Raw genomic sequence first — 72,089 nt, 5'->3', positions numbered from 1 at the left:
ACATATCTTACATTACTCATATCACATGTATATACTGTATTTTATACCATCTATTGCACCTTGCCTATGCCTCTCAGCCATCGCTCATCGTGTACATATTCTCATTCACCCCTTTAGATTTGTGTGTATTAGGTAGTTGTTGGGGAATTGTTCGATTACTTGTTAGATATTACTGCACTGTCGGAACTAGAAGCACAAGCATTTCTCTACACTAGCATTAACATCTGCTAACCCACGTGTATGTGACAAATAACATTTTATTTGATTTTATTTGGAAAAGAAGGACACTTGTTGTAACGTTCTTTGTCGGGCGAAAGAGAGGAGGACCAAGATGCAGCGTGGTGAGTATTCATTTTAATAGAATACTTTAAACAACGAACAAAAACAATAAACTGACAAAATGAACGAAGACGAAACAGTCCCGTAACGTGAACACAGAAACACAGTAACAGGAACAATCACCCACAACCCACAATACAAAACAGGCTACCTAAATATGGTTCCCAATCAGAGACAACGACTAACACCTGCCTCTGATTGAGAACCATATCAGGCCAAACACATAGAAATAGACAAACTAGACATACAACATAGAATGCCCACTCATATCACACCCTGACCAAACAAAACATAGAAACAAACAACGCAAACTATGGTCAGGGCGTGACACTTGTGTTCAAAAGTCCACTTCAAATCATCCATTCTGTTTGCAACAAGGCTGTTAAGTAATACTACAAGACAACACGGCAAAGACATTATAATTATATTTTATTTTTGGATTAAAAACGACAGGTTTGGGTCAAATCCAATACAACACAACACAGAGTAAAACCCTCTGTATTTTCAAGTAACCTGTCTCCTCCCCTTCGTCTACACAAACAAAAGTGGATTTAACAAGTGACATCAATAAGGGATCATAGTTTTCACTTGGATTCACCTGGTCAGTCTATGTCATGGAAAGAGCAGGTGTTCAGAAGGTTTTCTACACTCAGTGTATGTTGCCCTAAGAGTTATGCAAAGTTGGTAGAATCTGTCACGCCCTGACCGTAGAGATCCTTTTTATGTCTCTATTTTGGTTGGTCAGGGCGTGAGTTTGGGTGGGCATTCTATGTCTGGTGTTCTATGTTGTCTATTTTTTTGTGTTTGGCCGTGTGTGGTTCTCAATCAGAGGCAGCGTTTTCTCTGATTGAGAACCATATTTAGGTAGCCTGTTTTCCCACTTTGAGTTGTGGGTGATTCTTTTCTGGTTAGTGTTTGTTGCACCTGTCAGAACTGTTCGTTGGTCGTTTTGTTGTTTTTGTTCGTGTATTCATCTTGATTAAAAGTATTATGGATACGTACCACGCTGCACTTTGGTCCTCCTCTCCTCTCTCCCGACGACAATCATTACAGAATCTTATTCAAAATTATTCACAGCTGTAATGGCTGCCAAAAGTGCCTCCACCAAGTATTAACTCTGGGGTGTGAAGACATAGACAATCAAGATGTCTTCATTTTATTTTTTATTTCTTATCAGGAAATCTTTCACTCTAATTAAATCCCTTTTTAGATTTAAATTTTAAGGCAGCACAATGTTAAGACTGCAAGGGGTGTGTAGACTTTCACTAGTAGTGCACTATAGGGAATAGTGTGCCATTTAGGACATACCTTCAAAAACCTAACTGCTATCTTTAAATCTTGCTGTATCACTCATGAAGGGGAAACGCTTCCCTCGTGCAAATGGCCATTAAATGCTTCTTCATGGTTGGTTAGGAAATATTGCTATCTAGTGTTCACGCTCACCATATAGTCATGCCTCTACAAAGGGTATATGTTTATTATCATATACAGTACCAGTGAAAAGTTTGGACACCTACTCATTCAAGGGTTTTTCTTTATTCTTACTATTTTCTACATTGTAGAATAATAGGAAACACATCAAAACTATGAAATAACACACATGGGATCATGTAGTAACCAAAAAAGTGTTAAACAAATCAAAATATATTTTATATTTGAGATTCTTCAAAGTAGCCACCCTTTGCCTTGATGACAGATTTGCACACTCTTGGCATTCTCTCAACCAGCTTCACCTGGAATGCTTTTCCAATAGTCTGATCAATTAGGCTAGATATGGGGATGTGCTACCGAAATCAATGACTAGCGGGAAACAACGCATTCATGCATGAAGCGTTCTCAGTATGCGAAAGTAGAACATATAGTATGCAACATTAGGAAAATCGAGTATGGTTTAAATGCCAGGATGTTGTTAAACTAACTTCGGCTCTTCAAGTACAATTCGATGCCCACTTTTCCACAATGCATTGGAATAGGTGGGTTGCGAGTGATAGGCCCTAGCTCTCTTCAGGTAGCCAACAACAAATCTAGACTACTTAATTGGGAAGAGGCCCGAAACTTCTGCCGTGGTGTGTAGGCTAAGTCGTTTTTGTTCTCCTCAAAATTATCATGAGTATTGCATCGTAGGCTACATCATTGAAAACTTTTTTTTTTAACCCAAAGTGGATTTCTGTTTTCTCACTGAAAAGTGTTTATTGTTCTTTTGGTCATCATCTGAGCTTTTAAACTAAATACAAAACCATCTTTTGATTTATGAATGTGTTGTTACCAGGGACTCGGGATGTGGCTGTGTTATTGATGTCATATTAATTAGGCCTTTTGATTTGAACGGATTGTTTTAGTTTTGTAGGCTAGGCTACCTAATCAATTATTGCATTTTTGGCTCAAGCCTTAGCACTCATTCTGATCTCGTTCCCAATAATCAGTGCTTTAGTTTATTATGTTGCTGTCCAGCGGATCTGAATTTGCGATGCACCCGAGTGCCCACGTTTTTCTGTGCAATAGCCTTTTGATTTGAACATTTAAAAAGTTTTGGTGTGTGTACTAGGCTATTTGATTACATTTATATACAGTACCAGTCAAACGTTTGGACACACCTACTCACTCCAGGTTTTCTTTATTTGTACTATTTTCTACATTGTAGAATAATAGTGAAGACATCAAAACTATGAAATAACACATGGAATCATGCAGTAACCAAAAAAGTGTTAAACAAATCAAAAGGTATTTTATATTTCATTTTCCTCAAAGTAGCCACCCTTTGCCTTGATGACAGCTTTGCACACTCTTGGCATTCTCTCAACCAGCTTCACCTGGAATGCTTTTCCAACAGGCTTGAAGGAGATCCCACATCTGTTGAGCACTTGTTGGCTGTTTTTCCTTCACTCTGCAGTTCAACCCATCCCAAACCATCTCAATTGGGTTGAGGTCAGGTGATTGTGGAAGCCAGGTCATCTGATGCAGCACTCAATCACTCTTCTTCTTGGTCAAATAGCCCTTACACTACCTGGAGGTGTGTTGGGTCATTGTCCTGTTGAAAAATAAATGATAGTCCGACTAAGCGCAAACCAGATGGGATGGCACATCGCTGCAGAATGCTATGGTAGCCATGCTGATTAAGTGTGCCTTGAATTCTAAATCAAATTTCCTGACAGTGTCACCAGCAAAGCACCCTCACACCATCATACCTCCTCCTCCATGCTTCACGGTGGGAACCACACATGCAGAGAACATCCATTCACCTACTCTGCATCTCACAAAGACACGGTGGTTGGAATCAGAAATGTCAAATTCAGACTCATCAGACGAAAGGACAGATTTCCACCTGTCTAATGTCCATTGCTRGTGTTTCTTGGCCCAAGCAAATCTCTTCTTCTTATTTGTGTCCTTTAGTAGTGGTTTCTTTGCAGCAATTTGACCATGAAGGCCTGATTCACGCATTCTCCTCAGAACAGTTGATGTTGAGATGTGTCTGTTTCTTGAACTCTGTGAAGCATTTATTTGGGCTGCAATTTCTGAGGCTGGTAACTCTAATGAACTTATCCTCTGCAGCAGAGGTAACTCCGGGTCTTCCTTTCCTGTGGCGGTCTTCATGAGAGACAGTTCCATCATAGCTCTTGATGGTTTTTGCGACTGCACTTGAAGAAACTTTCAAAGTTGTTGAAGTGTCCTGTATTGACTGACCTTCATGTCTTAAAGTAATGATGGACTGTCATGTCTCTTTGCTTATTTGATCTGTTATTGCCATAATATGGACTTGGGCTTTTACCAAATAGGGCTGTCTTCTGTATACCACCCCTACCTTGTCACAACACAACTGATTGGCTCAAACACATTAAGAAGGAAATAAATTCCACAAATTAACTTTTTACAAGGCACACCTGTTAATTGAAATGCATTCCAGGTGACTGCCTCATGAAACTGTTTGAGAGAATGCCAAAAGTGTGCAAAGCTGTCATCAAGGCAAAGGGTCAAATATATTTTGATTTGTTTAACACTTTTTTGGTCAGTAATGATTCCATATGTGGTATTTCATAGTTTTGATGTCTACGCTATTATTCTGCAATGTAGAAAATAGTAAAAATAAAGAAAAACCCTTGAATGAGTAGGTGTGTCCAAACTTTTGACTGATACTGTATGTTACATCTCTTTGGTTTCACTAATAAATATGTTGAAATGGAACCAAATTATCTGTTTCTGTCTACAGTACTTTTTAAATAGGATAGATGGGCTATATGGTCGCCTACAGTATAGGTCTAATGTGATAGTCTGCCTATAACCAGCCTGAGAAGGCATATATCTCCAAACCTATTCTATTCAGAGTTTAGAGAAATTAATCAAATCGGAAATAAGCTATTATCAGGCTGGTTAATGCGATGGACGTCTGTTGAATTTGGAAAAATCTACCCGCACTCTACCCAGCCCCAACTACTCAGCCAATCAGGAGCCGCTACTGCGTTGCGGCTGTGACATACTGCATATACTAAACAATACATGCTAAATAGTATGCAACGATGAGTAGCCTAAATAGTATGCAGTTTAAGTGTGTAGTATGCTAGAATGGGTATTCGGACATGACCAATGTGTAGTAGTCAACTATATTGAATAATAAAAGAGAAGCCTCATCTCCTGAGAATGGACCATATCCCTCAGATATATTTTATATACTAGAATTGGAAAGATTTGTGGGTAAAATATACAAAACAATAAGTTTATACATTTATGGTGCTATTAATTTATAATGAATACTTCACTAAGAACTAAAAAGGAAAAATTGCAAACTAATTCACGTCCTTACTGTAGGCTTCAAGAATACTCTCATTTAGGCAACCTGAAGCTCTCACCACTTACTTTTCCCAATTCCAAGGTGCAAAAATGTATTTTCTAATCACTCAACAATGTGAAACTTTCCTTTCCGGGTCGAGAGCTTAATTTAGCATAATTTAAATTATTTTTGAGAAGACCCTATCTTTCCACTCCACTTAAAATCAATGAATTTCACACAAGCATTTGCAGTAGACTCAAGCTGCCATTTTGAAATGAGCAAAAGTTCCTATTACCAAAGATAGTATGCATAATCACCTCAGGGACTTCATGCAACAAACTACTTCTGAATACAAACCACACATCTCCCTTCATGACTCTACACTCAAAACAGCTGTAATGTATTGTAATGTATTCCTAACGTGGGTCAGTAGTAGGCTACAGAAATTACTTGGACTCTGAAAATTATCTTATCTAAGCCAATGAGCCATGAAAAGGGAATCCGTTTAGTTTTTTTGTTTCCTCTTTGTTTTTGTCAATCTCTCTTATAAGGTTGTACAATATTGTGAAGGCATTCTTTCCAGGAAAAACACGGGTCCTTCCTGAAATATGATGGAAATGCATCACTAATTTATAGGGCTGAGACATTCAGATAAACTGTATAATGACATAGGTAAAGTTTACATGATAGTAAAGTAAAGTCAGCTGATGCAAACCAAACCAAAGAACAAATCAGGTAACTGAAAACATCAAAATGCACCTTATTGTTTCAGGTAATAATTGCAGGCTTTGGCAAAACAACTCTTGCAAAGAACCCTATTACACAAAGCACTCTGTTCAGCTGTCTCAATAGGATGATTGCAGCGGATTTGAAGGGTCCTCAGAGTAGAGGTCGGTGCAGAAGTGATTTATTAATCCGGCTCCCTTCCGCACCCGCAGCTTTCCATACCGCACCCGCCCACACCCGCTGGCTTTCTGTCCGACTCCCACCCGCTGCCGCAAGAACTGGTCCCGAACCCAACCGCAGGCCCGCAATGTGATTTTAGGGCTAGACGATGCAGATCACTTGCCAGCCATGGTGGCAGCAATATTGCGCCCTATAGGCAATATAAATGAGGCTATCGGTATTACTGGGGTATATCAGCGAATAGGCTACACCTAGTTTTAAGAGAGCTGAGTTGAAGAGACTTGGCATTTGTCTTGAGCTACTGCTACCTTTTATGAGTGGGACGATTTTCAGATGGCTAAACATATGGGTGATCAATATTTATTTCTAGGCAATGTAGTAACTATAGCCTAATCATATTTAGGAAGTACATTTCTTTGGAAATATAACTCATTTACCCTTGGTTCTCCGCCCATGCATATGCAGCCTACTCTACAGTTTTTCATTGAGATCACACATACAGTACACTCTAAAAAGAAAAGGTTTCTGGAGTATCCTTTAGGGGTTCTTCAAATTGAAACTGTGGGGGAACCCCTATATGTTCTTCAAATAACCCCTTTTAATGGATCCTCAAAGAACCGTTTGAATAACCTTTTGAATAACCTGTTGGGGTTAATTTTGGAACTACCCCCTCCCCTATTATTAGAACTTTGAGGGTCTTAGAAGAACCCTTGTTGAACCCCACATTTTTTGAGTGTATAAACCTACTAGGCGCACTTGATCTCGCACGCCTAATTAGGAGAGAAGGGGTAGGCTACTTTATGCAGCGAATTCTGAGTGTGTGAACAATGCGACAAAGATGTTATTTTAATACAATAGTCAGGCCTACGCTAACGCATACAAAGCAGAAAGACGACCATCTCCAAATAATCAAAAATATTTTCATCCCAAAGTTGTCTGATCTGACCGCACACTCCCAACCGCATGCAGCATGAAAAATGCAGTCCCGCATCAATTTACTTCAGAGCGAGAAGCTTTGGTATAACAGAGAGAACAGATTATCATACACACATGTGGGCGGGGCTGAGCCTCGTGTTGAGCAACCCTGAACAATGTGGGAGGAATATTAGCCATTTTATCCCACACCTTGGCCATCTACACTTGACGGTGAGTCAGAACACACTCTGCGTGAGCAAGGGTCTGTGTGTTGTATTTACCAACCACTGTCAGATATAGTCTGTCTATTTATTCATTTTACCCGGTACAGTATGTTGATTGAAAACACATTCTCATTTGCAACAATGACCTGGGTAGTGTTGCAGTAGCGCAAAAATAATGATGAAGTTGAGAAGCACTTCCATTGCCCACTCATTCTCATTCTGACAAAACAGAAAAGAGTACACTGCCACAGGTAACAGCAGGAAATGTTGTTCATGGTCTAGTTGGGGCTATACTCATTCCAGTAAACCTGTGAGAATGTTCATGCCACAGTGAGGGGAGTCTGAAGGCTATAGGAGAGAACTTAATCAGTACAATTGCTGTAGGCTCAGTGGTTTTGAATGGGCATCCTGGCTCTTAACAATCTGACAATCTAATTAGCCCCTCATATAATTGGCTAATTAAGAACAAATTGCCACCATGAATCTACTTATAGCTCTATAATGCAATGGAGGCATCCTTAGACAATCAAACAAATGCTCCATAGTCTAGTAGGGGCCTCCTCTTTATCTCTGGTTCTAGATCTGTGGTCAGAATTGGAAAGGGCTCTACCATGTAGCCAAGTGGATGCAGCTGTTGCCTTGTCAAAGCATTTTTTACAGACTGATCCCTGATGAAAGCTAGGATTATAATTTATGACAATCCTTCTAAGGATAGTAGTCTTATAGGTGTTTGTTGTTCAAATCCTATAAGGAAGAGGTGGCGTATAATGAATAAGCCTATTACTTGACTAAGCCCAGCTCAGAAAAAAATATGACTCTTGTCCCCAGTGTATGAGACAGTTATTACAATGGATAAATATTCTCATTGGTCATCAGACTTATTCTGACATTATGTCTCCAATTACAGTATTCCTCTTTGTCAGTCATATTAACCACCACATGAACCCAACACAGTGAATGTAGGACAGTGGTTTATGACAAAGCTGCAAAGCATACTGTTCCCTTTTGTCCAAGCGTAGGAGGCTGTAGTAGTAATTGTAGTGGAAAATTGGGTGTAATTCTTTTATTAAATATAATGTAACATAATGATCGAGAGCTCTAACAAATAGGTTCATTACAATAATATCACGGCGGTTACAACTGAATAGTAACCTTTAGTATAGCTGTTGAATGTCTTTTTCAAAAATAATTTTTACTTACAGCAAAAATGTTCCATGCAATAAATTAAATTACTAACAGTTGGACAAGATAGTCTGGGAATGTCTTAAAGAGAAGAGCAGAGACTCAAACGTGTCTCTCACAAGCCCTCTGCTGTTAGCTGCTATAGCAGTGATCTATAGCAATGAAGCACAATAGATGATAGGACCATAGACCTATAAATAATGCATGGATCAGCTAGAGAAATGACAGTCCCTCTGCCTGTAGCTCCTCTCTAGGAGCCAGCCATAAATTTGCAGGGTAATAATAATGATTCTTCACAGGGAAATAAAGGCCACCCCCTGCTCTCTGAAGTAATAAACCTGACTCACTCCTCCATTGGTGGAAGGAAAAATGGTCCCCCTCTCCTCCAACCTCACAGGAGTGATTCACCGTGGGTACTTCAACCCAGGCCAACTTGGCATGCAATCTTCTCTCTTTTTACAATGGAAAGAATACCATTTCAACTTTTATATTCACAATTTTCCCATAACACCTAGGAGGAGGATGTAAGGAAATTGAGTTGAGTAACAGACTCCCACTGCTTCAGTCTTTTGAACAAAAGCACTGTACAATAATGTTCATGGGGATGTTTTCATATACTTCATGTTCCCCCAGTCCAGTTGGACTCACAGCATGCTGTAGTAGAAAAGGTATTATCCTTTTAAGCTGTTTTGAAAGTTCTCTTTTTTGTCCTATCAGGAAAAATGTATACTGCTCCTTAAAGCAAACAAATACCCTTATCTTTGTTTGCATACCGTATATCGTAAAACAATTAATCAAATGGCCACCCAGACTATATACATTGACCCCCCCCCCCCTTTGTTTTTACACTGCAGCTACTTGCTGTTTACTATCTATACATAGTCACTTTACACCTACCAACATGTACAAATTACTTCGACTAACCTGTACTGCCGCACATTGACTCGGTACCGGTACCCCCTGTATATAGCCTCATTATTGTTATTTTATTCTGTTACTTTTTATAATTTTTTTTACTTTAGTTTATTTTGTAAATATTTTCTTAAATAACTCAATTTCTTGAACTGTAAGGGCTCGTCAATGAGTATTTCACAGTAAGGTCTACACACCTGTTGTATTCGGGTGTAATTAAGATTTGATTTATTGTGAAATCTGTTCATTGTGTGTTTTTATGTTGTATTGGTCCATTTGTATTGTTCGGATAACAAAGCTTTATATTGAACATAACTGCACAGTACTGTACTCTACTGACCAGGCATTCAATCATTCCACAATGAGTTAGGCAATGGCTGCTCGATGCTGTGTTTAGACTTGAGAAACCATCCCTAGGATTGTTAAAGCGCAGTCCCATGAGTGGTTCTCAGTTCTCAGTCTACTGTATCACAGCATCTCAGGAGAATCACCCATCTGCTCCAAGTGCCTGGTCTCCAGTAAAACGATGTCAGCTTAACTCTTCCTTTTCTTCGCCTGTTGACCTCGCCTCCTGTCATCTCTGAACAGTATGATGTAACTACAAGTAAGATACTATCATCATCACTCAGGCAGAGTCTCCAGAGCCGACTGCTACCTCAGCCAGTAAACTACATCCAGCTGCTCAAAAAGTCATATTCCCAAATAGACACTTAAGTTTAGTGGGTGAGACTGCTTCTTAAAGAACACATGATCATTTCACGAGCTTAGACCAGACTGGCATAATTATCTTGGAAGAGCTGTGTTGAAAAACAGAGTGGAGACTATGGTGACAGGTATCACAACAATGATGGGTGACAGGTGACAAAACCATTTAGATCTCCTTGGCCTGGTGAGCGTTATCACTCAGACAGCATTCCTATAGTGGTGACCATCTCCTCAATGATTTCTCAGAATTCACCCATATGACAACTAAATAACATGCCATTTGATTTTACAGGCACATCACACTTTATTGTAGTAACATTCCCCAGATTGAGCTGTGTAGAGCTGCAGAACACATTTAGCAAATCATGTGTTGAAAAACAAAAAATAACTGTTGTGTTGTTCACAAAAACAACAAAAGTATTCACCCCACTTGGCATTTTTCCTATTTTGTTCCCTTACAACCTGGAATTAAAATGTATTTGTTGGAGGTTTGTATCATTTGATTTACACAACATGCCTACCTCTTTGAAGATGCAAATTTTTTTTTTTTTTGGGGGGGGGGGGGGGTGAAACAAACAAGAAATAAAACAACAGAAAACTTGAGCGTGCATACTATTCATCCCCCCCCCCCCCCCCCCCTAGAAGTGAATACTTTGTAGAGCCCCATTTTGCAGCAATTACAGCTGCAAGTCTCTTGGGGTATGTCTCTATAAGTCTGGCACATCTAGCCACTGGGATTTCTGCCCATTCTTCAAGGCAAAACTCCTCCAGCTCCTTCAAGTTGGATGGGTTCCGCTGGTGTACAGCAATCTTTAAGTCAATCCACAGATTCTCAATTGGATTGAGGTCTGGGCTTTGACTAGGCCATTCCAAGACATTTAAACCACTCGATTGTTGCTTTATCAGCATGCTTAGGGTCATTGTCCTGCTGGAAGGTGAACCTCCGTCCCAGTCTCAAATCTCTGGAAGACTGAAACAGGTTTCCCTAAAGAATTTCCCTGTATTTAGCGCCATCCATCATTCCTTCAATTCTGACCAGTTTCCCAGTCCCTGCCGATGAGTGATGTTGGGTTTGCGCCAGACATAGCATTTTCCTTGATGGCCATAAAGCTACATTTTAGTCTCATCTGACCAGAGTACCTTCTTCCATATGTTTGGGGAGTCTCCTACATGCCTTTTGGTGAACACCAAATGTGTTTGCTTATTCTTTTCTTTAAACAATGGCTTTTTTCTGGCCACTCTTCTGTAAAGCCCAGCTCTGTGGAGTGTACGGCTTAAAGTGGTCCTATGGACAGATACTCCAATCTCCGCTGTGGAGCTTTGCAGCTCCTTCAGGGTTATCTTTGGTCTCTTTGTTGCCTCTCTGATTAATGCCCTCCTTGCCTGGTCCTTGAGTTTTGGTGGGCGGCCCTCTCTTGGCAGGTTTGTTGTGGTGCCATATTCTTTCCGGTTATTTTTTTCATTTCACTTCACCAATTTMGACTATTTTGTGTATGTCCATTACATGAAATCCAAATAAAAATCCATTTAAATTACAGGTTGTAATGCAATAAAATAGGAAAAATGCCAATGGGGGTGAATACTTTTGCAAGGCACTGTACTGTCAAGACGTCTTGATTATTTTCAATATGTGTTGTATGCATGGTGCAAAGACCACCCTGCAGCATCTAATGTAGAAATCACATTTTATTTGTCACACGCGCCGAATACAACAGGTGTAGACCTTACCGTGAAATGTTTACTTATGAGCCCTTAACCAACAATGCAGTTTTTTTTAAATGGCTAAACATCTAAAGGGAAAATAGTAACACAATAAAATAACAAGAACGAGGCTATATACAAGGTCCATGAATATTATTCAGCCTCGTCTCATGGCTGATGTAGTGACATGCATGTTGATGGTAGATAAATATGACATGATGTTGATGTCGCCCTCCAGATGCTAAACAGAATCTTTGAACACATTATGGCACATTATGGTTTCATTTGTGTCTGGCAGTCTCTAGAGACAAATACATTCATCAGGAAAGAGCTGACAAGTGCAATAATGTGTTCAACCACAGTTTTGGGAACGTTTGACATGATGGAGCCATAATTAATTGAATGAGCCACGCAAGGCATTTGCATTGGCTGAGCCTCACACATTTGGCATATCTTAAAAGTGTAAATTATATGTTTTCTCCAAAGTTTCCACAGGAGAAAAATATTAGACATAGTACAATACACAATGTATCCATTAGTAATCCACAGCTTGAGTTGGTTCAATACTGTATGTCAATATTACACGATTCGATGTAATGAATCATTCAATGGCAGCAGCGATGAATTCTCTTTCCAAATGATTGATTTAAATCAAGTGGACAGGTTGACAGTTTTGAGAGATGAGTAAATTCAATGTCCTTGCCTAATAAAACATGTATTTAAGAGTACAAACACATTTAATAGACTAAAGACACATCCGAGTTGACATCTGTTCTTCGTTCTTTTCACCTTGATTTGACAAGTGCTCAGTGACAATGGCAATGATAAAAGCAGCAAGAAAGTAATATACTGTATAATTGAATAGAGAGTTGTTATAGCAGATCTGGGGAGAAGTAGAGGCACTTACTGAGATGGAACGGTGAGGCCCCGAGCCAGAAGAAAAAGCATCTGCTCTCTCAGGAGACTGTTATCAGCAGCCCGGGATAAAATAATGAGTAGTTATGTTAAAATGCATCTGTATGTCTTTTATTTTATGCCTCAGATTGCGCTACTGTATTCACCACTTTTCGAAATTGCATGTGCATGCATTGATGTTACTACTTAGCAGTAAAACCATAAAAGTGAAAAAATGGGGGTAATTGTCCCACAATGATCTCAAAAAGACGGCTTATACAGAGAGGCTTTGCATATTGCTCAGTCTTTTTTAGACTGGGGGCCTACTAGAAACCAAAAACTAGAGTACATTATGTAAACATCTTAACCTGCTGTGTCGCTGATTTGTTTCCAACTGATCTCACATCGAGAACAGTGAAGTTTGTGCCTAGTAAGTTAATGAATAGTGTTTGCTGGGGGAAAGATTCCAACTGTTTCTCATTCTCATCCATAACAAATATGAAATGGAAAACATCCTTAAAAATAATCTCTTAAATGTATTAAATGGATCATCAGGTGTAAAATGTGGAGACACTCAATTTCCATTCAACTTGAGAAGTCAATAAATTGAAAAATACCAAGCTTCCTCAAATCGAGACATCAGTTATTCTAGTAGTGGTTTGATGGAATCCTACCCAACATATTAATGCACCACTATATAAGATTCAAGGCCTCGGCTTTCAGCCGTTCAGACTAGGTCTCCCTTTGAAGATAATCTTATTTCTTACTTGGCTGAAGCCGCAAGGTGGCTCATGCAGATGGATCAGCCCCTAACTGTTTACCATTGACCTTTAAAGAAACAAGCCTCAATTGCTGTGCTTAAAACAGAAGCACTCAATGAAAATGCTAATCGTTGGAAGTTGAAAGGAATCCCTCATCATCTCATGCTGTCTCTCCGGTGTGGTTTATTGACACTGGTGATTGATATGCCTCGTGAGAAAAGGCATTTGGACCATAAGGGGAAGGCATTTCTTCCTCTTTAAATATTCTTGAGTGTTTCCTCAGCACGTCACTAAAATGGGTTTTAAATTATACTCTTTATTAATGTCAGTTGAAGAAATGATCATTCGATTATGAACAACAGAGCCTGGTGGGGTGGCTGGCACATTCACAGCTGCAAACATGTCAGTCTCTGTGTCAGTCTCTGTGTCCGTCTGTCTCTGTCGTCTCCACATCAGTCTCTGTATCTGTCTCAGTCTCCATCTCACTCTCAGGAAAAAGAGAGAAATGAATGCCCATTCCTGTTACAAAGACAAAACACATACACACAGGTCGCAATGAGTAAATCACACAAACAAGACTATCAAACCAAAAAAGTTCACAGGCTGAAGGCTGAAGATGCTAACTGCTTGGCTTCCCTTGCTTAGGCAGTGTTTTGGCTTCAATGGAAGGGTTAAAAGAAGATATCCTTCTGAGCAACCTGCAGAGAGAGAGAGACCTAAAAACACAATGGGGGTCTGCTGGCATGCTGTGGCTATGTCCCTCCAACTGTGCCACTGGTGTAGAACCTCAGGCCACTCTTTCATGCCACCGTGTTGATTAGAGACTGCCTTGCAGGTGTGTTGATAAGTAACGCTATACAGGTGTCTTGTGTGTCAAGTGACAAGGGGCTGGCTGTCCTTGGCCAGCATGGTTCTGTAGTGATTAGGGCTGTAGCTCTCCAGGCTGCTCAAATGTGGTTTCTTCATTGTGATGCCTATGAACAGAGCTGTCCATGGTGCTGAACAATGTCCTCTTGATGGTGTTGTAGTGAGTAGAGCTGTCTATGTTGCTGAACTAGGGCCTCTTGATGGTGCTGTAGAAGGCAGAACTGGCCATGGTGCTGAAACAGGAGCTGTTCAACTACTCCTATGCCCCTCACTGTGCTACACGTGTAGTAGAAATACATTTAATATGAAGTATGAAATCTTTGGAGTAGGTTTGATATGTTGTGCTGTTCTGAATGACCAACAATATATAAAATAGAGTAACTAGGAATTTAAAAAAATATTTAAGTCGCACATTTTCCCTGAAAAAGGCACTGCGTTCCGAAACATTTGTTATGTTTACCCATTAAATTCTTGAGAGCATATATAGTTTTCAACTTTCTTTCTTTTTATACAGTTAACTCTCCATTAGTCAGCACCTCCTATAGAAATGTTTTGGTGTGTGACAGCTAATGCTCTTTACTAGATAATTACAAATTTTTACATGCTCCATGAAGTCCCTGTCTTAAAACAATGAGCCTTCAGGAGTAAATGTCACTGTCAGCAATATAATTTCCAAATGTCATGTGTGGTTTTTGGGACATCAAAACCTTTCAGAATTTGGTCAATCACGACAGCGGTAAACATTACTGTTGCTGAGGGGAGAAAAATATGAACTAGTTTGGGATACTGCAGCTCACAATTGCATCACGTGCACTGTTCACTTCAGACATATGTACATTACCACCACCATCTCACAGAGAGGTTTTCAGATACATCCTACAGTATATTATAAATAGTACAGTATTTATGATGCATTCAGCGCTGCATATCAGACCGAAATTGCCCTGTATTTGTTAAAACATTTATTCTCCTGTTTGGTCTTGAGGATAGCAACAACATGTGTTCCCATCCCTGGACTTCCTATAATGAGAGAGACTGTGTCAGTGGACTGCTGAGTGCTGCAACAGCTGCGACAGCACAGACATATGAGGGGTCATTTACAGGGCCGAGAGACTCACATCCTCAACAATAACAACCTTCCTGTCTGAAGGAGAGTGTTCCTTTTCTTCAACAACATACCTACTGTAATTGGTTTCTGTTTTCTAAGGATGATAGCTGTCAGAAACACTCATCCAGCGGCGGTACACAAAGCCTGTTAAGACAGAAAGTAGTGGTCTGTAGGTCAGAGAAACAGATGGTACCACAGCAGGTTTCACAACGAATAGGAAAGGTACTCTAGCATATTTATCACATTGAATCAGAACTTTTCTAAAATCTTAATTCAATTTTTATTGTTTTCAAAAATCAACAATTAATTCATAAGAATCAACATGGTCAACATAATAGGGTATAGCAAGACGACTAAATGATGGGTACCTGCAACGCAATAACAAGCAGGCTGAAACTATAGGTGAAACTTAATCCTGTGATTGGACCCGCTACCTAGCTATATCATAAATATGGTCATAATAAAGAAAACTAACAGAGACCAAAGAATGTTCTACCCTGGCCACTGAGCATTCAGCGCTGCATAAGCTTGACGTGTGCTTTGTTGATGCCAGGACTTATTGGTTTTCAATGAGATCCTTGCATTGTTGCACTGCTTCCAACGGAGCTTTGAAGCATATCGTTCGCTCCTAACGCTGTCAAAGAAACATCTAATCAATGTTAAAGGCTGATGCTTCATGCTGCAGATGGCTGACGGTGGGAATGAATGTCTAACTCTGATTCTGTTCTAAGAGATTTAAGTTGTCTCTCAGTCTGTTTTCACTGTTATCCTCTCCTCCACATCATGTCTCCCCCATCCCCGTCAGAGTGTTGATTATTCCATAGCCTCACAGCAGAGACAATCATTCAAAGCAGTTGTGCCATAACACCTGAGAGGAGTGTGTCACACTTTCTCTTCTTGCTCCAAGTTTTTATTCACTCATTCCCCTCCATGGGAATTAACCTCACCTTTCCAATCAAGCAACTCCAATAAATATGGAAGTTTTCTCACCGCTGTAAGAGCAGTGTGAGTTCAGGGCCGCAGGCGTGTTCTGTATACCAGCGATAAAGCCTTAGCACAATAGAGTGGAGGAGTGGAGCTGGCTTCAAGTCATGCCATGGGTATGGAGGAGGGAGGACAGCTTCTCTCAGCCTTACCGTCTCCCACACATACTGATCAGGGCTGACTTACTCCCTGTAATGACACTTACCTCTCCCTTATTTCCTAAGGTAGCCATTAAACCTCCATCACATGACTGATGAACTCGACTTCGGTATTTGAATATCCCCCTCAGCAGTCCAGTCTATGAACAACCTTCTAGTAAATTACCCTTCAGCAGAAGGTTGGTTTCAACTCTCTTCAAACTTCTTATTTCTAATAGGTGTCTATTTGGTGATGAATATGTATTATCTACAGTTTCCATGTAATCAACAGGCTCAAGTACATCAAATGTACAGTAAAAGAAGTTAGACTGCATGCAATTGCATGTCATATTACCATGAACCACATGGGGTTATGTATATCTATAGTGAGGGGAGAAATTAAATGCTGACAAAAATCCATTAAGATTACTGGGGAAATCTTAGTGTCTGTAGGTTCTCAAGTGGGTTTTCCTATGTGAGACCACCTGTGCTGATTTGCAACTATGAGAGGCTGATTATCATGGTTTGTTCATACAGTACCCTACAGTAGCATGCAGTTCCAGTTTGATAGTGGGGCAGTCTTGCTTTAAGAAATGTGATACAGTCTTTACACTCAGCCGGGCTGTAGAGGAACACTCATTACTTAGTGCTCGCTGAAGGGGACAGAGCAAGAGCGTGTGCTCAGAGGCTGCCTCTCAATGGGAGGAGGATGCAGATGGAGAAAGCGAGAGAGAGAGAGAGAGAGAAAAAGCGAGAACGCGAGAGGGGGGATTCTACAGCAGTAAATTAAGGATTGCTCCTTATGTGCCTGTAAACGCGAAAAGCCAAATCTATTCTGTGTCAGTGCCAGGGTCTCCTCAAGGGAAGCCAGTGATATTTCAAAGGTGGAAATGGCAAGGCTCTAAATCTGTTGTTTCTGACTGGCTCAGCTGTCAGCTTTCAGTCACTGTGCTCAACACTGTTGGTTGTCCTCAGACAAAGTGAAGAAAAGGAAGGAAGAGTAGAGTGACGAGTCAAAGGAGTTTGGGAGTCTCAACCTAAATCAAGGACGGAGTTGGATGGGGATTCCACATCAGCCTCAAGATGGATGGATTTAAAACAACGTGTTAGAATACTTAGGTAAGAGACTTACTGTTTAAAGAAGAGAGAGAGAGAGATGTTTACTGTATGGCGGGAAGTAGAAATACAAATTCACCTAAGTGAATTCAAATGAATAAATGGAGACAGTTTTATAAAATCATCATCACTTGTTTAACATGTTCATAAAGATTAAAGTGTGTTTGCACATATTTACTGCATTAAGCAAATTCCTTAGAGGTACGATGCTCTGTTTCTATCACACACTTTATTTGTAGTACCATTGCTTTGCGTACTAAGTATTTACTGTTTATTTTATGTTGTGGATTTAATTTTCCTCTCTTTTTCCAAGGATCATTTATACCAATGTCAATGGCAAATAAGTGCAGGTTACATAGAGCCTGTTCAAATACATAATGCATGAATGATCAAATGTACTGACATTTTCTCAACCTTTTATGTTATTTACAGTACTTACATGAACACACATGAGTACATAAACAAATTTAATAGAGCATCAAAAATAACTCATAGAAATGTAATATGGTTTGCTGACTACGCCACCTTTTTACAAAGGTAAGGTTCTCTCGATCACGGAGACTGTAATATCTAAGATGAGCTGCTGGAAGAAATTTCCTCACGGAAGTACCATTCTTGAAACCCAATCCTTTTAGGTAGAAGAAAAAACTCTGCTAAAATTTCACGCACACACGGGAGGCTGCATTCAGAGAAAAGGCTGTGCAAAATCATTTGAAACCTAATCTAAAACAAAATCTTAAAAGCTAATTTGCCTTTGACATGCTCCTTGAAAATGTATTATTTTGTAATTTGTTGAACAGAAACACTGCTTGTAGACAACCCTTCTAGTTTGTTGATGTGAGGATCTTTTGACAGAGGTAATTATTTTGTTTATAACTGAGAAAAAAACGGCACTGAAATGGAATCTAATAAAAAATCTTATTACCTGACAAAGGCACCGGTCCAAAAGCTATTTCTCTTTCACAAGCGTGACTAAAATTGGATAATTCTGTACTCTGTTCAATAGAATCCCAATTTAATGCTATCACCTCTACAATGTTTGTTGATGTCAAGATCTCTTGACAGAGGCAATTGTTTCAAATATTGAATCATTCTCAAACCAACCCTAACCTTAACCTGGGATCTGCATGTGTCTTACAGCCCCCTTATATAAACAGCTTTGGATTCCCATTACAGTTCTGTCACTGTCACAGCCTTGTGATATCCAAAAGCCATCCATAGAAAAGAGTTGGCAGCTAACTGCCTGCGAGCCAGGAGAGAAACGTTGTCTTTTTTTATTTCAATTTTTGGTTTAAAGGCAGGCAAGAAGAGAGCGAGAGAGAGAGTCAGGAATTGAAGAGAGGGAGTCAGCCTGTCAGAGGAAAACTCAGCTGCATGGAAAACATCCCCAGGGGCCATTCCACAATTGCTGCTGCGCTGTGGCTCAGGGACGAGATAGGGCAGGAATAAAAAGATTACAAATGAGCAGTTGATAATCACGCTTAATGATACACTGCTTGTTATAGCGATTATGTGGAAGTTCAGCTGGGTCAGTGTACCAGGACATCTTTTTCTGTGTGTGTGTGTGCTTTCATGCGGTCATAAATGCATTTGTGCTTGCGTGTGTGTGTTCCTGTGTGTGTGACATGATGACCTATGACATTGACTGTGCTCTCCCCCTTCTATAGCAGATGTGTCCTGTCATGTCCTGGCTGCTGTGCCTGGTTCTCTGGGTCAGTGGGAGGTCCATCCAGCTGTGCCAGGCCACCTTTTATGAGACCATACAGCTACAGCAGCACCATGTGACACGGCCTGGAAGGACCTCCATTCACATGATTGGTGAGTTGGCTTCTCAACGACAACACCCTCTTCCACTTCTGCTTTGTTCCACCTTTCAGCTGTGTGAATGTAAGTCTGACCTTGTGAGTCAAATTTCATGAGGTTTATTGTCTTTATATAGCCTTTGCATGGATATTTGCGGTACTCCACGTGTGTTTGCTAAGATATTACAACAACAAACATGTTACTTCAAACAACAAACAATTTATTTTTACCTCGGACATCATAGGACATCATAGGACATCATAGGACATAATAGGTCATCATAGGGCATCATAGGGCATCATAGGGCATCATATGACATCATAGGGCATCATAGGACATCATAGGACATCATAGGGCATCATAGGACATCATAGGGCATCATAGGACATCATAGGGCATCATAGGACATCATAGGGCATCATAGGACATCATAGCACGCGCGATAGAACAGCAGAGTATGTACTGCAATGTTTTTGACCACACTGCTGGATGCTTATTTCCTCAAAACAAAAGCAATAATAAATGCGCATGGGGCTGCCAGTGGCGCTGTTTCACCTATCACAGATCTCAGCTTTAACTGGGAGAAAAGGGGATAGGGAGGAGGGCTTGGGCAATATAACTATATTCTACACTGAACAAAAATAGAAACGCAACATGTAACAATTTCAAAGATTTTACTGATTTACAGAAATCATTCAATTCAATTCAAATCAAATCAAATTTACTTATATAGCCCTTCTTACATCAGCTGATATCTCAAAGTGCTGTACAGAAACCCAGCCTAAAACCCCAAACAGCAAGCAATGCAGGTGTAGAAGCACGGTGGCTAGGAAAAACTCCCTAGAAAGGCCAAAACCTAGGAAGAAACCTAGAGAGGAACCAGGCTATGAGGGGTGGCCAGTCCTATTCTGGCTGTGCCGGGTGGAGATTATAACAGAACATGGCCAAGATGTTCAAATGTTCATAAATGACCAGCATGGTCAAATAATAATAATCACAGTAGTTGTCGAGGGTGCAGCAAGTCAGCACCTCAGGAGTAAATGTCAGTTGGCTTTTCATAGCCGATCATTAAGAGTACCGCTCCTGCGGTCTCTAGAGAGTTGAAAACAGCAGGTGTGGGACAGGTAGCATGTCCGGTGAACAGGTCAGGGTTCCATAGCCGCAGGCAGAACAGTTGAAACTGGAGCAGCAGCACAGCCAGGTGGACTGGGGACAGCAAGGAGTCATCATGCCAGGTAGTCCTGAGGCATGGTCCTAGGGCTCAGGTTCTCCGAGAGAGAGAAAGAAAGAGAGAAAGAGAGAATTAGAGAGAGCATACTTAAATTCACACAGGACACCAGATAAGATAGGAGAAGTACTCCAGATATAACAAACTGACCCTAGCCCCCCGACACATAAACTACTGCAGCATAAATACTGGAGGCTGAGACAGGAGGGGTCAGGAGACACTGTGGCCCCATCCGATGATACCCCCGGACAGGGCCAAACAGGAAGGATATAACCCCACCCACTTTGCCAAAGCACAGCCCCCTTACCACTAGAGGGATACCTTCAACCACCAACTTACCATCCTGAGACAAGGCCGAGTATAGCCCACAAAGATCTCCGCCACGGCACAACCCAAGGGGGGGCGCCAAGCCAGACAGGAAGATCACGTCAGTGACTCAACCCACTCAAGTGACGCACCCCTCCTAGGGACGGCATGAAAGAGCACCAGTAAGCCAGTGACTCAGCCCCTGTAATAGGGTTAGAGGCAGAAAATCCCAGTGGAGGGGAACCGGCCAGGCAGAGACAGCAAGAGCGGTTCGTTGCTCCAGAGCCTTTCCGTTCACCTTCACACTCCTGGGCCAGACTACACTCAATAATATGACACACTGAAGAGATGAGTCTTCAGTAAAGACTTAAAYGTTGAGACCGAGTCTGCGTCTCTCACATGGGTAGGCAGACCATTCCATAAAAATTGAGATCTATAGGAGAAAGCCCTGCCTCCAGCTGTTTGCTTAGAAATTCTAGGGACAATTAGGAGGCCTGCATCTTGTGACCGTAGCGTACGTGTAGGTATGTACGGCAGGACCAAATCGGAAAGATAGGTAGGAGCAAGCCCATGTAATGCTTTGTAGGTTAGCAGTAAAACCTTGAAATCAGCCCTTGCCTTAATAGGAAGCCAGTGTCGGGAGGCTAGCACTGGAGTAATATGATCAAATTTTTTGGTTCTAGTCAGGATTCTAGCAGCCGTATTTAGCACTAACTGAAGTTTATTTAGTGCTTTATCCGGGTAGCCGGAAAGTAGAGCATTGCAGTAGTCTAACCTAGAAGTAACAAAAGCATGGATTAATTTGTCTGCATCATTTTTGGACAAATTGAAATTTGTGAACCAAATTTGAGATAAATATGTTTTTGTGCATATAGAACATTTCTGGGATCGTTTATTTCAGCTCATGAAACATGGGACCAACACTTCACCAACACTTCATGTTTCTTTTATATTTTTGTTCAGTATATGTAGAATGGTGTGTGTTTGTATCTTCTTTGTAAATAGTCATGGAGAAAGATTGTAATATTTTTCTTACCGCTTTAGGAAAGGTTATGGTGCTTGTGGTGTCTCTGGGGCCTTAATTTGACGAAGGCATTAATTTCGAATAAGCTAGGACTAAACACCCATTAGCTAGCTAGCATGCACATTGCACTGTGTTGCGTTTGCCTTTTGTGCACAGATGTTTTGCTGCAAAAGTCCAAACCCACCTGGCTAGATTGTGTGTTTAGTCATTTCGAGCGATGGTTTGCAGGATCTGACAGAACTATTACCCCCAGTAACTTCAATGCTGAGGTGTGAGTTTATTTACCAACAAACTATTTTCCTCCTTCTGGTTTGGGTGATTACAATTACAATCTCTATGAAATTGGGCTGAATGGGAAGTGGACTACCGGTCATATGGTTCATATGTTATAAAGAGAGAAGCATTCCCACACTCTATAGTAAATCTTGTCAAGGCTTTCCACAGAGAACTGTGCCTGTGCTTTTAACTGGGGTGGCAGGTAGCCTAGTGTTAAAGAGCATTGGGGCAGTAACTGAAAGGTTGCTGGTTTGAATCCCCAAGCTGACTAAGTGAAACATATTTTGATGTGCCTTGAGCAAGGCACTTAACCCTAATTGCTCTGCATAAGAGCGTCTGCTAAATGACATAAATGTAATTGAGCGTGCAGCTCCTCAGTGGCTGTTAAATTTGTAATGTCATAGTAGTGCTAAAGCGTGTTAGCTGCTGCTGGTATTCAACATGCTGTCAATGTCAGGACAATTATTCGTACTACAATATAAAATTCCATGTTCATGTCCTGATGCCTACTGAAGCAGCAATCAAGACTGGTTCCGAAGAAACTGTGCACCATTTCAATTGTTTTATACATCCTCCTACAGCATTTTTTTTTTAATACTTAAAGTAAATGCTCAGTGTTCATTTAAAAAATGTATTGGGTCAATGTAATAAAGCACAACATGCTGTAGGCTACATGCTCATTGGGTTCTGTTCTTTTCCATGTCAAATATCTACTTTAGTGAGATTTATTTGGAGAAAGCTGTGAGCCTGATTAGAGTTACTGCTCTCTCGTGAGTCTTTGTTGTTTAGATGTCCCTGCTCATAAGCTTTCCTGAAAAGATTGATTGTGCCGGCACTGAAAGCAGCTAATTAGTCTAGCTGCTTGAATCATAAAGCAATGACGGAGGAATAACACAACATGGATGTCATATTAGTAGCTCTAGTCCTTGAGAGTAAAAACTACGCCGAGAGCCATTTAAAACGACACAAAAAGCCATTTAAGAGATGGCCTTGTACATAGATAAACAGATACACAGATGAGATGAGACTAGGATAGGACTGTAATGCTGAGTGTTTCAGTTGCATGTCTGTCCCCCCAAAATGTCTAAACAATAATAAAGAGACTATGTTTGCTGAGCTTGAGAGGCCTAGCTACCAAATAATGACCTTATGAAATCTCCTCTGAGACGTCAGTGCTTATTGCTGTTCTATGAGCTTTGTGATGGTACAGACCATAATTACATTCTCCCACTGAAGAATGAATTACTTGGGATGTTGGCACAATACCCTCTACAAACACACATTTCAGACAAGCATTTAAGAGAGATTACAAATTCAACCAAACGTGAATCCTGGTTAGTTGATATTGTACAAAGCATACAATCCTTATTTTTCTGGATCAGGGGAAAGTGTAAAAGCCTTGTCAATCCTGAATACCATAGTTTTCCTTATTCTCATTCCAGAATAAACGGGATGCCGGTGTTATGAGAACAGAATGGGATGTCTGGATTGACTGTGACATCAGGGCATTTGTTCTGTGTTATGTGTTGTGTGGCTGTTGGATTGGTAGCAGTATTGGGGTTGACAGGTCATGAATTGGTGGCAGGAAGGCCATTGGCTGTAGACCGTTGGGCCAATCATTGAAGCCAGTGACATGCCATAAGTTCAAAGTGACTGGTGTTACCACAGGTAATTGAGATCACAAGTGGCTGTAGATCAGTTGTTTCCTTGCCAAAGGAAAGTGTTGGGCTGTAGGGGTAAACAGGCCTCTAATCATAATAAATGGTAGGCATAGTGCAATGGAAGGTTGTGACTCTTTACATGCTGATCACGGATAAATGCAACTCACATGATGTCCAATATAAACATAAACAACACCTAATCCCAAACAATATACATTCACTTTGAAAGCCGTGAACACAGGTAGGTCTATATGTATAATTGCCTTGAGCCAATTTTGAAATGTGTTGCAAAAACAGCACAAAGCATCCCAAGTCTCCCTGTACTTGAGATGATCACACTGGTGATTACTTCTGCTTTGCAAGGATACAGGTTACCCAACAACAGTTCATTGGGTAGTACTTGACAGTCCTCCCGATAGCATTAAGGGCTCTATTCAATCCACATCGTGGACGTTCAGCTTTACAGTGTGATTGGATTTTAAAGGTAATGTTCCTGCTTCAGTGGAGGCTGAATTCACGGTAAACGCTGCACATGTCGGCTGAATAGGAAATGACCTGTACATTTCTAATGCGGAATCTGTAACACTTCAGCTTTACATATTGAATAGAGCCCGAAGTCTTCCCAGGCCCAGGCCCAGCACACTCTAACTCTTGTTGGAAGTAGGATTCCTGAACAGATGATTATGTATGTCCAGTGAATCAGGAGGAGGTAGTGTACTCCTCTCCACCCTGCAGCTGTACTTATAGGATGTAGCATCAGCCGGAGCTCCAATCTCAGACGTGCTGTAGGCTGTTTTACCTTTGGTGCAGACGGACAGTGTGGCTTGCTGAGCTAAGGGTCACATGAATCACAAGGTGCCGTATTTATCCGGTGCAAGGAGCGTGAACAACAGCGCACAAAAGAGGAACAGATTGTCAATAGTGGTGCATGGATAAAATCATTGGGGAAGCCAGGCTGGGTAGAAAAGCCATATTACAACCTGTGTTGTGATAATTGCAATGTTTTTGACTTTTACTTCACTCCATTCCTCAAGAAAATTATATACTTATTACTCCATACATTTTCTCATACACCCAAAAGTCCTCGTTACATTTTTTATGCTTAGCAGGACAGGAACATTGTCTAATTCACACATTTATCAAGAGAACATTCCTACTGCCTCTGATCTGGCGGACTCACTAAACACAATCTTCATTTGTAAATTATGTCTGAGTGTTGGAGCATGTCCCAAGCTATCTGTAAATAAGTAAAAAACAAGAAAATGGTGCCATCTGGTTTGCTTTATATAAGGAATTTGAAATAAATGTTTACTTTTGATACTTGAGTATATTTTAAACCAAATACTTTTAGACTTTTACTCAAGTAATATTTTACTGGGTGACTATCACTTTTACTTGAGTCATTTTCTATTACGTATCTTTACTTTTACTCAAGTTGGGATCTTTTTCCACCACTGAACTAAGTGGCCTAGCCCGAACCATGAAAAACAGCCCCAGACAGATTATTCCTCCTCCACCAAACTTTACAGTTGTCACTATGCATTGGGGCAGGTGACGTTCTCCTGGCATCCGCCAAACTCGATTCGTCCGTCGGACTGCCAGATGGTGAAGTGTGATTCATCACTCCAGGAACTCATTTCCACTCCTCCAGAGTCCAATGGCTGCGAGCTTTACACCACTCTAGCCAACGCTTGGCATTGCGCATGGTGATCTTAGGCTTGTGTGCGGCTGCTCAGCCATGGAAACCCATTTCATGAAGCTCTCGACGAACAGTCTTATGCTGACGTTTCTCCATTGGCAGTTTGGAACTCGGTAGTGAGTATGCAACCGAGGACAGATGATTTTTACACGCTACACGCTTCGGCACTTCGCGGCTGAGCACTTACAGTTGACCGGGGCAGCTCTACAGGGCAGAAATTTGACGAACTGACTTGTTGGAAAGGTGGCAACCTATGACGTGCCACGTTGAAAGTCACTGAGCTCTTCAGAAAGGCCATTCTACGACAATGTTTGTCTATGGAGATTGCATGGCTGTGTGCTCAATGTTATACACCTGTCAGCAACGGTTGTAGCTGAAATAGCTGTATCCACTAATTTGAAGGGGTGTTCACATACTTTTGTATATATAGTGTATATAGGCCTAAGTCCAAGACAATAAGAAAACACAGTGGCAGAATAAATCCAACCACACATTTGTTTCATCACAAAACCGGAAAGCAACATCTGTCCGGTGAAGTCCACAAAGCATATTGCATGTAACAAACAGTTACATGACCTACAGCATGGTCAATCAAGTTAATGTTTCAGACATTTTCTGCCTCCACTATTCCAGCACTATTTTAACATCAACATTTCAACATCATCAAATCCCTCTAATAGAGTGACAACTAAAAGATTCCAAAAACAATTTATTCCAATCAATGTAAGCTATAATTCATGTGGCTGTCCATGGTACTGATTACCTGGTGTGTGTGTGTGTGTGTGTGTGTGTGTGTGTGTGTGTGTGTGTGTGTGTGTGTGTTGTGTGTGTGTGTGTGTGTGTGTGTGTTGTGTGCCCGTGGTCTGTGGTGTGTGTGTGTGTGTGTGTGTGTGTGTGTGTGTGTGTGTGTAAGTAGAAAAAACAAGTTGACTCACCCTACTTGTAGAGAAACGCCAATGCAATCCTCCTCTCTTTCTTGTTGAAGAAACGGTCTATGACTGTAATACAGTACACACTTTTAGTTTTCTGTTGTCCTAGGCTGGCTCAGTAAAATGCTTGCTCACTAGCTTAACATCCTTTCATGGGCAACGATGTGCTAGCTAGTTAACATTAGCCTACTACATCCAGCTACTGCATATATTGAACTTCCATCCTCTCAGACCAGAGGCACAATGTATGAATTAATGGTTGGATCAGAATCGCTGTTATAATCATTGGCCAGTAGGGAAAATAAAGTAAAACCACAAGTCCAAATCCCTATCTCCATCTATGGCTAATTTAGGAAAGGGACAATTTTAGCTAGCTAGCTAGCCACCAGAGGACAACAACACAATGAGATGCAACAATTCATGTTTTTTTCTGTTATTGATATTTGGCTTTTGAGGTGATGTGATCGGTGTTTAGCCAAATCCAAACTTGTTTCCCATGACACTTTTTTTTGGTGCGCCAGAACCATTCACAGTTGAGCTTGCTCAGTTTAGAGCAACACTAATGGGCTATTATTGTATTGTTTTTTAATCAAGGGAGGCCCAATGCTCACTGGCTTTCCTTGCATTCAATGCTACAGACAGCAACAATATCTCACTCTTATAAGATAGATGGGCTACTCGTAAAGAGACAGAGGGGCGCTGTTTCACTCGCTCGGATGCTTTCTCCAGTGAGATACATTCAGCCTCTTGCAAACTGAAACACAGAGAGACGAAAGACACAATTGTTTTCAGTTTTTTATTTTTTTATTGGTCAATTTGACTTCCCTTGGAAACCATGAATACACGCCACTGCAGAGGGGTTGTCATGCATGCATAACGGGCATTAGTTGGCATGCAACCATCCACACCCAACAGGGACCACAGGAAATGCACTACAGTACTCAGATGTAAACACTCTTGCCACATTTGCTACGTTTTATTTCGTTTTTCAATCACACTTTATCTCTACTAACTCATAGTTAACTCATGCATAAGCTTTGTCCCATGTTTTGAACTTACTTTACAAACTGAACCATATGCTCAAAACAAACACATGCAATTAATCTATAGTGACATGGTTGTATATAAATTATATGGTTATACAGTATATACGTGTATGAAAAGGGTGTGCCCCCAGGTACAAAGTTATATTTATTTTAAATGCAAAATGCTGTCTGTCAGACAGTCCATTTTCCCATGTGGTGTGTGTGCACTTAACAGTGATCTATATCCAGTAGAGGGAAACACATGCCATCTTAAATTAATCTGGAGTGATTGTATTGTAATTATGTACATTCTTCAAAGAGGAGGAAAGATTGGTGCTTTAGATAGGAAGAATCCTGTTGAGTGGTTGGCCTAAAGCTTAGTTCCATGTGGAGATGTCGAGAGAGACAACAGAGAGGAGGTGGAAGGAGACAGAAGCCTGAGGTGGTCTCACTCTCATCAACTCGCTCTCACCTACACTACGGCTGGCAGGGCTTGAACTCAGACAGTGTTGAACTCTACTTGGCTGAATGGTTCTTTCCTAAAAGCCCTGAAGATACAACATCAACATCATGTTTGTGTACGAAGACTCCCAGTATCATTTTAATTCTCAGTGCAAATAAATACTTTAACTGACGGACACCAAAACGTTACATACATTTTTTTTTCGATAAAGAAATCAGAACTGAATCCACACATGTCAAAGTATAATACTTAGGTTAGAGGCAGTGGTTATAGGTAGGTTACACTATTTTAATGTTGCTTGCAAGCTACATGTTTTTCATTGTCTATCGCTCTGTAAAACAGAGTGATAGAGAAAGAGAAGGAGCACAGACATTTCCCCCATGCTGTCTAACAAAGGACAGCCAGTGTACTAGTACAGTACTACTCATTTGCCAAAGACAGGAGAGGAAAGGAGTAGAATGTAATAGCTGAACAGAGATGGCAACCAGGCTACAGTGCTACGTCCTTGCCAGAAACAAACATGGAAAATGGATTTTCAGCTGTCGCAAACAAAGGTTGCATCCTTCTCTGCCGAGTTCTTAAGAGTGACAGTTTAATAGCCTTATATAATGCATCCTCCTGGCGCGTTATTTGACTTACATTTCCCTCATCCTACCCTCAGACCTCCGCTGAGAAGGCTTGGGTTAAAATACTATTTGAAATCTTTCATATACTTTGAGCATTTGCTTTAGTCTGCCTGGAGTGCCAGGTGGGAGGGGTTTGCACTTTTGAGACTTTTGTATTGGTTCCATTGCAACAGGCAAGCTTAATCAAGCACAGATACAATATTTGAAATGATTTCAAATAGTATTTGAACCCAGGTCTTCCTCAGAGCCAGGAAGCCATGCTCTCACCAGTCTCATCCCAGCCTCCCTGCAGTGTTTATGGGAAGTGGCATGCAGCCTGAGCTCCAGGCCCTGCTACATCTGGAGCCTGCCAAGGCCACTTTGGCACAATATTCGCCATGCCACAGTGTGACCCCAGAGGACCAACACTCTATACAGCTCCATTATGCTATGTAGGGAACCTTTCTAGACTAATGCCCAGTCTATAAACTATTCTCATAGCATTTGCCACATGCCACATCAGACTTTGGGGTCTCCTTCAGGGGAGGATAAAAAAAACGAGTGATGTGCCAATTTTGGATTTGGGATTTGGGCCACATATTCTCAGTTATTTTGTGTCTTTGGTTCAACTAGGTGAAAAGTAATCATATATGGATACAGGACACTTTGGACATGCAATACCCTTGTTATGTTCAGTATAGGAGCGATATTGGATTTTACAATTCGATTTCCTCACAATTTTCTCTCTTGGAAACCATGAATAATTCAATACACAAGACCCATGTGGGCTTAGTGCTTGTAGATAGTTGTTTATACAACATGTTAATTGAAAATGTACATGCAGCAGCATTGCGCAAAGGGCTATGGTTTGAGGTCAATGTGTGTGTGCAAAATGAATTTCGGTGGCCTACAGCTTAATTAATTACCCAGCACTTTCTGCTCTGCCTCTGCCAGCTGTTAGCAGCTTCAGACTCTCTGTATGAGGATCTCCGTGCATTAATAACCATGCTACATCACTCCCACTAGGCTCAGTGGCCGCTGGCGCAGGGGGATCTCCAAGAACGCACACATGCACACACACAAACATAAAGTGGAGAGTGGAGGGGAATTGTTTTGTTTTGCATGTTGGAGTCACACGAAAACAGCAATCCATCAACACAGTGTCAAACAGCCTCCACATTCAATGCGATCATCCTCTATTCACGTTTCACCATTCTCCACAACAACAGCATGAGGAGGAAGGAGGCTAGAAGAATACTATATATCCTAACCCTAGATAAGATCTGATTTTGAAATAGAGTAAAGCGATAATCCTTTCACTGAACATATCATGCCTATGTCAGTGGTTCCCAACCTTTTCAGATCCGGGGACCACCAAATCACTGTCAAAAGATCTAGGAGGACCACCATTCGCAATGCCACTGCATTTTCTGAAAATAAAATATATTGGCGGTCACATTTAGTTAATTTTAATGATAAAACGAATCATTTATTCAACTTTTACAGTGCTTCTCAATACAATCTCAAAGCGCTTTAAGCGAGATAAATATAATTTTAGTGAAAAATAAAAGAAGACATGCAACAAATAGTTCAATAGATGGATGATCATGCCATAGTGTTTGCATAGTCAACTTCCACACAGCTCTGACACACACACACACACACACTTACCACACCAGACATGCTACCAGGGATCTTTTCACAGTCCCCACATCTAGAACAAATTCAAGAAAACGTACAATATTATACTGTATAGAGCCATGATTGCATGGAACTCCCTTCCATCTCATATTGCTCAAGTGAACAGCAAACCTGGTTTAAAAAAACCAGATAAGGCAATTGCTCACAATACAACGCCTCTCTCCTATTTGACCTAGATATTTAGTGTGTATGTACTGAAATGTAGACTATGTGACATTTTAAATGTGAGTAGTTCTGTCCTTGAGCTGTTCTTGTGTATTAATGTTCTGTATTATATCATGTTTCATGTTTTATGTGGAACCCAGGAAGAGTAGATGGTGCTAATGGGGATCCTAATAAAAAAACAAAATACCATTCATGGCTTGAGCAGTCAGCACCAGGTAGAAGGCCAGAGTAGAGCAGTGAAGGTAACAAATGAATGGCCTATTATTATTTGAAACAATTTGAATTGTGAAAAGATAAAATTGTAAAATTGCTTAATACCATTCATACTCCCAACTGTTATTATCCACCTGCGGTACGTCCGCGGACCACCATTAGCCACAACATCCACATGACCACATCCACATGACCACATCCAAATTCACCACACAGTGGCTGATGTAATTGGGCACGAAAGGATGCATGATATTCTGTATTAATAATTGACACATACACCATTTTCTTAGAATATATGATAAACTACAAAGCAGTATTAATGGTAATACCTTTCACACCACCCTACCAGTTGATGGGATTTTGATGTCTGACATTTTTTTCTGAGTAACATTAATTTATCATGATGCCGGCGTCAACTCTAATCAGTATTAAACTATCAGTTTTGTGAGTCTGCTGTACATCTCAGTAAAACAAGATCAGGACCCTTAGGTATCATCAAGGAAGACTCCCCCCCTGGATCTGATGCTGTGTCTGGGCTGAACTGTAACCACCAGAAAATAACTCAATCATTTCAATCATTTCATTTCAGCAGTTTTTTTCTTGTCCTAATCTCTTGCAAAAATATGTGTTTGTGACCATTTAGCTCTAACTCTAACSCTAGCTTCATGTCCACATCTTGGTTCAACCTTAACCTTAGTCTCAACCCTAACACTAACCCTAGCTTCATGTCCACATCTTGGTTCAAACCTAACCCTATCCTCAACTATAACCCTAGCCATAACCCTAACCCTAACCCTAGCTTCATGTCCACACCCCAGTTCATGACCTCAACACAGTTCATCATGTCCACACTCTGGTTCAACGCTGACCCTTGTCAATAAAGGAAACTCTATGTCCAGTACACCTACAGTATATCTGCAGGATAATCCCTGACTAAGTCTTTACCCTCCATTCTTAGTTATTTCAAATGCTCGACAGGGATATGCAATTCATTATCATGACTTAAACCTCATTAACTAGAAAAATAGCATCTTGAATTCCTAATTAGGTCCAAGGATGAGGCTTGGTATGATAAATAAGGAAGATAATTAATACTGTGAGTATCAGGCTCTATTGCAGATTTAAGCTTCTTATGCCTCTTATACCTCCTTGGTGTGCCACAAATCACTTTGCATATTTCAACCACCCATCCAATTACAGCAGGTTCAGAGCTGATGTTAAGCATGCCGATGCCGGGGTAGAGGGGTGATAGATAGAAATGACTGCTCTGTTGCAATAACGAGAACCCTATCATAGGATGAGGGATGGAGTTAGGCTAGAGAGCATCAATTGGAGCAGCATCCTATTCTCTCACATTGGGACACTTGTGATAAGAAAGTACCTAATGGTACTTCATTGTATAGAAATGATGATTGGTATACTGTCCCTTCATTAATGTGAACTAAACAGTCCACTGGTGGCAGCAGGACTGGAGAGTAGGCTAGAAGTTAGATAAAACATGAAACAGTAGGCTGTAATTCCTAAAGCACGAATATGATAACTGAAAATGCTTGTTACCTAAGACATCTCTYCACAACACCAGCATATTGAATTAATCATTCACCATTTCCTTCAACTCCTTTTACCAGCACTGTCACCCTCCGAAACTTACGTAATCATTACTACCCAACCCAGGAGAGTACATGTCTTATTGTATGACAGGTTATTTAAGCATTCTATTATACAGTGCATTATCACACAGAGCACATGTTGCAGCAGAGTGCAGTAACAGGGCAGCCAGACACATTAGTACCCAGCACCAGACCGCAGTGTCCGTCCATCCAGCCCTAAGAGGAAACGACGTCGCTACAGATCCAAGCTAAGCAGCTGTCCACTCAAGACTCTTTGAATAGCGCTCGCCAATCACTTACCTCCTTTCTTTCTTAACTTTCATTCTTTCTTTTTTCATTCTTTCTTTCTCCATGCAGACTCAAAGTCTGTCATCAGGGAAGGCTATCTATAGATATTAAATACCTGGAAACGTAGCAGGCAGAGAGAGCTAGGGCCAGATAGATAGACAGGCAGACAAAGCTTTGACATTTAACAATGGAGTAAGGAAACTAGGGGCTCATGTTCCATGTTTCTTGTCCTATTTTACCAATGTCACCATTCACCAGATAATGCAAGTCTAAAGTGGCATGTTCTTTCATTGAATGATTGCTACTGTAGTTTGTTGTCACGACCGACAGCACACATATACAGTATATCCACAGCAAAACATAATCACCATGGGCAGTTTTTCACATAAGGGAGACTGGGAATATGATTTCATACCCTTGATCAATACCAGTTTTACAACAGCCTCTGCCTCCCTGTATGACAGCTGTGGAGACAGGCTTTGAGGCTCAGATGCAAATGGGAGGGAAAAAAACATTCTCTTTCTCTCTCTGGTCCCTCACTCTCTGGTTCCTCTCTTCCATGCTGTTTTCATGCATCTTAAAACAGCAGCAGCAGCTCCCTCCTCTCAGTTTGCATTTCAATAAAGTATTGCCCATTCTAGGTGGCCTGTTGCATAGAACATATCTTTCACCCTCCTGTGTTAAAGTGACAGTGCTGCCAGCCATTTATTTCATACATTTCCTTGCTTATATTTGTCATGGGCCCTACTTTTTCAGAGTAGCAATTTATATTTTTCTTCAGCCATGTGTAAATTGTGCATGCTGTGAAAAAGGACTTTGCTAAATCCAATCCAGAGGGGGAGAGGGGAGGATCATTCTTTCTGCTCTGGGAGGGTAGGTAAACATGCGTACGCACGCACGAACACGCACTTACTGAGACTTCTCAGTGCTTTTCAAAGCCATGTTATTTGCTCTAAGGAAACATTGATCTAACATTGAGCTGTTCATAACATTCAGTTACTCAGGGTTTTTCTTGTGCCATGACTCACACGATTCATCTAGATTTAATTTTGTCTATTGAATTTCAAAAGACAAAGTTATAATTGGCAAACATATCATGTTATCTTACGTTGTTCTTTTTTTGCAGAAACAAATTTCTCATGAGCGGCATATTTATCATAGAATTTATCATGCAATATTGTCTCCATGTCTCTTTGTTTTCCCCAAGCATTTGAGACCAGAATAACAACAGCACTGCAGGGACTTTACTGGAGGGAGAAACATAGTCCTTAAATTTGACACCATGCAGGCTTGTGTTTTGTGGCTCTCGCTGTCTTCCATCTGCATTAATTTGACATTCTCTAATCTGGTTGTCTCATTACCTCAGTAACAGGGCTGTGGTAGCCTGCTGGCATGGACCTCTACAGAGAATGAACCATAAGAGCTGCCTATTACGGGTCACCTTGAGCAAATCTTCTATTTAATGGTGACAGGCATGCTGCTTCCTTCCAAGCATGGCCTGTGGTTTGCCAGAACTCTTGGAGATCTGTCCTGCTGTTTCATTTAAGTTAGTTGTTATATGTATAACATTTGAGCACACAAAAGAGGGACCTAGGTTGCAAATGTAGTATTTGCTACAATTTAAGTGTAATATTTACTGAGAGCAGTTACTTTACTTTGTTATGACATCATCAATACCAATAATTCTTATTTCCTCCTCAAATTATGTAATAAAGGCAATAATTACATGATGTAACTTTTAGAAACATCTCTGAAGGCAGCCAAACATGGCATTGTTCTGAAGGAGTTGTCCTAGATTAGCAGATCACACACCAATGTCTATGCCTGAATGTGTGTGTGTGCGTAGATGCGTGAGAGAGCGTAGGAGAGAGCCATGTCACCTGAGCGTATCCATGCGTGCATGCGTCTGTGTGTTGGTGCGTGTATGCTCATGCATGTGTGTCTCATGCATGTGTGTTTTTTTTTTTAACCGATTGAAAGTATAAGGGGATATCGAGGAACAAATGCTGTTGTCAAGACTACGACGGTGCCAGTGCAATGAGTGGAGATGACTCAGGTGTTCAAAAGTTTATATCAGACCGAGAGCCTACTGCTTTTAACTTCTTATGGCTGGGGGCAGTATTGAGTAGCTTGGATGAATAAGGTGCCCAGAGGTGCCCAGAGTAAACTGCCTGCTACTCAGTCCCAGAAGCTAAGATATGCATATTAGTATATGCATATATTAGTATATTTGGATAGAAAACACACTGAAGTTTCTAAAACTGTTTGAATGATGTCTGTGAGGATAACAGAACTCATATGGCAGGCAAAAACCTGAGAAAAAATCCAACCAGGAAGTGGGAAATCTGAGGTTTGTAGTTTTTCAACTCATTCCCTATTGAAGATACAGTGGGATATTGGTCATATTGCACTTCCTAAGGCTTCCACTAGATGTAAACAGTCTTTAGAACCTTGTTTGATGCTTCTACTGTGAAGTGGGAGCGAATGAGAGGGGAATGAGTCAGAGGTCTGGCAGAGAGCCATGAGCTGGACACGCTCGTTCACGTGAGAGCGAGCTCTGTTCCATTGCATTTCTACAGACAAAGGAATTCTCCGGTTGGAACATTATTGAAGATTTATGTTAAAAACATCCTTAAGATTGATTCTATACTTTGTTTGACATGTTTCTACGACCTGTAATATAACCTTTTGGACTTTTCGTCCGTACTTTCCGCTGGACTTGCACGCGCGTCGTGAGTTTGGATTTGTTTACCAAACGTGCTAACAAAAGGAGGTATTTGGACATAAATGATTAACTTTATCGAACAAATCAAACATTTATTGTGGAACTGGGATTCCTGGGAGTGCATTCTGATGAAGGTCATCAAAGGTAAGTGAATATTTATAATGCTATTTCTGACTTCTGTTGACTACACAACATGGCGGATATCTGTTTGGCTTGTTTTGGTCTCTGAGCGCCGTACTCAGATTATAGCATGGTTTGCTTTTTCGGTAAAGCTTTTTTGAAATCTGACACAGCGGTTGCATTAAGGAGAAGTTTATCTAAAGTTCCATGTATAACACTTGTATTTTCATCAACATTTATGATGAGTATTTCTGTAAATTGATGTGGCTCTCTGCAAAATCCCCGGATGTTTTTGGAACTACTGAACATAACGCGCCAATGTAAACTGAGATTTTTTMATATAAATATGAACTTTATCGAACAAAACATACATGTATTGTGTAACATGAAGTCCTATGAGTGTCATCTGATGAAGATCATCAAAGGTTAATGATTAATTTATCTCTATTTCTGCTTTTTGTGACTCCTCTCTTTGGCTGGAAAAATGGCTGTGTTTTTCTGTGAATAGGCACTCACCTAACATAATCGTTTGTGGTGCTTTCGCCGTAAAGCCTATTTGAAATCAGACACTGTGGTGGGATTAACAAGAGGTGTATCTTTAAAATGGTGTAAAATACTTGTATGTTTGAGGAATTTTAATTATGAGATTTCTGTTGTTTGAATTTGGCGCCCTGCACTTTCACTGGCTGTTGTCATATCGATCCCGTTAGCGGGATCTCAGCCATAAGAAGTTTTAATGTAGTTCTTTAGGAGTTTTAGTTTAGAGAACGATATTTTGGTAGAAACTACAGTTACAGTGATGGTAAAAACAGCTTGATTGCCATAGCAACATCAGGGAAACTGGGCAGTAGGGAGTGGTGCTTCAAATACAGCAGGTCTGCAACATCTTTAATTGAGCCTCTCATTCTCCTTAGCCTCAAAACGGAAAAAAAAAAATACGGAAAGAGATTAACTGTATAGAAAGCTCTGGGGACAGGTCGTCTGGATACTGGACAGCCAATAAATTGCCAGATGCAAACAGATGATCATCTTTAGCGGACAACAGTTCTTGAGGGTTTGAACAAAAAAAGCTTTGCTGGTGAACAGGCATTTGAGTTGTGTGGTTGCAATATAAGCAGTCCCTTATCTCTGGTATATCTTGGCATTCATCATTCAAGACTAAGTTTAAATTGTGTGCAGTGCAATGGACACAATGCACAATGTCTCAGGAAAGACTATCTGTGTTGGCTATACTCAGTATAGAAAACAGTCGGGCACGCAACCTGGACCCACATACCATGGTAAWAAAAAACACACAAAAGGACTTCAGAAGCCTTGGGGAGTCCCTCAAGTTAGATTTAATTTGATTTAATTTAATTTACCTTGAATATTGCAGCCCATTTGTGTAGGCCATTAGCCTGACAAAACCCACTGAGTTCAACAATAAATAGTTGCTGAATTTATCCTCAAGCCAACGTGTATTTGATGTGTAATTTTCATTTTAAACAGTTAATAAATAGCAGATAAATAAGTTTCTTTAGAAAGTATTCCCAAGCCTTGACTTTTTCCACACTGTGTTGTGTTACCTGAATTTAAAAAGGATTAAATTGAGTTTTTTTTGTGTCACTGGCCTACACACAATAACCCATAATGTTAAAGTGGAATTATGTTTTATTTTACAAATTAATTAAAAAAATGTAAGCTGAAATGTCTTGAGTCAATAAGTATTCAACCCATTTGTTATGGCAAGCKTAAATAAGTTCAGAAGTAAATATTTGCTTTACAAGTCACAATAGTTGCATGGGATCACTCAGCAAATACATAGTGTATGCAAATAAAAGTGTTTAACCTGATTTTTGAATGCCTCATCTCTGTACTATACACATACACATATCTGTAAGGTCCCTCAGTTGAGCAGTGAATTTCAAACACAGATTCAACCACTAAGACTAGGGAGGTTTTCCAATGTTTGGCAAAGAAGGGCACCTATTGGTAGATGGGTAAAAAAATGTGACTGAAGTTATTAATTACACTTTAGACGGTGTATCAATACACCCAGTCACTACAAAGATACAGGCATCCTTCCAAACTAAGTTGCCGAAGAGGAAGCAAACCGCTCAGGGATTTCACCCACGAGGCCAATGGTGACTTTAAAACAGTTACAGAGTTTAATGGCTGTGATAGGAGAAAACTGAGGATGGATCAACAGCATTGTAGTTACTCCACAATACTAACCTAATTGACAGAGAGAAAAGAAGGAAGCCTGTACAGAATAAAATATTCCAAAACATGCATCCTGTTTGCAAGACACTAAAGTAATAATGCACAAAATGTGGCAAAGTAATTCACTTTTTGTCCTGAATACAAAGTGTTATGTTTGGGGCAAATACAACACATTACATACTTTCAAGCATAGTGGTGGCTGCATCATGTTATGGGTATGCTTGTAATCGTTAAGGACTGTGGAGATTTTCAGGATAAAAAAGAAATGGAGCAAAGCACAGGCAAATTTTTGGAGGAAAACTTGGTTCAGTCTGCATTCCACCAGACACTGGGAGATGAATTCACCTTTCAGCAGGACAATAACCTAAAATGCCAAATATACACTGGAGCTGCTTACCAAGAAGACAGTGGCTTGAAAATCTATGAGAAAACCTGAAAATGTTTGTCTAGCAATGATCAACAACCAATTTGACAGAGCTTGAAGAATTATGAAAATAATCATGGGCAAATGTTGCACAATCCTGGTGTGGAAAGCTCTTATGGACTTACAAAGACTCACGGCTGTAATTGATGCCAAATGTGCTTCTTCAAAGTATCGACTCAGGGGTGTGAATATTTGTGTAAATGAGATAATTCTGTACTTAATTTCTAAAAATTGTTTAATCCATTTTGAATTCAGGCTGTAACACAACACAATGTGGGATAAGTCAAGGGGTATGAATACTTTCTGAAAGCACTGTAGATAGTAGACTACAATGCATAATGAAACAATCTCTAATAAGCTAGTGTTTATAGGGTGGGCATACTGTGTTATTTGGAATTAATAGACTGGTTTTATGCACAACAACTTTCTATCCAAGCTGGGAGAGAGAGTGAGGACAGCCCATGTCATGCAGGTTCAGGTAGCCTATATAGGACAGTTGTATATTCAACAAAAATATATTGGTAACTCATTAGTATGCTGTTGCATCAAAAATGTATTTTACAATCTGCCATGTTTAAATTTCCAACATTAATTACTGAACAAGTAATTACATTATTGCCACCAGCCAGCAATCTAAAAATGACAGCATTGCAACACCGTGTATAGCTTTGTGAAATGTTAGGCTTAACATGACAAAATGATGACCAAATAGGACTAACAATAATAAAATAAAAAATGTAAATAGATTTTTTAAATTTAACTAGGCAAGTCAGTTAAGAACAAATTCTTATTTACAATGACAGCCTACCCCGGACAAACCTGGACAACGCTGGCCCAATTGTGCGCCGCCCTATGGGATTCCCAATCATGGCCGGATGTGACACAGCCTGCATTTGAACCAGGGACTGCATCTTGCATTGAGATGCAGTGCCTTAGACCGCTGCACCACTCAGGAGCCCCTTAGTTAAAGCAAAGCTGGATATGCCCTAGCACCACAGAAAGCCTATCATCGATTCGATAAGAWATCAGCCACAGAAACATATCGCAATTTAAGCACTATGGACAGCTATCGGTATTCTATACTTTGTGAGGGGCTGTCTGGCTGACACATTAGATTATTAATTTTTTATGGAGGGGGGGGGGKATCTCCGACCTTGTAGGGGTCCACTGAAACTGCATTACGCCAGTGACACACACACACATACTCTCTGTGTTAATTATAGTAGACAGCAAGTCATGGCATGCTTATGGCATATAGTATTAGTGACATTTCTCGTGAGATGTAGCGACCATTTGCCTTTGAGAAATAGCAGCTTCATTACTGGTGAATAGTCAATTATTGGACCCATATTGCCCCTGTTCACCTCCATTAGACACAGAGAATCTCAAAGCCACGCAATTGTGGAATCTCAATGTTGTGAGTCATTGTCATGCATGCGTTGGCACTACAGTATGAACTTCTACATTAGGGGTAATAAATCATAATTCTTAATTTCCGCTGGGTTTCACTGGGTTTCAGCATGTGTTTGATTGTTTTGTMGACTGATGTACTCCTCTGTTAGTCCTCAGAAAGTGATTTACCATAGACACCAGGTGTTGTGTGACCTGTCCAAATCATGGGTTCTTAAATTATTTAGTGTTCACACAAAGGTTTGTCTCTGCAGCCCCCATGAACCGGGGCTCCCAAACCCCTTTTACACTGGTTTGAAATGTTACATCCATCTCCCCTGAGTGCCACAGAAAGTACATTGTCAAATGTCAGGACTGTACCTTATCTTTCCTCGAAATGCAGTGAGAAGGGTCAATGCCTCGAAAGAAAATAAAAAAGCGGCCCAGATCTATTGGGTGGCAGGTTGTGTGTTGGCACCTGTGTTGCTGACAAATCCAATGTTCAAAGTCCTGCAGCCAGGAGGAGGGCACTAGCAGAAACATGGCAACTAAAACAGTTCCATACTAGAAAAGCTCCTCCTGTTCCTGCCTGCCTTTACCACCAACCCCCTGGAACGACTGTCAGTCAACACAACAGCAGTAGAATCAATAAGCTAAGAGATCAGGAACTGGCTCGTGACATGCTTCACATAATGTGCTTCTCAGGGAGAGATGGGAGATATTAAACTGATATTTTTCTGCTTTTCGGAAAACACACAAACTCAACCTTCCATAGAATATCACAGCTTCTATTAGACCTATAGCTACATAAACACATGCATGCACACACTAGTTCTGACACCATTTGTCATATTGACTTTGTTCTCAGTCATTGATAATGGAGGAGGGGAATGGAAATACAGAAAACGATTATATCCTGGCATGGCGCCAGCATCCATCACCTGATGAGGCAGTATTCATCTCCAGCCATTATTATTATCCATAGGCAGCTTTTCTCCATCTCCCCTGATATATTCATGATGCAGAGATGTGGTCTTGGGGCATGCAGTGTGTGGCAGTCACAAACTGACTGCACGCCGACTGAGCTTAAAGAACGCTCATCAGTTTTACATTACTTTTGTTTGAAGCCACCGAATACACCTGCCCAGCTGGAAATAACCAAGTCTATTTGCATTTTTATTTGATTTTAATATATTCTTCAGCGGTAATGATTTCCAATTATAGAGTATAACCAGACTCAAACTTGTGTTCTCTCTGCTGCTCCTCTCAACAAGCAATGAACAAAGTGGATTCTGTTGAGTAGTGTGGTTTTAAATAGATCAAAGGATGAATCTGGGTCTTGTCTTATGCAATTAAGAAGATGCATTAAAGAGAACAAACCCCTGTGGGCTCTTGTTGTTTTAACTGATGCCCTATTGCTTCCACTGCTATATCAGGATTAACATTGTGCAAACATGCCCTGTTGTTATACAGTACACCGACCATGCTCAGAGATACACTTTGTCTCTCCTCAACTTCTGCCAAAGGTTGTTGACCACTCGCCTTGAGTCACAAAAACCCCTCTGAGAATTGGGAAGACAAAGTTTGTAATTTCTTTCCTCCCCCTCAATTAAACTTAAATGACCATTGTTCAATTACTGTATTACAATTATTTCCACCAATTAAACCTCTAGGCTGTCTCTAACGTCACTTCCCGGCTTTGCTGCTATTATTTGCAGTCACTTCTCAGTCGATCTAGACATTTCAGATATCTGACAGACGTTATGTACAATGCACACTCTGAAAAACACAATGCTATGATGCATAAAGATAGTGGGTGGGTGAAGAATATCACAAATCCTAATACCCTTACTTCTATAATGGTAACATTTGGAAGCCTCTTAAACATTCTTTGCATGTCTTATTGAAAATGTGAACTGAATTATTTTGCTAATGAGATAAGGTGGTGGAATGACTGAGCAAGTGAGTCGGTAGGAGAGTAGTGTGTGGTCTCCTTTCATCCAGGGGTCAGGAGAGGTGGTGTTAGATAATCTTATCAGGCTTTACCATGATGTCTGAATTATAGCATGAAACTGACACCGACTCATCTCCAACCTGAATTTAAGCTCTTTTAAATGTTAATCTGGGTTTTGACTCTGAATATGGGTTTTACTTGAAATCTCATATCTTTGAAGACAAATCAAAATTTCTATCTAGTTGGTGAAAAGTCCGTTGGCTATATTTGACTAATCTTTGGATATTGCACAAGGTAAGATTATAGCACGAGTGTTATTCAACCCAGTCTCATGGGCTATATGTTCCATTGTATTACTTTCATCAGCAGGTGATATCCACTGCTGCTCTGCAATTACATTCTCTAGTCATAAAACATTTTTAAAACATAATGACATATACATTTCTCAACAAACTTCTCCAAGTGGGAAAATGTTCATACTTGTCTCATTTTGAAAACACAAAGGAATATACTTTCTCTCTACAAACTCCTCCAAATGGGAAACTTTACATTTCTCCCACCTGATTCACAATAAACCTTCCTTGTTTCTGGTCAACAGACAGGCCTAATTGTTGGATGGGTCCTACTTGTTGTGATGACGGTGTTAGGTGTAGGGGTAGACCACTGAGGACAGCAGGTGGGGCATCCTGATAGGGAGATGTCTGTCCTGTAGGCAGAGTAAGCCAGCAAGGCTGATAAAGAGGGACGGCGGGCAGGTGTCCTGTAGGCAAAGATAACCAACCTCCTGATAATTACATGAAGGGCCATTATTCAGACTGAGGGGGAGGGATGGCCCCTGCAGACATTCTCATCCTGCTTATAGATATGTCTTTATCTACTGGCTCTCCATTATCATCATCATTCCGTCACACACACACCAGGGGCCTCACTCAGTCAAAGCACAACAGCCATTAGTCTTGTTTATGATAAATCTGCTTGACATATTAATAGTTGTCACATGTAATAAACTTGTAATGTCTTACATAAAGATATTCCATCTACTGTATGTTGATATTGTGTTAAAACCTAAAACATACACAGGTGGTGAAGATATTTAACAGACCACCAACAATCCTACAAATACAGCTCCATAAATCATTGTTAATTGTGCTGACTTCGCTATCAAGTAAGCCAGGGGATCTTTCAGCTTCAGAACCAAATGAGAAATTGACCGCTCTTCCGTGACCCAAATCCTCCTACAATGACCCCAATTGAAAAGAAATAGTATGTGATTATAGATGTATCCTCGTAACTTGCGACCTACCTCTCACATGCCCAGGGCCCACTTTGGGATACAGGGATAGTTTAAGAAACCCTGGACTAAGCTCAGGAGTTATTCTGAATAGTTTTTGCTTGTTTGTTGTTCTTTTTTCTTAGAGGGAGGAACATGTGAGGTGATTGCTGCTCACAGATGCTGTAATAAGAACAAGATTGAAGAGCGGTCCCAGACAGTCAAGTGTTCCTGTCTACCAGGGAAGGTGGCAGGGACTACCAGGAACAGACCCTCCTGTGTTGACGGTGAGTACCACCACTACCATCACAATCCCCATTGGTATTGCAGGCGCAAGAGAAGTGTTGGCACTATCACTGATTGGACTCACACAGGTGCTGCTAATAGAACCCACATTCAACAGTTCTTTAAAATATTTTTCTCCAGGGTTGCATAAAAGTAGTACAATATATCATTTGGAGTGTGTATGATGCTTCAGCCTTTCCCAATAGATCTGGAATAGATCTGGAATATCACAGCAGGTGGCCAGTAGAAATAGAGAGCCCCATGCCCTATCCCTTTTGTCTGATTAGATGACTGTAGAAGTATAAACCTGAGAGAACGTATCGAAGAACATATACAATTCATCAATGGCATACATTTCCTAGACCTAGAGAAGCTGCGATGGTTCTTTATTTATTATGCATTTTGTTTTAAATAGTGTCAAGTCTAGGATAGGATGCCCAAGGAGTTGTTGTCATTGATTAATAGATGCACTATAACCTTGGTTCGACCCGCCTCCTGGCAACAAACCTTGGTAACCCTGTTTACCATTAGGAACAGGTCCAAGTGAGGTCCTCATGGGTGATGAATATGTATGACTGGAAAACCACTTAGACTAGGACAGAAAATAACACTGTTAGACCAGCTGGCTGCAGTGTTCATGGACATATTCAACCTCTCCCTGTCCCAGTCTGTGATCCCCATATGCTTCAAGATGTKCACCATTGTCTCTGTACCAAAGCAAACTAAAGTAACCTGCCTAATGACTATTGGCCTGTAGCGCTCACTTCTGTCATCATGAAATGCTTTGAGAGGCTGATCAAGGACCACACCAGCTCCACCTTACCTGACACCCTGGACCCACTCCAATTAGCATACTTCCCCAACAGATCCAAGGATGACGCAATCACCATTGCTCTACACACTGCCATGTCCCACATGGACAAGAGGAACACCTATGTGAGAATACTGTTCCTCGACTACAGCTCAGCGGTCAACACCATAGTCCCCTCCAAGCTCGACACTAAGTTCAGCATGTATGAACACCTCCCTCTGCAACTGGATCCAAGACTTCCTGACAGGCAGACCCCAGGTGGTGAGGGTAGGCAAAAACAGCTGCACAATCGAGAGCATCTTGACCGGCTGCGTCACCGTCTGGTACGGCAACTGCACCGCCCTCAACCGGAAGGCTCTACAGAGGGTGGTGCGGACAGCCCAATACATCACTGGGAGCAGAACATTTACACCAGGCGGTGTCTGAGAAAGGCCCGAAAGATCGTCAAGGACTCCAGTCACCCAAGCCACGGACTGTTCCCTCAGTTACCATCTGGCAAGCTGTATCAGAGCATGAGGTCTCGGACAGCTAGGCTCCGAGACAGCTAGTACCACCAGGCCATCAGACTACTGAACAGTTAACTCTAGCTGTCTCCCTGCACAGACCTGGACCTTAGAGACTATATACACCTTAGAGGTTATTTGCACTGACTACTCAAACATCCAACCTCACACACAAACTTACACACACACAAACACCCATAAAACACACACACACACACACACACACACACACACACACACACACACACACACACACACACACACACACACACACACACACACACACCAACCACCCCAACAACACACACACACACACACACACACACACACACACACACACACACACACACACACACACACACACAACGCTGTTGTTCAATTATATACTATTGATTCCATTGTGTGACCAAGTCACTACCCACTCTATATTTGTAAATACAGTGTTATACAGTCCATAACATTTGATTTGATTTGAAACACTCAAACCAAATATTTTCTGAACTTACTGGCCACATACAACACAACTACCTAATTTTGTACTACGGAATTGCAGTGATGCTTTATGAATTGTATGTATTGGGTTTTTGACTGATGAGGCACAATTTTACCATCTCTAGTAAAGATCCAACAGAAGCCAATAGTAGCCTATATCCCTCCCTATATATTCTTCCTGTGCTGTACAGCGAGCATTACTTCTCACCTGCCTGTATGCTTCTTTAGATTCTAACCATTAGATGATGTTGCCATAATTACTGAGCAGAGTAGACAGAGTGAGGGAATTTGAGGTCTCTTCTGTCTGTCAGGACTGACAGGGTATTTTCTTCTGTCAAACATCTGAGATGTGCTGGATATTTAACCTGTATTTAAGGCAATTTTCTTTTCCCAGAGCAAGAATATGGCCTGCATTAGAGTCACAGCTATGCCTCCTCCTACACATGTCTAGACATCTGTCTTTCTCTTTCATTTAAAACGCATGTAAGAAATGCAATGATATCAAATTCTTTCAATAATTCACATAGGGTTGTTTCAGTGCATATTTTGTTTTGTAAGTACCTGTACAAGGATTCAGATTTTGATTTTGATCGATTATTACACCATACTCAGGTAGGGACATTACAGTTCTAAGACAAGGGAGAGTTGACAGTTACTTTTTTATTTGTCAGACAGATTCCCACAATTTAGATGTGTGTGTCTGTCATGTGATGAACAAAGCAACAGACCCTCTAGTCACCAATCCATCTCCAAGTCATACACTGCTATCACATATGGCCGTTCCACTGGGTAAGACATACTCAGGTCACCTTATCCATTTGTTGCCTGCAGCATCCATAGTGATAGGGAAGTGGTGGTGCGAGATGGAGCCCTGTCTGGAGGGAGAGGAGTGCAAGACGCTGCCTGACAACTCAGGCTGGATGTGTTATGCTGGGAACAAGATCAAAACCACCCGGGTAAGATAGCCTCACATTACCATTTGAAACAGAGACATACTGGAGGAGGGAGAGTTACAGTCATGAGGAATTTGCACCAATAGAACAATACAGACTTTACATTTAAAGACAAAGGCACAAGGTATTGACTCAAGTATATGGGCTATACTACCTAATACCTATTTTTTACTGGTTAGGGCTTGTAAGTAAGCATTTCACTGTAAGGTCTACACCTGTTGTATTCGGCGCATGTGACAAATACACTTTGATTTGTTTTACTAATGTCTCCTTTTTTTTTTAGAACACCCAACAACCTGCAAGCGAAGAATACCTCTAACTTTAGATGGACCAACTGCAGAGGTCAGCTTTGCATGTTCCATGGAGCTGTTACTGTATACCATCTTATCATAAACTCTCTAATAAACAAGATTAACATTATAGCTGCACTGCAATATATCACAATATCTTAGTGCTCTCCCTTTTGTTTGTTTCAGATCAATCCAAGGACCCAACAAAGACATTCAGTTTGCTTTCCTGGATTGAAATGTGTGAATTCTCAAAGAAACTGCTGCTCAAGGGTACTGGGAGTGATGCAGTTCAAGGATACCAATGGGGGACCTTATTGAATTCTGAATTTTGTTCTTTGAGGAAACACTGCTTTTGGATGTACAGCACATCTGTTGTCAGAAAACTCAGACAGACTCTGCGAGATGGGCAGACATTTCTGGGTTACCTTTAGCAAGTACTTGCAGTGGGGAGTCAGGATTCTGTATATACCATGTTTCAGTGTCTTCATGTTAACAAGAACATTGTCTACAGTATGATGGTGGTGAGATGTAAATGATTCCAAACCCTGATCTGTTCTGTTCTTGTCCATGTGTTCTAGATTTCAGACCACAGCCAAAAGTCTAATATTTCTCAGACATTCAATAACCTATAGGTTTACATCATGTGAGGATGCAACTGTACATTGGCTGTTAAAAGGAATAATTTGACCAATATAACAACACATATTTTTGTTATCAAAACCGTTTTTGTATTTGAATGCATTCAGTCATCTCAGTTGCTTCATCATCCCTCTTAGAAAGAACAACACTTACAGTTCAGTTATCCTTCAAAAGGTTGATTGTTCACCAAAAATACAGTATGCTTCTTTGTTTTTTACTCCTTTAGATGCCTTATGTGTGTCTTCTTCAACAACATATTAAAAGTCTACCATTGTTCTGTGCGTAAATATTGATTTAAAGTATGTTGTGTTATGCAATTAAATATATATTTTGTACTGGCTGCACAGTGCCATTTACCTCTAAATTGAAGTATCAACGAATCAGCCTATCCTACTAAGTGATGAAATCTGAATAATAATTTCCTCTATAGCGCACAGATGTCAGAAAGCACAACGATCACAATCAACTAGCTTGCTAACTGGGTTAAGTAAGTAGAGGAAAACACATGAACAGAATATCAATGTTTAATTTGTACATGTATCTTTGTAATGGGTACTAGACCAGTTGTTCCACTAAAACAACACACAACTCCAGCACTCTTCCCTGACATAATTCTAACCTAACAAATAGTTTTTTTGGGGTATCCTGCTCTCCTTGTAAATAAGAAATGAGCTTGTTTAGGACTAATAAGGACAGTCAATGTAAAACATATTTTCTCTGAAGTCTTCCACTTAACAAAGAATGCTCAACGGAGCATTAAGCAGATTATACAAAGACTGTGCTATTACAATGCGTCAGGGAACCAAGCAGCCAGTGGGCAAAGTTGATTTCAATCCACCAGACACCCTGAAGTGATTTTTCTGAGTGTTGCTCTCTGGCACATGTTTTCTGAAATCTCCATATGTGTGGATCAAACACATCGTACAAACACACACTGAAATCACATCACACCAARGACAGGAAGGCTAGAGACAGCACAATGCAATATGCAAGTAAAGGCACTGTATCCTAACTGTATTCTATAAAGTCTTATATGGGCCCGTATCCACAAAGCATCTCAAAGTAGGAGTGCTGATCTAAGATCAGTTTAGCCTTTTAGATCATAATGAATAAGATTATATGGACGCTTTGTGGATACCGTTTCTTAAAGAGGATTCCAAACTGAACAATAGGTTGTTATCAGTATCACAATAAGCTGCAGAGCGTTCGATTTGTCTGCTGAGGGACAAGGAGTCCCTTCTTTTCTTCAACCATCATAGGCCTAACTAGCGAAGTTAGCTAACATGATCACCTTTTCAACATTGTTTTTAGGAGTGTTTAATAACGATTGCTGCTGACTGGCATGATGGGCTACATTGATTGGTTGACCACGTCAATTGGCTAGCTAGCTAATAACTAGCCCAAAGGCCAGCAGATGTTGATYTTGATATGGTATTGATGGTTTCATCGTACCGTCCAAACACATTGTATGTAGCCGGCAATGCATTCGTATCCCTCGTGGAACAGTTCGTACCCAAAACATTCTCCATTCAGGCTGCAAAGGCATCAATTTCCTCTTAACTAGATTTAATGCTGAGAAGTCTGAAAAAAATGGGAAGATATATGTAGTTTCTTTATGAAACACCATTTTCCACCACCATGCTAGTGGCTTACGATGCGTTTGGACGGTAAGATGGAAACGACTCAATATCGTCATCTGCCAGCCTTTGGGCTAGCTAATAACAGATTACGTCAATATGGCTAGTTAACTAGCTAACTTTCAGGGGAAAAACTAGATGGCTATATCCAAATATTGTTTGATTTGCTTGCCATCTATAGTGGCGATGACAGTAGTCTGACTGACAACTTTACCAGGATGAGGACTTGCCATTGTCAAGCTCTTTCCAAAAGCCTAATCTCTGATGCAGCAAGCTAAATGACACGTTGTTTGCTTAGCTAGCTAGCTATTTGCCAAATGAAATAGCTACCCTCATGTGTCTGAAAATGCATGATCAATTGATGTTTAGTGATCATGAAAAGCATGCTGTTACTTGCTGTATTACTCTGATGATAGAGCTAAATGTGGAATAATCGGAAATGTGTAGTTCTGACTATACTCTTCCAGAGGTGATGATATCAAAGGCAAATAATTCTAACATTTGCCTCTAACAATCCCTTGAAAACGGCACATAGCTGCCAATGGTTTTAGTGGAGCTGGTCATCTCAAAATCGAATGTTGTGCACTGTATTGTAACATTTTATTGATAACGACCTATTGATAAACTGGCAGTGTGCTCACACCTGTGTAAGGACACAGCCTAAGAGAGCAAAATAATTACTTATCCACTGTTTAATGGACTATGTGCTTCCTTTAAAGGCTCCCTTTACAATCATGCTGCAGATGAAATGATTAAGCACAGAGGACACCAGCTGGTGAGACTGGGCTACTGGGATTCTGTGAAAAAGATAAATGAGAGAGGTGAACGGTAGTTGAAGGTGAAACCACGGTATGCAGCATTTTGCCTCATGGAGGGAATCAAGTTTTAATGTCACATGCACAAGTACAGTGAAATGCCTTTCTTGCAAGCTCTAAACCCAACAATGCAGTGATCAATATCAATGTAGTACAAAAAAATTGCATAAGGTAGAACAAAAACACACAAGAAATAAAAATAAGAAAATGAGAAAGTAAGAATATACAGGGTCAGTTCCAATACCACATTTACAATGTGCAGGGATACTGGAGTGATAGAGGTAGAAGTGGATGCTCCTCAGAGTAGGAAGGGGAGGACCATCCTCCTCAGTGAATTTCCCAAAAATGTAAATAGTGAAACATTTTAAAAGTTATCCTTTTTAGATACAACAATACAAAATATTTTCACGTCACCAAATAATTGATTAAAACACACTGTTTGCAATGAAGGTCTCCAGTAGCCTCAACAGTTCAGCTAGCAATGAGGAATCGGCCCAGAAGCAGCCCTCTTCCGGGGGGCCGGAACTGATTGAATCGGCCCGGAATCGGGTGTCGGACTCGGCCCAGAATCAAAATGAATGACTGCCCAGAATCGGCCCAGAATTCAGCTGACTTTGCCGGCATCTTACCAGAATCATCCCAGAAGCGGCCCGATGCAAATTTAAATGAATGTATACAAAATTTCCCGATTTAGTAATTTTAAATATTACTATTATACATACAAATTATACCCATCCACAAAAAAACATTTTGTCTCAGAGGAAACACCATACACCTGGTGACCGTGTCAGCGTGCATGCACCTAGACCGCCACAGGAGTCGCTACAGAGCAATGGGACAAGGACATCCCGGCCAGCCAAACCCTCTCCTAACCCGGACGACGCTGGGTGTCGCGTCATTGGTCTCCCGGTCGCGCCGGAACGGGTCTCGAACCAGCATCTGTAGAAATGCAGTTTGCACTGCGATGCAGTGTCTTAGACCTCCTTGCCACTCGGGAAGTTCCAGCCACAAAGTTTTTAATGCTTATCAATTGCCTTGCACAAAGTAGCAAAATACAAAAATACTACACAGGACTCTTAAAGAATTTCATTTAAATGTTAATTGTATTTTTTTGATCACAGAAACAATGAGGAAAATATGGAAAAATAAAGAAATAATGAAATGTTAATTATATATAGCAGCCCGTGTAATCATCAGCCAGAGAGTTGCCCCAATCGGCCCGAGCCCCAAGTAACACATTTGGGCCAGATAACTTTCACCGGAATCGGCCCGATCCCCAAGTAATACATTTGGGCCAGATAACTCACACCGGAATCGGCCCGAGCTCAATCCCCGCATCCTAGCCATAAGTAATACTGCCGAAGGCGGCCCAGCCTCGGGCCACATGACGTCGGCCAAGTCTGACTCTCAGCTGAGTACGCCGACTCTCAGCTGGAATCGGCCCAGATCCACTGTGCTAGCTGGAAGCACTCTGTAGGGTAGCACCATGGTGTAGCCAGAGGAGAGCTAGCTTCTGTCCTCCTCTGGGTACATGGACTTCAATACAAAACCTAGCAGGCTTATGGTTCTCACCCCCTTCCATAGACTTACACAGTAATTATGACAACTTCAGGAGGACATCCTCCAACCTATCAGAGCTCTTGCAGCATGAACTGACATATTGTTCACCCAATCGAAGAATCAGAGAATGAATCTAGCATAAGCTATAGTAGAGCTAGCTAGCACTGTAGTGCATAAAATGTGTTGAGTAGTTGACTCAAACAGAGAGAAAGACGGTTTTGAACAAATTCATTTCTTCCAAAATGAAGGCGAAGCAAGAAAGAGAGAGCGAGAGATAGCCATATTTGGTTGTATTTTTTTAACTTTCACTTTTGCTTAGCAAGAAAATTCAGCTAGCTAGTTTAACCTACTCAAACACCTGGCTCAAACAGAGAGGGATGCTATGTTAGCTAGCTGGCTATGGCTTTCCAACACTGGAACTCTTCCAAATCAAGGTAAGCTTTTGGTTTTATTAATTTATTGCCACCGGGGCCCGCCGGTGTAACTGCTAAACTGCATTCTGTCTGTACACTGTACTGCATAATTGTAGCGGATTTACTAACGCTTAGTTCTAGTACTGTAGTTCTCGTTAAATATGACTTGACAACGATGTAGGCTGTGTGTAGTAGTTAGCGGTCATGATATGAAGGTTAGGCTTGGAAAGTTTTTTTCGCCTTTTTCACTGATGTCCACAAGCAAAGGGAAAAGGTGAGAGGAGGAGAATATTTGTGAGAGGTAATTACATATACAACAAGCAAAGTGATCATGCTGTTTACAGTGGGGCAAAAAAGTATTTAGTCAGCCACCAATTGTGCAAGTTCTCCCACTTAAAAAGATGAGAGAGGCCTGTAATTTTCATCATAGGTACACTTCAACTATGACAGACAAAATGAGAAAAAAAATCCAGAAAATCACATTGTAGGATTTTTAATGAATTTATTTGCAAATTATGGTGGAAAATAACTATTTGGTCAATAACAAAAGTTTATCTCAATATTTTGTTATATGGGGGTGGAAACATCATGCTTTGGGGCTGTTTTTCTGCAAAGGGACCAGGACGACTGATCCGTGTAAAGGACAGAATGAATGGGGCCATGTATCGTGAGATTTTGAGTGAAAACCTCCTTCCATCAGCAAGGGCATTGAAGATGAAACGTGGCTGGGTCTTTCAGCATGACAATGATCCCAAACACACCACTCGGGCAACGAAGGAGTGGCTTCGTAAGAAGAATTTCAAGGTCCTGGAGTGGCCTAGCCAGTCTCCAGATCTCAACCCCATAGAAAATCTTTGGAGGGAGTTGAAAGTCCGTGTTGCCCAGCAACAGCCCCAAAACATCACTGTTCTAGAGGAGATCTGCATGGAGGAATGGGCCAAAATACCAGCAACAGTGTGTGAAAACKTTGTGAAGACTTACAGAAAATGTTTGACCTCTGTCATTGCCAACAAAGGGTATATAACAAAGTATTGAGATAAACTTTTGTTATTGACCAAATACTTATTTTCCACCATAATTTGCAAATAAATTCATTAAAAATCCTACAATGTGATTTTCTGGATTTTTTTTTTTCTCATTTTGTCTGTCATAGTTGAAGTGTACCTATGATGAAAATTACAGGCCTCTCTCATCTTTTTAAATGGGAGAACTTGCACAATTGGTGGCTGACTAAATACTTTTTTGCCCCACTGTATGTGGCTGCTATGAAAGTGAACTGAGTTTGCTTGTGATATGCATGGATTCCTTCCACCGATTCGGTTGAAAAATGTTTCTTAAACGAAACGAAATGGGGATAAACATACCTGAATTTGCCCAATAGAAACTATAATTTGCAAATGTTGGACTAATGATTACACCCTAGATCAGTTAGATGCAGGTAAGTGTGTGCAAGGCGATATTGAATGTGTAACTGTCTGTCACCTTCATTAATCAAAATTCTCTCGACCTGTGCACCTACGTTGTAAACTTTCATTTGTAGGATAGGTTGTAGCAACCCTGTGATGGATACAGGGAAAATTAGAGTATCATGTAGTAGCCTAACCCTATCAATGTTACATTGAGCTGGGTGAATGGAATATGAATGACAATCATCCAATATGCTGTAATAGGCCATGCTGATAAAAAATAAAATAATCATCTTCCCTCATCTTAAACGGCACCAACCGCCACTGAGAGGTAGATATGTATAGGGGTTAGGTGACTAAGCATCAGGATGTATGATAAACAGAGTAGCAGCAGCGTAAATTAAGATTGTATGTGAGTGTGTGAGCGTGTGTGTAGAGTCAGTATAAATGTTTGTGCATGTCATTTGTGTTTTAGAGTGTCAGTGTGCGTGAGTGTGTAAAGTCCTGTGAGTATGCATAGAGACAATGCACAAATAAAATAAATACGAGGGTCAACTCAGATAGTCCGTGTAGCCATTTTGTTAGCTATTTAGCAGTCTTATGGTTTGGGGATAGAAGCTATTTCAGGCGCCTGTTGGTGTCAGACTTGATGCACTGGTACCGCTTGCCATACAGAAGCAGAAAGAACAGTCTATGGCTTGGGTGGCTGGACTCTTTAACAATTTTSTGGGCCTTCCTTTCACACCGCCTGATATAGAGGTTCTGGATGGCAGGGAGCTTGGCCCCATTGATGTACAGGGCTGTCCTCACTACCCTCTGTAGCGCCATGCGATCGAGAGCGGTGTTGTTGCCATACCAAGCAGTGATGCAGCCAGTCAAGATGCTGTCAGTGGTGCAGCTGTAGGACTTTTTGAGGATTTGAGGGCCCATGCTAAACTTTATAACCTCTTGAGGGGGAAGAGGCGCTGTTGTGCATTCTTCATGACTGTGCGCGTGTGTGTGGACCATTTTAAGTCCTAATGATTTGGACCCCGAGGAACTTGAATCTCTCGACCTGCTCCACTGAAGTCCTGTCAATATGGATGGGGGCCTGCTCACCCCCTGTTTCCTGTAGTCCACAATCASCTCCTTGGTCTTGCTGATGTTGAGGGAGAGGTTGTGGTCCCGGCACTACACTGCCAGGTCACTGACCTCCTCCATGTAGGTTGTCTCATCGTCGCCWGTAATCAGGCCTACCACCGTCGTGTCGTCAGCAAACTTGAGGATGGTGTTGGAGTCATGTGTGGCCACGCAGTCGTGGGTAAACAGGGAGTACAGGAGGGGACTAGTGTGGAGTGCAGTTGAGATTGCGTCATCTATGGATCTGTTGGGGCGGAATGCAAATTGGAGTGGGTCTACGTTGTCTGGGATGATGGAGTTGATGTGTGTCATAACCAGCCTTTCAAAGCACTTCATGATTATAGCTGTGAGTGCTACAGGGTGGTAATCGTTGTGGCATAAAGCCTTAGAATTCTTGGGAACAGGAAGGATGTTAGTCATCTTAAAACATGTGGGGATTACAGACTGGGATAAGGAGAGAATGATAATTACTGTGAACAAGCCTGCCAGCTGATCTGCGCATGCTCAGCTAAATTGGTGCGCAGATCAGCTCAATTGAAGTACTCTGAAAAGTCCTCATCTTCAATTATCTGTGGATGAGTTGTTGAAACTGAGGTCCTGACTCTCAGTTGTCATAAAAAATTGTGTGACCAGAATATCGGTGTTAATCCTGGTGCTCTGGCCTAGCGACATTCCCAATACGGCTGATTATCCTACCAATAGCTACTCAATCTCAGCTTCCAATTGTCTCATTCAGTCACTCTCCTCTCCCTCTTCCCTGGAACCTGACATTCAGCCATATTCTGTTTCTAACTAAAGTTGATTTGTTTGGTCCTCCTTTACACTACCAAACACTGTGGCACTATTGATAATTTAATGTCAGCTAAGTGCAGGAGTTTCTGAAGTAGCACCAGCACCATAAAATCAGACATTCTTAAGTCACGCTCTGGGCCTCTCCCACGGGGCCTGATTTCTCACATTTGGGTGCAGAACCGTGACAAATACGTGACAACTGACGTTGATCCGCCTTGACTTTCTGTCAGGACGTGATTGAGGCATCATGGGACAACAGTGCAACCTGGACTCAGGGGGAGACGTAACATAATAACTGTAAATCTGTATCCTCCATTTAGTATGATATGTTATGTTTTGTATGGTATGTATGAATTTGTGGATATCCATCATCCATTTCGTATGATATGTTACGAATTGTAATTCGTTCAATATGCTATGAATTTGCAGCGCGTATGATATGTTATGAATTCCAATTTGTTGTGGCTAATGTTAACTAGGTGGCTAACGTTAGCTAGGCTAGGGGGATAAATGATTACGGTTAGGGTTAAGGGAWYGGTTAGCAAACATGCAAAGTAGCCAATTAGCTAAAATACTAAAGTTGGTCAGGGATGACATTCGAACACGCAGCATTTGGTTTGCTAGACTTTCTCGTTATACTTTAACCCATCCTCCCGAACAACCACCCTCCTTTTGATTTTGCCTTAAGTAACTTTCTGTCTTGTGTAACCATACCAAACGTAACATCACATACTAACTCGAGTGTCCCGGATTTACATTTTATATGTTACGTCTTGTCTCTGAGACCAGGCTGAACATTGAGGTACCTATGGGACCCCTTTCCTGCTGGATCCCCATGGAATACTTTAGATATGAACATATTCAAACTGGGTGACACTGACAGTATATTCATGCTCAATGTGGTACTTTAGATCTGCAGCAACCCATTTACACATTTTCAAAGTCAGTCAGTATCAATATCATGATGGGTGGTGTAAGGTATGAAGTCAATGATTGTATCAAGAGGGAGTTAATGAACCTCTAAAGTGAATGCCACCACTTCAGCCATCATAACATTTAAGTGAATGTCTAATGTACAGTAGTTTATGTGGACAACTGGCAAAAAACAATGCATGGCCACATACAGACTGTACATAGACAGTAGAGTAAATCAAACTGCTCCAGTGTTTGCCATTCTCTCCAAGTACAACAGGCAGCAGCCAGCAACCAATATATTACCAAGTCTAATCACATCCTCGCAAACCAGCCACTGTCTCCTTGTTTCCCTGTGGGATGCTGGGATTTCAAAGTCAAGATAACGTGGACCAAACTGGATTCTAATTAAAGTTGACATCAGGTTCCTCTCCCGGCTCCTCCAGCTTTCATCTAAATCATTCATGCTGAGAAGGCCGGGGCCGCCACGCCATTTGGGCTCTATCAATGATTAAAGACTTGATCAAGCAAACAAAAACAATAACACATTCAACAGTACCAGATTTGTGGGATTTAAAGCCCCTAGATTGTAATCTTTAAAACATTTACTGACGTCATATGAGTCATGTATGAATCCTACTAATAGTACACCAGTTGATGTAAACTCATAGCATTATTCACTCAACATATTATCATTCAGCGTTTGTGTAACAATTGTTGCGGTATGTCATCATGTTATGACGTTAACTTAGCAGTAATCTAATGCACTGATTCATTCCCATGAATTATACATATAGCATGTTTGATAATAACATACTTATACAGTATACAGATTAGAATGAAGGTCAGGGAAAGTGATATTTCAACATCTTTTTTAGAATACAATCATTATATTTTGTGAAAGTGCTACAATGATAGATCTACAGGGTTACGCCTTGTGAAGTATATATTTTTTGCAAAAACATACCAGACTGACGCTTATTAATAATATAATGTTGACAGGGTAGTGTTTTCAGTGGTGACCTGCTGTGAACCCGCAGCCTGGAAGCTGATATTCTTTGACATGTGTTGAAACTGACACTGACAATGTGTTATGTGTTGGGGGCCTGTCTCTCAGTGACCTTGTACACTCAGTGTACCTTACATAAACATTACCCAGCTGATGTTCAGGAAGCAATAATGTTTAAATGTACAGCTTCTCCCTTGTAAAGGACCCATCACAATACAAAGGTGAATTCAATAATTGTTGACTTGTAAAAAGCCTGTTTTAAAAGATTTTACAAAATGGATGAAATCTGTGAGAAGGGGTGAGAATATTATGGTAACACTGGGGCATACAAAGCTACAATAGTTACACAGTGAATAAGGACATTGTGTATAATGCTAGAACAACATGGTAGAATGTGAAATGTAACCACATTGCCTTGTACTGTCTGGGTGACATGAAATAGGCAGTGTCTGAGTCTTTTTGCGCTCTCCCTCCCTATCTGTTGTCTTGCTGTGGGTTATTTTCTTGTCTCTGCTGTGAGCTCACCATGTTGACTTTAATAGAGTGTGACAGTAAATTACAATTACCCATATGCAAGATACTTTCAAAATAGTTCAGGAAATTAGGCTGCCCTGATATGACAGTTGTTTTATAAATCATAGATACATATTAAATATTACATCATTTAATTTACATATTAAATCATGTTTACTGCAAAWATATTCATACATACTATATGATATYATTAACATCAGACACAGCACGATGAAAACAGGGAGAAAGACTGCATACTATGGTTTCATGTACTTGATAAGAAGTAGCTACAGTACACAGTATGCATCAATCTGCCTGTGCATACAGCTATGAGATATAAAACTACTGTACATGCACTATGAATTAATTATACACAGACAGATTAACTAACATTAATGTTAGTCTGATTCATATTATATTAATTAAAATATAATTGTTAAACTCTCTAATTATGTTAAATGTAATTCCAATTCTAGACGTCATGCACAAGACAAGACAAATGGAACAAATCTTTGAGCCATGACCAAATTGCAGGGTGATTTTAATTCTTGCCTCACCAGGCAAAACACGCACACAGATACACACACGCACACACAGTGCAATAATGGTCATATTTATCATATTCACACTTTATTAATTAGCTGTGTCATCTCTAGGTTATTAGGAGACGGTTGTGATGAATACATCTGGAACAGAAATAATTGTGAACTGTTAATGTTGAGTAGGGGAGAGTGGGGTAAGTTTAGACAAAGGGGTAAGTTGAGCCACCCTTGTTTCTAGTAAACCATACACAAAATTAATCATTTGACCAAATATTTAGAAAAAGTCATAATTTTATGGAGTCCGTGAAGGAAGAAACCACATGGAAAAGTGGTAAGCAAGTTTCAGAAGGTCCAGAAAGAAGATTTTAAACAAGTCAAATTAATTTATTGTGTTACAGGTTTCGTCATGTTTGTATCTAAACCAAACTACTAGATATTTTAAGATTGTTGAATACTTCAGTTGGGGTCTCAATATGAGGTCCTAAACCTAGCATGAAAGTGCATKCTCGTAGCTGTGTGGGCTAATATAGTCAACATGTTTGCCTTGGGGTACGTTTACAAATGGAAGTGTTTTCTTCCCAGGCATAATGCAAGGCATTATCGCTGGGATATGAGATAACAACTATACCTGGCCTATGCTAAATGTGTTTTTTTTTAAGTACAAAGTGTTTGTTAGGAGTTAAGCCTGTGTTAAAAGATACTTAAAATTATTAAAATACAAAAGAAGTGATTGTGTTGAATTGTGTTTGGGAAATAAAGATAGACATGGTTCTAAAAAAGTTGTGGTCATATTTCATTCAGTACAGAAATGTGTAGGTGGCTTAACTTACCCTGTCCCGCGGCTCAACTTAAACCATAAACGGGGTAAGTTGTGCCAAGAGAACACTTTTTTTAGACAAGCAATGTTTTCAAAACTGTAATGTTTACATTAATTCAGATTATTTCCAGGGATACACAACATCCTGAAATATATGTAGATATCTTAGAAATAATACTATATTTCCCTTGACGAGGTGATGCTGAATGTAAAAAAAAATCTCAACTTACCCCTCTCCCCTAAATCTCTGTAGGTTAGACATCATATACAGTAGCATTAATGATTCTGTCACAAACATGACATCACATATGACAATTTGTGACAGTTCAGAAGATGTAAATGCCAAATCATTTTACAAGGTAATGATTTGGGCAGTGGTGAGCAAACAAGCAGGTTGACGTTTATTGTCATGAATCTTGCCCTGGAGGCAGAACTGAGCGATTTCCACTAGATGGGCCGGCTGCAAAATCAAATTGTCGATATCGTAAGAATTCATGAAAACAAAAATATGCTTTTTTATCTTAATATAAGGTTAGGGTTAGGCATTACAGTTAGCAGTGTGGTTAAGGTTAGGGCTAAGGTTATGTTTAAAAACAGATTTTCTGACTTTGTGGCTGTGTCAGCTAGTGACCACTTTGCAGAGTTACCTCCAGGGCAACATTCCTTACAATAAATGCCAACCTGCGAACAAACAACTCTTTGTGTTGAGTTTTACTCATAAATGGCTGTCTGTCATGTTCTGATGGGTTGTCATGATCTGATGTTGCTTTAGGAAGAAACCGGTTTCCTGTATCATTGAAGCGCTGTATCATCAAAACAACTCGACAACGTAGTGGTAAAATGTCAAAACTTCGCTCCTGAATTCTCAAATTACTTTAAGAATGAACAAAAGAATGACAATTATTATGAGTATACGCAGATGTACAAAAGTGTTGAGCGGACAGAAAGTAAGAATGGTAAATGACATTAGAATGAATGTTCTATTTTGCTTGTAGACACAATTTGCTTGAAGGCACAGACGATTCTGCACCATTTCACATCATTGCTATTACAGAGGTCCTCTCCATGGGAGACGGGAGTTGGAAAGACAAACTAAAGCGTGATGTAAATACTCTCGGCAGTGAAGAAGCTTCTTCCCTCCCTCCTCCTCTCCTCGTGATTTGCATTTCAAACAGCCGTTGTTTTGCATCTGTCTATTTGCATGCCATCGCATCCTTGCAGGTGGTGGCTTGTCTAACTGGGTGAGATGAAAAGCTCTCTGTGCACGTGTGTGTGTGTGTGTGTGTGTGTGTGTGTGTTGTGGTGTGTGTGTGTGTGGTGTGTGTGTGTGTGTGTGTGTGTGTGTGTGTGTGTGTGTGTGTGTGTGTGTGTGTGTGTGTGTGTGTGTGTGTTGTGGTGGGTGTTGTGTGTGTGTGTGTGTGTGTGTGTGTGTGTGTGTGTGTGTGTGTGTGTGTGTGTGTGGCTGAATCTCTACACATATTGTATCAATAAGAATTCCCAAATCGAAGGCGCTTCCACTTGTCACTAGCAGCGCACATTGCTTAATGAGACAGTCAAGACAAGAGTCTCTCTCCATAAAGCCATTGGTCCAAGTTCACAGTCTATTTATTGAAACATTGTCCAGTTGTGTCTCTGCGTGTGGCTCATCCAAAACTTAGCCTGAATGCATACAGCAATCCCCAGCTCAGCATTTATCTGTCACAGAAAGACAATGTCCCGCTGACAGAACACAATATGGAATCCCATTGAAAGACTTGCCAAGCTATATTTTTTATCTGCCCGTTAGTCTCAGGTAGGAGCTGGCTGCCATGGCTAAACCCATCTCTGTCTCTCAGAGGACACAGTCAGGGAAGTAAGGATGAGTACTGTATGACAAAGGCTCACATCAGTCACTCTACTCATTTGATAGGGCTGCTCATTTGCTATTGTATTCCTCATTATTTTCTGGGGACTGAAGCAGATCTTCACTTTTTTCAAAGCAAAAAATGTGTGTGATTGACAACTGGCCAGGCCGTGGCACGTTCAGGGTCTCAGTCGATTGGCTGAGATGTTTTTTTCTGCTACCGCGCCACCTGAAAAAGGAAAAAGAAGAAGAAATACAGGAACTTCCAAAAGGTCCATTAAATGCTGGGTCACCCTGAGCCAAGTCTTCTTTCCTGGGCATCATTATTTCTGCTGCAGCTAGCCTAATCCACATCTCAGACATATTTTATGTAGTTGACATGAAAATGGAAGCAAATAGTTTATTCCTCAGGAGATGTTAGATGGGTATAATATACCTGTCCAGAAAGCTTCATGTTGGATTGTTTGTTGTCAGTTTTTATTAATCAATGAATGTATGCAGCACATGTTCAGCTGATTTTCTATTCTCTTTGAGTTGACTCTCATTAGATATTTCCCTACTGCATATCAATTTGAAGCTGATAAAAGCCAAGACATATCAACAGATTTGCACATTCCTCAAGTCTGTAGTTTGTCCACAGGCATTTAAGGCTGTCAGATTGAATTACATCCCATTAAGATATCTGTATCAGATGGTTTACATGTATAAAACAGTCTCATTTCATGTTTTTCTTTTGGTCCCATCTTCCACAGGATTACCAAATGAGGCTTGCTTAGCCCTCTGTGGCTGATTGGGAGCAGCAGTGTTGATTCTGCCTATGGGAGCAGTAATTGTGACTGATTGTGGGATATTTTATCATCAAAGCAAGGCTTATTGCAAGTACTGTAATCGCATGTGATGATTCCGCATAAACACGGTCATTCAATTTTTGCATTAACTAGATGTGCAAACATGGGGGGATAGAGAGAGAACAGGAGAGAGAGAACAGGGGAGAGAAAACAGGAGAGAGAAAGCGAAAGTGTGACTGCAAGTGCTTATATTTCTTCTTACTTTTATCAAAACCATCAATCATTACATTGCCTTTAGGCTATTTATTGTCATCTTTACACAGGGACCACTTTACAACAAGTATGCATCATTGATGTCATTTCCCTGATGTGTTCGTTGTTAAAACAGATGTGTAGTTTGCTTGTCATTATATTTTATATTTCTAAGACACTTATAGATTTTATACCTTTAAAACCTTTGTTTTATGTGTTTTATTTTGGGACCATGGTGTTAGTGCTGTTCTTAACACACTGTGTTCAGCTGGATTTTACTGTCTCCTYGAGCTAACATTAGCAGGCTAGCCTCGGCTAGCTCCGGCTAGCTAGATTACCTGGCTGTCACTGGCAAAGCTTGTCTCACGTCGGTACCGCTGTTTCTAACCTGAGTATAAGCATGTTAGACTCTGTTTTGGAGTCGGATTCAGAGACGGACAGTAAAGTCATAAAATGTTAGACCTGTGATATGTTTACTGTCGTGAAAAGGAAGAATTTACTGATTTATACATTTGTGAAAAGTGTAAGCAACTCGTTGCCTCAAAAGACTGGATGACTGAACTACTAGAGGAGAACAGAGTCTTGCTGTTTTGATGCAACACTTCTAAATGGAGGGTGGTCTATGAGATTGGGCTACTCTGGAGTAGCTACTGAGGATACCACCTTGGACCATTTTCCCGTATTAACACATCCCACCGACAAGAACGGGAGGACGACTGCGTCTTGCTCTACACCTTCGGGGGCAAAGTGGAATCGAGTTAGAAGAAGGAAAGAAGGAATATTCCAACGTATCCTCCGTCTGCCCTCTCGCCAAGACCTGCAGCTCTCAAACTGTTTCGCGGCCCTGACCCCGGCCCTCCTACAAGGCCCTCCACCGCTCCCCAACCACTCCACCGCAGTACCCAGCGAAAGCCAAGCCACTGCCTCCGTGCAGCCTGGGAATCCACAACCTGCCTCTGGGGCTGAGGGTAGCCTGGCGGGTAGGAGAGTTGGGCCAGTAACCAAAAGGTTGCTAGATCAAATCCCCAAGCTGACAAGATAAAAATCTGTCGTTCTGCCCCTGAGCAAGGCAGTTAACCCACCATTCCCTGGGTGCCGTAGATGTGTATGTCAAGGGCAGCCCTCCGCATCTCTCTGATTCAGAGGGGTTGGGTTAAATGTGGAAGACTCATTTTAGTTGAATGCATTCAGTTGAAAAACTGACTAGGTATCCCCCTTTCCTAGTGTGGCCATTGTAGGGAGTTCTATAGTACGGATGTGGTGGTTGCCGGAGCAAGTACATTCTGCTTTACTGGTGCTAGGGTGCGTGATATTACTCGGGAGCTTAAGGTCATTCTAGACCGAAACCCTGAGCTTCAAACGGTGATCGTGCATGCCGATACTAATGACATCAAGCTGCGGCAATCGGGGGAGTTGAGACGGGACACCTTATGGACAGTCTAATGGATACTGGCAAGAGGATTGTCCTTTCTGGCCCTATCCCAACAGACGGTTCTGGAGGTAAATCTGCTGTCGAAACTCTGCCCCGAAAAAGCATTGGATTTTATCGACTTATCCACTTTTATCGATTTGTTTTGGGAGCTACCTCAGTTCTTAAAATGAGACGGCTGACATCCGAAAAGAAGAGGAGCTAGAATGCTGAGTTTAACATTGCACATGCACACAAGTGGTAGGATATAGATCACTTTCTGAGTCAAAATGCAAGCCAAGATCTAACGCTCAGATGTTTTGAGAACATGACTTAAAAAACGTAAGCCTATGCAACATTAACCAATTAAAAACAGTTCTGTAGCAAGGAGGATTATGCAGTAGGCTATAGGCCCAATACATTATCACTGCATATTGGCTATGCTTGAATTGTCCTGCCAATGCTGTTGTTCTCAGACCATTTAGAAATTATATTTTTAAATGTTGGTATATGATCACACTGGTAATAGATCATTTGTTGTATTACTTGTGATGCTCAGCTACTGTAAGTGAGCATAATATTTATTTATTTTACTGGACTGATGGCCTGCATCTGATGGTCAGTCTGGGGGGGGGGGGGCAGCAGTGAGGCTGATCTTCACCCAACTCACCATCCCTCCTCTCTCCCTCCCTCCGCTGAGAAAAGGGAACACAGTCTTCCAGCTGATGGCAAAACTTAAGAGGCACTGCATTATTTCTGCTTCATGCACCAATTCATGTTGTTAGTCTTATGACCAGAGAAAGTGAAATATTCCTCGGTATTAAAAAAGAAACAAGCCGATAATAATAACAACGCAAGCTTATTGGAACACTATGCTATACTCAATCCTTTCAGCTGCAGTGCTGGTTGTAGCATTTTATGGCTTATAAAAGTGTTGAACAAAGTGTTGATAGGGCTGAATAAAAACTTGGACTTACTCATAAAAACAGCAGCTCTGAGCTGTATTCATTGAGTATCTCTCTAGTCATGGTTTTACAGGTTTTGAAATCTCACAGTATCAACTTTGCTGTATGTTCAAGGTTTTCTTTTTACAGTCTATGGCTTGAGGGAACTGTGCAGAAACGTGATCTGAGCTATCTGATTGGCCAGTGGTAGACCTACAGGTGTTCTACCTTCAGACACATGAAATGATTCAAAATGGAAATAATTTTCCTTCCCGGCGCTAGGGCTGCTGAATCAAGTGCACCTACCGCRAACAGCATGAAATGAATAAAAACAATAGGAACACAAGGCTTTATCGTTGGGTTTTTTACAGAAATGTTTGGTGATCGACTAGCAATGCCTTGGAGATCGCGATCGACCGGTTGGTGACCACTGCTGTAGAGAATGATGCAGAATAATTAACTTCGATTTTTTTACATGACAATTGTTCCCTAGCCAACCCTCAGCTAAGAACTTTTTAAACTTCTCATTCTACTCTAAATGTGCAACAGCCTGGTTTTAAAACCTGGACATAGCACAGTTTCAAATGCTACTCTTGTTCTTTGATGTATTAAATTGCTTAAATCATAAAAACCATTGTGCTGCCTAACTTATAGACCTTTCAAAGGCCTTTGAAAGTGTTGACCATTACATTCTCATTCAAAGGCTGACTGAAATAATTCGCACGTGGTTTGAGAATGATCTGTCTGATAGGACATAATACTTGATTTCTGATGGTGTCAAGTCTAGTTTCCTGGATATTACGAAAGCTGTGCCTCAGGTGTCGGTATTGGGACCTGTTCTCTTTAAAATGTATAAAAATAATATTGGTCTATGCGTTAAAACTTGTAATATTCATCTGTATGCAGACGACACAGTTATGTATGCCATTGCCCCAACTGTTGGACCAGGCTAAGTCAGAGCTGCAACCTTGTTGTCTTACCGAAAGCCCTTGTTGGTTTAAAATGTTTGCTTTATGTAGGTTGACTACATATTTATTCATTAGATAGGTCTCCCATCAATCGGGTTCACGCCTACAAATATCTGGGCATTTGGATTGACAAAGATTTCATGTTTAAAAAACCTACGGATGAGCAAGTAAAAAATGTAAGATTTAAAGTGGGCTTCTTTTTTTAGAAATAGATCTTGCCTCTCCCTAAATAGCAGAAGCAGATTGTACAGTCAGCTTTCTGCCAGTTCTTGACTATGGTGACATCATTTACCAGATTGCACAGCTTTAAAGCACCTCATTGCTGGAACCAACTACAAAAAACATTACAATGTTCTGGTGCTGCTCAGGCAATTTAAAATATTGAATCTTACTGAGGAATGTAATCGTTTTTCTTTAATATATGCGTTGTGCTGTGTTTTACTTTTTTATATTGTATTTGATTTTTGATTTGTCTTATGAAACTGTATATGCAGAGCTCCTCTGTGAAAGAGACCCTGGTCTCAATGGTGACTCCCTGCTTAAATAATAATATAATAAATATATATTTTTTAAGATACATTTTCTAATAGGCTGGTTTCATTACCTTCCAACTGTAATAATGCATGAAGTCATATGAATTTGATTTCCTTTGCTGTCCCWTCACATATACTCACCTTGGTGGTCTTGACTTTGTTTCCAGAGCTGCAGGACCAGCCAGTGAGATCAGGCAGTACTTTACACTCCTCTCCCTCCAGACAGGGCTGCATCTGACACCACCACTTCTGACGCACGATGGATGCTGAGGAAAACAGCACAGTGGGCAGTCAGTCACTTGAAATGAGATGAGATGCAACGTGTGGTCTGGAGAGCACTTCAATAGATGGGCGAGATAACAACTGTAACATTGAGAATATGTTGGTGCAATACAAACCCGTTGAAGTACTGAAACGCTACCATCTTATATGAAGCATCCTACCTTCAACACAAGAGGGCATTGCCCTTGTTGTCCCGGCGACCTGACCAGGGAAGCAGGAACACTTGACTGTTTGAGAGCGCTCCTCAATCTTGTTCTTATTGCAGCAGCGATGGGCAGCCACTACTTCACAGGTACCTGTCTTTACCTGTGACAAACCTGAGACAGAGGGATTAGGAAAGGTAGTTACTAACTAGCAGTAGCAGCATGCATAGAGAGGGATGAAAACAATTAAACAGCTCCTTAAAATTAGTCAAAATGATGTGAAGCTGTCTGTGCTATCATTTTAGTGCACTTTGCAAGATATGACATACTGAACTTGCCTGCCTTTCACATACTGCTTGAGTGTGAGAAGAAAAATCTAACCATACATACAAGCCAACATAAGAGATTTCAACACTACATAATTACATAATTCACATCAGTATGCACCAAGCATGCATGTAAGTATGAGGTCTTAAGATTCTTCTGCAGTTGATTAAATGAAGCTGAAGCTTGAATAGATCTAAAAGGTATGTGACAAATGTTAAATTTACAGTTCTTCACGTTTGAACTGCCATTTCTTTAATAGTTACATTTTTTWAAATTATCATAATATTACGCAAATTCACAATTCACATATGGTCCTGCGTATAACCACTAGGGGGCAATGCAGTTCAATCTACCGCTGTCCAGTCTACCTAACAGACAACGCTCACCTTACTGCTATCCCCAACCACTCAGCAAAGATGGTATTAAGGTCGTTTTAGGTTCTCTGTTTTCAATACATGGAACTTCATGTACCACTTCTCATCAATGTGATGGCTTGATGCAATGATGTATAACAGCATGTTCATAGTACATCCAGCAATCTGTTGTTAACGCCACATATGGTGTTTGAGAGCTCGCACTTTGTACTTGGAGAGCAATCATTGTACAATTTCACCATCAGGGCCGATACGGTTTTTAAACATGGCATCTTGTAGTCTGGTTCTAGATATGCCATTAGGGTATTGAAGCCGACATCCTCTACCATTCACAATGGCTGGATATCAACTACAATCATTTCTGTAATCAGCGCTGTGATTTTCTCACTCCGTCCCTTTAACTTCTCAAAGTATTGCCATATAGGACTTCGCTGAGGCCGCTTCCCTGTCTCTCTGCCATCTTTCRAACTGTTAACGACAATGAGGTGTGGACCACTTTATATTGGTGTGCAAATAATTTTAAAGATGGATATCTCCAGCTATTTACAGCATTGTTGCGTTAGGTATTTGTTTAATTTTATACAACGGGTGGGTCTATCCTGAATGCTGATTGGTTAAAACTGCATTACAGCCTATCACCGGCTAAATCTATGAGGTTGAAATGCCTATTTAGTCTGTTCCATCTGATTGCGCAATTCACTGTCTCATCAGCTCAGCCAGGCAATTTATATACTTGATCTACAATGTGAAAAGCATTAAGACATTATCTCCCATTTCTTCTAGACTAACAGTTTTCAACAGCAGAGATTTGTATAAACCTTGATGTCTGTTTCTCCGACAATATTTCAAATGTTTCAATATTGAAATTTGATCTCCAGCTGTCCCATAGTAATGAATGTGTCGGGAGTCGGGAGTCGGGTTGAGACGTCGTTTCTCAGCGTTTCTCAGCCAGTCGAAATTGTGAATCAGCTGGCATACTTTTTATGGATATATACAAAGAAATGTCAATTGAAAAAAGGTCAAAAGAAACGAAGTGCAGCTAGTTTGAAATCTTTCCATCTTCAGTTTGAAGTGATTGTGTTAGCTGTGTTGTTTGCTAGCTCCTCTGAATAACAGTGTCCTGACGAGTGAGCACATTTTCTATGCCAGGCGAAATCGCGCCTCATTAGCTCATTGTTATGGATGTATCCAAAAAAATGTCACTGGAAAACAGCTTAAATGAATCCAAATGAGGCTACTTTGCTGTTATTCTGGCTGCACTTTTGACTTGACTGTAAATTAGCCGTTGTTGGCTAGCTAGCAAGCAAGGGATAAGAACGTTGCCAGCCAGTATGGCAATGGAACATTTAGAAGGAATACAGAATACAGATACAGTACAAAAAGACTGAATGACTGGGTCGCGTCTCTAGCAACCGATCCGATAGAACGAACGACCAGCCGGCTTGGGTAGAGCCCTAGATTTGTGTCGGGCCTATATCTTGTGGAAGGATGAAATAGTATGAATAAATTCATCAAAATAATGTTTTTAATGAAAATATGTCAATTATTATTTGAATATGTTGGTAACCTGTTGTATAAAAGTGATAATGCCCTTGAAGCCGGTGTCTGGAGGATACATTGGCACGGTTTGCCGGCCATCGACTTAGTCTCGGGCCTAATAACACCCATGCCAATATATTCTATAAACACCAGCTTCTCYGGCATTATCACTTAAATAATGTTTGCCTTTATGATGATGATGATGATTGGGAACTGTTAGTGGTAGTTTTGTGTATGTATGTATGTTTTCTTAACGTTAACGATCCCAAATTCGTTCAAACATTTAAACATCACACCCTTAACATTTACACAGTATCAGTGTTCACATCCATTTAGATTCTGGAGCAACAGAGCCCCCATGTGGATATAAGAAACATCACAGGGAACACAGTCAAAATGGAGGAAGTAAAGGAGAAAGTGAACGAGACTACGACCAAAAGGGAAAAGCAGCATTCACAGAACTCCCTTTCAGTCATTGCAAAGTTCTCTAATTTCAAATGAGAAAATATACAATAAAATGTAGGTATTCAATAATTTTTTCAGAATCTGTATGAATGTAATAAGAGATTTTGACGTTGAGGATTGTGACCTTTTGACATGTTAAGTTATTTATTTATGCCACATTCAGAGGGAACACTGCATAATGCATCAATATTAGTTGCCACTTGAGTTTCAATTACTGCAATAACCTTATTTTAACACAAGATTTGTTCATACATTTCTGTAAATGACCCGTTTCTTATTTATGAATGTATACTTAAATATTATAGTATTATGTAGTCCCCTCCCACAGTAGCTGTAGAAACACCATGAGTCTGGCAAGACAGATACAGTAATTGTAGCATCAGCACTTGTGTTTACTTTCTACCATGCAGACCACAAACACCTATTTTCACCTCATTAGTGTTGGCCTTGCTTAATTCCCAGAGGAGCTGGGAGTTCTGGTGACCAGGGGCCATAATGAGTCCAGTGGGGACCAGTGTTCACTGGTATGAATGGTTCTGGGACTTACCTGACTGCCCCCTGGAGCTGTGGTTGCCGGTGGACACTGGTTGGCAGTAGAGGATCACTATGCAGAGCAGGAGGAGGCCCCAGTGTACTGACCACGCCATCTCACAGCTAATAACCTTCATCCGGTCAGCCAAGCAACCACAGAGACATATGTTGTTAGTGAGAAGATATGACACAGCTATCGCACAGTAATGGGGTCTGAAAACTCTGTTTGAGGTTAGAACATTCAGTATGAGATCAAAACACAAACTGTGCTTAGCCTACTCCAAATATTTGATTTCTTAAAAAAGAAAAATTGTATCTACATTTTTTGTCAACATTTCATCAAAAAGTTGGATGAAAGCTTGATAAAAGACATACAATAGGCAACCAATGACTGTCACCTAGTGGTTATAAATCATCAAGTTCTTGGGACAAAAGGTTATGAGGAGTARAGCTCATCAGGGACATGTACCAACAATGTGAATTCACAGCCCAAACTCCAATTTGCGTTGCAGCCAGCCAAATTCAACAGTCAAAGTTAAAAACAGAACATCAAATACCCTCTATTAGAAATGTCATCCACAATACTGCCACTGTGTATTTACCCATGAGAAGTATTAGACCCAGATTGTTGAGACCAGCAATTCTTTCAGTACATTGCCATAGTATAGGCAGGCTTTCAGCGCTGCAGGTTTTTGTTCTTATGACACCTAATAACCTGCTCTGAAGACAATTATTTTTTCTCTGTGATTTTATTTGAAGTGATTCAACATTGAATCTGCTCATGAGTTTTCAACCTCAATAAGTATGTTTATATATATACAGTATATATATACAGTACCAGTCAAAAGTTTGAACACACCTACTCATTCCAGGGTTTTTCTTTATTTTTACTATTTAGAATAATTGTGAAGACATGAAAGCTTTGCACACTCTTGGCATTCTCTCAACCAGCTTCATGAGGTAGTCACCTGGAATGCATTTCAATTAGCAGGTGTGCCTTGTTAAAAGTTCATTTGTGGAATTTCTTTCCTTCCTAATGCGTTTGACCCAATCAGTTGTGTTGTGACAGGGTAGGGTTGGCACACAGAAGATATCCCTATTTGGTAAAAGACCCTGTCCATATTATGGCAAGAACAGCTCAAATAAGCAAAGAGAAAAGACAGTCCATCATTACTTTACGACATGAAGGTCAGTCAATGCAGAACATTTCAAGAACTTTGAAAGTTTCTTCAAGTGCAGCCACAAAAAACATCAAGCCGCTATGATGGAACTGGCTCTCATGAGGACCGCCACAGGAAAGGAAGACCCAGAGTTACCTCTGCTGCAGAGGATGAGTTCATTAGAGTTACCAGCCTCAGAAATTGGTAATTAACTGCACATCAGACTGCAGCCCAAATAAATGAGTTCAAGTAACAGACACATCTCAACATTAACTGTTCAGAGGAGACTGCATGAATCAGGCATTCATGGTCGAATTMCTGCAAAGAAACCACTACTAAAGGACACCAATAATAAAAAGAGACTTGCTTGGGCCAAGAAACACGAGCAATGGACATTAGACCGGTGGAAATCTGTCCTTTGGTCTGATGAGTCCAAATATGAGATTTTTGGTTCCAACAGCTGTGTCTTTGTGAGATGCAGAGTAGGTGAATGGATGAACTCCACATGTGTGGTTCCCACCGTGACACATGGAGGAGGAGGTGTGATGGTGTGGGGGTGCTTTGCTGGTGACACTCTGTGATTTATTTTACAATTCAAGGCACACTTACCCAGCATGGCTACCACAGCATTCTGCAGCGATACGCCATCCCATCTGGTTTGCGCTTAGTGGGACTATCATTTGTTTTTCTGCAGCCCGTACACACCTCCATGCTGTATAAGGGCTTTTTGACCAAGAAATAGAGTGATGGAGTGCTGCATCAGATGACCTGGCCATCACAATCACCCAACCTCAACCCAATTGAGATGGTTTGGGATGAGTTGGACCYCAGAGTGAAGGAAAAGCAGCCAACAAGTGCTCAGATTATGTGGGAACTCTTTCAAGACTGTTGGAAAAGCATTCCAGGTGACTACTTCATGAAGCTGGTTGAGAGAATGCCAAGAGTGTGCAAAGCTTTCATCAAGGCAAAGTGTGGCTACTCTGAAGAATCTCAAATATAAAATATATTTTGATTTGTTTAACACTTTTTGGTTGCTACATGATTCTGTATGTGTTATTTCATAGTTTTGATGTCTTCACTATTATTCTGCAATGTAGAAAAGAGTATACTGTATATACAATAATTCCCTTCTATTGTTTTTGACTCAATAACCTGGGCCATATCACCCTTTAACAACCCTCTCTCTGAGCTGAGCACTTCTATCCCACAAACCCCCTCCCCCAAATATAACAGCAACTGTTCCAAACCAAAGTAGTCCCAGAAAAACTAGGACAAGGGTTTCTTCTTTTACATTTAATTACAGTGATGAATAATGCACAAAGGAAGAAGCATATCAGGAGAATTGACTGAGGTATTTTTAACTACCATCTGTTCTTCAACAAGGTCTTAAACCTGTTACTGTCTGTCTGTCTGTCTGTCTGTCTGTCTGTCTGTCTGTCTGTCTGTCTGTCTGTCTGTCTGTCTGTCTGTCTGTCTGTCTGTCTGTCTGTCTGTCTGTCTGTCTGTCTGCAGTAGGTAGCCTACCACAGTGTGATGTAGCTCACCAAGGTAATCACATATCAAACACCACAGTGAGCAGGCAGGTTATCACATTACCTCTCGGTGACCAGATGAACAAGACTAGCACTAAATAGACAACAATGCTTTTGTCATACACCCACTTCAATTCAAACAAATCAAATAATTATTTCCCTCAAGATCCATATTGTATCAGCTTTCATTGTGATTTTAAAAAATCAGCAACAAGGTGAGGTCCCTCAGCCAGTCACCTGTCAAACGCAATATTAAAAAGAAAATATGCATTGATATTAGGCCTACAGTATCTCAAAGACTGTGTTGATCAACCCCTGGGTGGAATATAGCTATTTACCACTGCTGGCAAGGATGTTYTTGCTTTTATTGTGAGATCAAAATCATTTTTAAGAGACAATAAGGAAAACAACATTTATGAGATAATTTAATCCCAGACAATTATCACTAGACACATAGATAATTCCTTGTGAACTAAAATAGCCTGGCATTACAAAATGTGACACAATACACGAGTTGGGCTGTACAGTGATTCATTATGTCCACAGCAGTATCTATCTAAAGGGCAAGTAGTAGTATGTGTATGTTTGTGTGGTGGTTGTGGTGATGTTGAATTTATTACACCCATTTCCCTACATTTAGCTTGGTAATCACAGTTTCTAATCTAAATAGAAGCAAAGTCAATAAACTTAGAAAACCAACATTTCCATGTTATTTGGAATTTAATCCACAATGCTGCAGCTGCCACATCATTGGACCGACAATTGTTTGCTGATAAAGCAGTCTGTCATTTACTGAGACCTAGTTAATTTTATCACATTCATGAAATAATGGATCGAATTAAGATATAGTCATCACTCACTTACCTTTGTCTTAGTCTTACAAATTATAGCCATATATA

The 72,089-nt window shown here is 40.7% G+C and overlaps 2 protein-coding genes across 2 annotated transcripts; one reads left to right on the top strand and one right to left on the bottom strand.

The window, feature by feature from the left end:
• Positions 1-17,032: 17,032 nt before the first annotated feature.
• On the top strand, positions 17,033-46,901 carry LOC111976985 (chemokine-like protein TAFA-1). The gene is made up of 6 exons (XM_024006208.2): positions 17,033-17,516; positions 19,181-19,331; positions 42,740-42,880; positions 45,516-45,640; positions 45,921-45,979; positions 46,114-46,901. The coding sequence occupies exons 2-5, from the start codon at positions 19,184-19,186 to the stop codon at positions 45,954-45,956; spliced, it is 450 nt and encodes a 149-aa protein (XP_023861976.1). The 5' UTR covers positions 17,033-17,516; positions 19,181-19,183; the 3' UTR covers positions 45,957-45,979; positions 46,114-46,901.
• A 13,260-nt stretch (positions 46,902-60,161) lies between these two features.
• Positions 60,162-68,650, bottom strand: LOC111976288 (chemokine-like protein TAFA-2). The gene is made up of 4 exons (XM_024005082.2): positions 68,515-68,650; positions 65,281-65,436; positions 64,979-65,103; positions 60,162-60,173 (listed from the first exon to the last, which is right to left on the bottom strand). The coding sequence occupies exons 1-4, from the start codon at positions 68,633-68,635 to the stop codon at positions 60,162-60,164; spliced, it is 414 nt and encodes a 137-aa protein (XP_023860850.2). The 5' UTR covers positions 68,636-68,650.
• Positions 68,651-72,089: the final 3,439 nt, after the last annotated feature.

The sequence above is a fragment of the Salvelinus sp. IW2-2015 genome, linkage group LG17 (assembly GCF_002910315.2).
Source record: "Salvelinus sp. IW2-2015 linkage group LG17, ASM291031v2, whole genome shotgun sequence".
Classification (NCBI taxonomy): Eukaryota; Metazoa; Chordata; class Actinopteri; order Salmoniformes; family Salmonidae; genus Salvelinus; species Salvelinus sp. IW2-2015.
Note: the sequence above shows the minus strand (reverse complement) of the source record. Positions and strands in the feature narration are given on the sequence as shown.

Excerpts from the sequence above, each read along its gene's own strand:
- LOC111976288 (XM_024005082.2), bottom strand. The coding sequence starts at position 68,635 with ATGAAGGTTATTAGCTGTGAGATGGCGTGGTCAGTACACTGGGGCCTC. Across the intron at positions 65,437-68,514 it reads CAGCTCCAGGGGGCAGTCAG|GTTTGTCACAGGTAAAGACA; the intron begins GTAAGTCCCAGA and ends CCTCTGTCTCAG. Across the intron at positions 65,104-65,280 it reads AATGCCCTCTTGTGTTGAAG|CATCCATCGTGCGTCAGAAG; the intron begins GTAGGATGCTTC and ends TGTTTTCCTCAG.
- LOC111976985 (XM_024006208.2), top strand. The coding sequence starts at position 19,184 with ATGTGTCCTGTCATGTCCTGGCTGCTGTGCCTGGTTCTCTGGGTCAGT. Across the intron at positions 42,881-45,515 it reads CAGACCCTCCTGTGTTGACG|CATCCATAGTGATAGGGAAG; the intron begins GTGAGTACCACC and ends TGTTGCCTGCAG. Across the intron at positions 45,641-45,920 it reads ACAAGATCAAAACCACCCGG|AACACCCAACAACCTGCAAG; the intron begins GTAAGATAGCCT and ends TTTTTTTTTTAG.